Genomic DNA, 72,089 nt, shown 5'->3' on the forward strand with positions numbered 1-72,089 from the left:
TTCTCGCAAGCTTTATTCCAAGTAGTGATCGAATTTGGCGGCAGAGACAACAACCAACTCCGTGCTCTATCGTTTAGTGCATATTGGAAGCACTTCAACTTTAGTTGATCCTCGGTGATGTTGAGAAGTGGGAACATCTGCACTTGGGTGCAAAAATCTCTAACAAAGTTCAACGCATCTTCATGCGGCAGCCCATAGTATAATGGCAGAAGGTTGGCGTCATGGGGCTTCAGAATGTAATTGCGGACTGCAGTGGGTAGAACAATGGCAGAGCTGGTGGCTTCAATTATAGGTCGTGAAAAGTCGCCCATGTACTGTAGGTTATCTAGCGCCATCTTCTTCTCCTCCTGTACTGGATTCAGCTCTGGACGGTTGATGTCAGAGTAGAGCTCGTCAGCTCTGTCAGTTTCCCTTTCGTCCGAACTAGAATCAGAGCTCCCCTCTCCTTTCTTTCTAAAATCCCTTGTGCTCGTGCTATCCAATGGAGACACCAGCTGTCCTTTCAAACTACGGAGTCCCTGCATGCACAACACTAAACATACGGATTAAACGCACCGGAGGGAGAGAAAGTAACAAAAACGAGAAAAACTAAAATTTAAATAAAGCAAGTAAAAGCAGAAAGAAAAGCGACACAACTAAAACGCCTAAAACCTTCCCCGGCAACGGCGCCAAATATTTGACTCAACCTAAACACTACGGTAGATTGACTCGCAATAGGACGAGATCTATTGTAACGTGTAAGCTAACTCAAGTCGTCTCTCAAGGAAGATCTTAAAGGGCTTTTAATTATATCGCAAGAAAACAGTAAACTTGGATTGAAAACGGTAAACTGAAACGTGAAAAGTAAACTTGAACGTAAACTTAAACTTGTAAATTTAACTAAGCAAGAAACTATTAAACCCTAGACAAGAATTAAACACTTAAAGTAAATGCAACTTAAGAATTTATTAAACTTGTAAATTAAAGCTTATAAACTAGGCATGAAACGAAAGTGCAGAATTTAAATTGCATAATTTAAATTACATAATTGAAATTAAAGCATAAACGTAAAGGCAAAGCATAAACATGATGAAACAAAAGAAATTGAATTAAATACGAAATACCGTAAACTTCTTGAACGTGCAATCGCTGTCACTCAATCACAATCCAAGAAGAAACTAAAAACAAAACTAAATTGAAATCTAACTAGAACAATAAATTCGAAAACTTGAAGAAACTAAGAAAGCTTGAAAAACGCCTAAGTCTTGGTTGCCTTGCGGAAACTAAAGATTAGGGCAAAAGGAATTATCTAACTAAATGCCGGAGGTAGAAGGATGTGTTCTTGATTCACGTTCAAGCCCCTTTTATAGGCTTCATTCCAACCCTAATTATCATCAAACTTGCCTTGCAAAACTGGACTCTTAAGGAAATAGCATCGTGCATTCAAAGGTAAGTCCAGCTGGATCGTGCTCTCCGAGAAATTGTAGCTCTGGCGAAAAATCGTTAACTCTGGAATCGCAAGCGAACTCTAGATAGTATGACAGAGCTGGAAGTCAGCTCTGGAATTAACGAGCTCTGGCAAGTATAGCAGAGCTGGAAGTCAGCTCTGAATATGTTGACTCTGGAGATTAGTCAGCTCTGTCGATTCTTCCCAGCTCTGGTATGTGTTTACTCTGGCGCGTAAGTCAGGTCTGATGATTTCGCTCTGCTCTGTCGAGTTTAGCTCTGCTCTGACAAGTTTGTTCTGCTATGGAGATTTCAGCTCTGATAGTGAAGTTCAGCTCTGGAGATAGTCAGCTCTGCTCTGATTCGGCCTTTCAGCTCTGCTCTAGCGCGGGCTTTTCAGCTCTGAACACCAGATTACGCCAGAATACGCAATTCTCATCCAAAATCTCTAAAATCACACTCTTCCATCTATAAAATCAAAATGTCCTGCAATGCATAAAACAAACCATAAATGCACCAATTTCCAGAATATTTAACTTAAAATACGCACATACAAACCCCCAAAATATGAACAATCAGGCATAAATCAACACGTTAAACATCTTTCTACGAAAGATGCCATCTCTCGCTTCATATGCTCCCATCAAAACGTTGTTTCAAGTCCTAGTACATTTTCGTGCTTCCTAGATGTGCGGTTTGGGGTGTGTCATGAGCTTCACTCACAATTTCATTCTCCAACCTTTCTTTATCAGGCACTCACAGTCTTCTTCATTCGAGATGGCATTATCTGCCTCTTCTTGATAACCTTCCACTATCTCAGTTCAAATCTTCAGTCGCAACTTCTCAAATCTTTCATCCTCTCATTGCGCTGAGATAATCTTGATCATAAATTGGGGTGATACTCATTGTAGCAATCATGATCTCTATCGTTTGGGGTGGTATTTATACCTCCAAGTTCATTTTCTCAATTTCTTTAATCATGTTCTTTTCTCTCGATTAAGAAGAAATCTCAACTCTGCTTGATTCTTTCTGCTCAATGCATCAGTTACGATATTGGTTTTTGTGGGATGGTAGTTGATTCCAAAATCTAATCCTTTACCAACTCAAGCCATCTTCTTTATCGCGTATTCAGATTCATTTGCTCAAAGTGATATTTGGGGCTCTCGTGATCTGTATATATATCTCATATCATGCTCCGTAGAGATGGTGTCTCCACATCTTCAAAGCATGAACTGCCGCTGCTAATCCTCAATCGTATGTCGGATACTTCGTCTCGTGCGATCAAAAATGCAAATTTCGTGCGGCGTAGTCGGTGATCTCCGCTCCTGTACCGCTTGAATTTTCGCTGGTTCTACCTCGATTCGTCTCGCGAAAACAATATGTCCTAGAAATTAACTGCCTCAAGTTAAAACTTGCATTTGCTAAACTTAGCATAAAGCTTCTCAGCCCGTAACTCTTCCAACACGATCCTTAAATATTCTTTGCGTTCTCGTTTGCTCGAGTAAATCAAAACATCATCTATAAAAACTAACACGAACCTATCTAGGTAGTCGTGGAAAACTCAATTCATGAGGTCCATGAACATGGCAGGGGCATTCAGTAATCCAAATAGGCACATCCTCCGAATATATTCGAATTTATAGCGATGCCATATCACATACGAAACATCGTCTTCAGAATATCTTACGATTATATCCTCCATTGATGGTATCCCATTCTCAATTTGATCTTTGAAAACGTGTTTGCTCCTTGTAGTTGGTCGAATAGGTCATCGATTCGGGGTAACGAATACTTATTCTTCAACGTTACCTTATTCAGATCTCGATAATCGATGTGTAGCCTCATACTGCTATTCTTCTTCTTAACGAAGAGAACTGGCGCTCCTCACGGGGAAACACTATGGGTTTCGGGTTTCGAGCCCGATCGTATCTCACGTTGACGACCCGGTGGTAATTTTAGTAAAACGTCAAGAAAAAAAAATGTCTTCATATTTTTGCACGACTGGGACGTCATATATATTCGCCTTAGACTCCTCACTCTGGTTCAGATATACAACGTACGCGGTTGTATCCTTTCTTTGTAAGAGCTTCCTGGCTCGCAGTGCCGAGATGATGGGCATCTTTTTCCATTTTCCCTCAATGCCAATGAAGGAGGTAGGTTCTTAGCGAGGAGGCTGGGATGATATTCGTCTCTCCTTGCATTGTATCGTCGTATGGTTTTCCTCTAACCAATTCATCCCCAAAATGATGTCCAAGTGCCACATAGGCATCAATCTCAAGTTTCTAGCCTTAAGCTTAATCGATCCTAACTCGAATCCTAAGTTAGGGCACACGTGTGAAACCGTAGTAGTTCTGCCTATGGGTGTGGTTACTCTTAGATGTTGTGGAGCAAGCTCTATGTTCAGTTCCAATATATTGACACAAGTATGGAAAATAAAAGAATGCGATGCTCCAGTATCGAACAATATTACTATGGGTACACCTTTTAACTTGCCAATACCTGTTAAATTTATTCGTACATATGCATAGTTTACGAAAGACTTCATCAATCATTTTCTCTTGATCGAAAAGCAAAATTATTACTTACGAAAAGATGCTTAGTTACGAATATTTCTGCAACTGATTTTTTTTTTCTGAAATTCAGTTAATTTAGATTAATTGATTAAGCGAATCGATTAATCGATTAATCAAACTACTATTCGGTTCCGGTTACGATTATTGAATTTGGAAAATTTCGATTAATAAAAAATTTCAATTCGATTAAATCATAATTAGACCGATTATCACCTCTACATACATGCAGACGCAAATTTGGATTATTCATATATTTTGGTTTTTTTTAATGTATTGGATATACATACACGCACACGCAGATTTGGAGGAGAATACTTTTCTCTGATTTGGTATTTTTGTGTTTGTCACATTGTTTGAGGCCCATCTAATCTAATACTCCCTCCATCCCAACTTTTAGTATCCATTTGAGATTAACACATATTTTAATAAAGTGATTGTGTGTGTTATGAGTGGAATAAGAGTCTCATCTTTTATGTGAGTGTTAAAACAATTAAAGTGGAGCAAGGGTCCCACCTATTTATACTAAAAATCAAAATGAATACAAAAATGTGGGACAACCAAAAAGTGAAAGTTGGAACGAAGGGAGTAATAATTATTATTTGTGATAAGGTATACCATCTAGGATTGTTTTTTAATCTCATAAATATTTTGATTTTAGATTTCATATTATTATTATCGAAAGAATGACTAATCCATAAAACATATGGTAAGATGTGTGGTAACAGTCAATGTGGGTACAAAAGATGAAACACACAAAGAATCATAACCCAGTTCGGTTAAACAACCTACGTCTGGGGGGGGCATCGCCCAGGGAAAATTATTCACTATATGAAGTTAAGATATACAAGGACTTACACAATAAGACACCCTCTTATTTAGTCTCTACATCTTCCCAAAACCTGATCAACGGTGAATAACTGAAAGCTAGACAACAACTAACTTCCTAGACACACCTAATCCCTTGAGAAACAAGAACCAACAATAAAGAAGAGTATATACTCCTTCCATCCCACCCAAGATGCTACATATGCCTTTTCGAGCCGTCCCAACATAGATGATACATTTCTATATTTGGCAAAAATAAGGAATTTTAAACACTTAATTAACACTAATTAAGTATTCTCTTATTACATTCTCTCTCCTGCTTTATCACTTTATTACATTCTCTTTCTTACTTTATCACTTTATTAACTTCTCTCTCCTACTTTATCACTTTATTATTACACACTTAAAACACTAATCTACAACTCTTTAAATTCCGTGCCGAAAACCAAATGTATCGCCTTGGCCGGGACGGAGGGAGTAACTCTTTTACAATGTACGCTTAAGTGTATAACTCACAAGTACTATTCTGCTAGGAAATAAAAGTAATATATCAGTGAAAGTACTACAGACTGTAAAAGTCTGAGGGGACACCTAGCAGGAATAAAATTCTCGACTACATCGCGAGAGATATTAAGCATGAAATTCCCCAACCATGTTGAACGAAATATAGCCTCCTTTTATAGACTTCATGCCTTCAATCTTCTGTTGTAGCCCAAGTTAATCACTTCCTAGTCGTAGAAGAAAACATGAGTTCTAGCTCGATCAGGACTCTGCTTGGATGATCTTGATCTATCTCTAATTGTGATCCAACAACAATTCTTGCATACTGCTGATATAATACGAAATATATCCATAAGAGAACAATTAGAAATATTGTGCTGGAAAATCGCAATGCTGCTGGAAATTCGCGTTGGACTGTATCATACAGCCAAAGTACCAGATCTACCAAAGACACTGACTGATACATTATTTGTAATCCTATATGAACATCCGAAAATACAAGACTAATTGTCTATATAATGACAATCAACATGATTTGAGTATGATATTATTACATCTTGCAAAATTTGGAGGTCTAAATTTTGGAGTTTGCACGATAAATTCAATTGTGTTTACACAGCATGGGATGTAGGGAATGTTTGATATATATTCCAAATATTTCACAAATAAATTGTATTTATTTTTAAATTTTTTAGGTTTTATTTTATATTCATTAATTTGATTTTAGCATATATATCTATATAGCACCAACAATTAAAAAAAAAAAGTTAACGAACCCAATATTTTGAGGCAAACCTGTTCTGAAGGAGCAAATTAAATCTCGGTTTCCATCCGTTCATTTTCAACCTAATAGTTTCATACATGAAAAAACACAAATCTATTTTAAGCAAATTCTTGCTTGTCATTTTCGTGATTGAACAGCAGAAAACAGGGGAAGGGGAAAAAAGATTATACGATTTGTAAAGAGGAGTAAAAGCAATCGAAATTTCATGAGCAAAATGTTGTGCAAATCGGTTTTCCTATTGGCACTCCTCTTCGGTCTCGTCGCCGCCGCGCGGCCCCAATTCCACCACGGCCAGAAAATATCGAAGCTCTCCGGCGATGCTCTGATCCAGGCCGCATGCGACGGCGTTAGCCTCGGCGGCGACGAATCGGAATGCGTATCAACCCTGAAATCTGCCACGCCGGATCAAAAGGCTGATGCTAATGCCCTCGCCCTATTCACCCTCAGGTACACATTCCATCATATAAAATATGTTTCCACCAATCATTATAAATAATATGTTATAAACAATATCAATTCCTCATGAAAATATTGATTAAATAGATTTTTCACCATCTATGAAAATTTAAACTTTATACTACGAATTCATTCAGCAAATAAGGAACCACGATAAATCTTTATGTTTTAAAGACTTTGTTTCTATTTTGTAATGTATATATTTGAAATCATCTAAACCACTCTATATGGTGTATATATATGTATGTGTGTGCCATTGTCAATTTCAAACTCAATTTATATCTTTAGGGGCTCTTTCTTTCGAGAATTAGTCTAGAATTTAGATAGATAAAAACAATATTAGCTAATCCATATTATTTATTATGATTAAATGAAAATTTGAAATATCCCAAGATCCTAAATAATTTTTATCTAATACCATCATTTGAACTAATTTTATTTGACATATCTCATTGTAAGAATAGTATTAAAAAAATTCTAATAATAAAAATAAAAGTATTCTATAAACGCTCCCATGGGCGGATTCATGTAGGGGCAATAGGTTTGAGCCCAGTGCAAACCCCTTATTTTTTGTTCTTATACCTATATATTATATTAAACTCAACTCGAAATTAGCTAAGCTAAGAAATAATTAAAAATTAAAACAAATTTTTTGTATCTATAAAGTTTGCGAAGTGAGCAAGAAAATCAACACGAATACCTCAATACAATTCTCTTAAATTTTAATTTTGTATGCACTACTTTAATTTAATTTTATAATTATTAACCAGAGTTTATTCCATTCAATTAAAGTATATAATTATATTTTTATTAGTTAATAATTTATTGTTAAAGATGACAAATTCAAAGTTAAGTATATAAATTTTTTATTTACGTTTATCAAATAAAAGTCAAGTATACTTCCTAATATTATAATAAATTTTATTTTTATAAAAATATAATTAAAATAATAGATATAACAGTGAGATATGATAATAAAAAAAAATATGAATCAAACATTGGATCCCATCCGCAACAAACCGAAACCAAAAAAACCTTTCCAAAGTGTGTATATAAGTAGTGGGTAATTCTATTCATAGCCTCCATTTTACTCTCTATAGCCTTTTATTTAAAAATAATATTAATAATTATAGTAACTATACTATTTTGCCCTTGTAATTTAAATTTAAAATTCCGATCAATACTTAAATAATAGCTTCGTCCAGTACAACAAAATAAACCCAAAAAATATATTCCGTCACCATTGGAATAGCCGCTAGAGGAAAAAAAAAGAATTGCAGACGTTGAAGAAGCAAATCATTCATTAACAAAAGATCAAAGCTATATTCAGTCATCTACTGTTTTTCTTTATTTTCTAACTTTATAATTCTATTTCTAATAACGACGAGTTTTGCACAAATCCAAAATTAATCTTGTAAAATGTAAATAAAATTATGCATCATGTTCAACCATCTACTTGTTTTCTTCACTTTCTGACTTTCTAATCATATCCCTACTAGATCGAGTCCAACAAACCAGAAAGGATAAGTTAGGATTAAAAATTAGCTATCTGATTTTTCTTTTTCAATTCTCATCTTTGATTCCTTCTTTGCTTTTAAAACTCAATAAGCTTTTTTTCTTCTTCTAACTTTCCTAATCATCTCATTTTTTTCCCCATAATACGACAATCAAATTATATCTCCTCATAGATAATAGATTGTAGTTGCGTGGTGTTTCAATTTATCTTCTGCGGGGCTACACAACAAAACTAAATTAATGATAAATGGGGTTATGAATTATAGGGTAAAGTAGTAAATTTGTAATTAATTTTTATTATTATTTTAAAGAGATAGCTATGAGCCTATGAGGAGTAAAATGGAGGCTATGAATAGAATCACCCATAAGTAGTTAATATATATTGTTAAATGTCTCAAATTTGAATTTAGCATTATGAAATCTTTGAAAGTTGATTTATTTAAGATGATTGGAGTGCAGGTTCGTAGAAAATCACGCAGAGAACATCACGACAGCTATAAAAAAAATAAGCGCAGTTCCAGACGTGGGTCCATTTCTTCAATCTGCTCTTACCGATTGCATGGAACAATACAATTCTCTCGACGATTTGATTGAGGATGCAAACGACGCTGTTTCCTCACATTCTTATCCAGATGCTCAAAAGTTCATCATGGCTGGCTTCTCCAGTGTCGAACTCTGCGATTCTCAGCTCAAAGCCAGCAATTTCGAAGAAAAAGCAGAGAACAAAACTGGAGAAGATGTTGTGATGGCAAGAGATCTCACCAAATACGTACTTCTCCACAAGAAATTGTTGGCTGCCACTCTCAACATTCTTACACTTGACTAATATATTAACTATGGTACAGTGAATCAATATATATTTTAACTTATGTAATTGTACTGTTTGATTTGCTTTGTGATCATATATATGTGTAGGAAAATGTTCAATGAAGAAATGTAAATGTTATTAGAAAGGAGAAACAATATGATCCACTCAATTAAAATAATCTAACGGTATATGATCAATCCTAAACCTAGTGTCCAAATTTTGATCAACATGTCAATAATTTTGATGAACAGACGTATTTGTTAGAGTTTTGTTTACTCTATTCTTTTATTGTCATTTATATAGTCACTTGGTTATTCGTGGATACCGTCAGAGATATTGATGTGTTACCAACTACACCAGAATATTTTTAGAAGATACCTTCGCGGATAAGTACAAAGATTAGTGAAGATCTCGATTCCTTGTCAGAGATATTTTCAAAATAGACTTCTTATACCTATTGGATCGAATTAAAGCTTATTATGGACGAGTTCTAATTGAAGAAGAAGTCCTTGATTTCTACTCTATATAAGTCGAGTTCTTCCTGAAGTCAGGTTCCGCTTCTTGTGCATTTTATCGAGCAGTTTGTGAGTGCAACATGCTTTGTTGAGAGAACATCATAGATTTGTTTTTATGTTCTAGTATTTCTTACTTTGCTTTTACTCTTGTCGATAGCAAAGTAATTTCGTTTGTCTCTATTGTGAGTTGAAGTTTGTGGTTGTAAGGGAGTAAGTGTGTTCGTCGGGGTACACACTTAGAAGGTTAGTGTTATCTAGCTTTCGACGTTTTACTAGTGTTGAGGTTTTGGGAATTCGTAGAGGCATAGAAGATTGAGTCTTGTGTAAGTCCTGTTATAATTTAATCTCTCATAGTAATTCGTTTTCCCTGGGAAGGCCCCCCAGACGTAGGTGTTCTATCACCGAACTGGGTTACCACTTTGTGTGTTCGTTCCTGTTACTGGTTTTGTTACTTGTCGTGTTACAGTATCTCGCTAAGTACTAACTCTGGTATTTGCGAGATTTTTATGTGTATTTGAACAGATAGGTCTTTCAATTGGCATCAAAGCACGTTACCTGCTTTATAGGTTTTGTTTCTGGGTTCGTACTACCTGTCTTGCTGCGTTTGTTTGTGTTCGATGGCCAAGGAAGGTAGATCTGTGTCTCGACCGCCCCTACTTGATGACACTAATTATGCCTACTGGAAGATGCGCATGACGTCCTTCATTCGCTCGGTGGATGAGATGGTCTGGACTGCAATTGAAATTGGTTGGATTGTTCCTAAAGGCGAAGATGGTGCTGAAAAACCTAAAAGCAAGTGGACTACTGAAGAACTTAATGCTTCTAATGTAAACCAGAAAGCTCTCTACTCCATCCAAACAACTGTTACTATGGAGGTGTTCACTCTTATATCCATGTGTGTCACTGCGAAGGAAGCATGAGATGTCCTTCTTAACACCTACGAAGGTAACTCTAAAGTGAAGAAGCAACGATTGCAGCAACTTACCACTCGTTTTGAGGAGCTTAAAATGGAGGAGAATGAAACCATTAGCATATTTCATGCTAAACTGTTGGCCATTGCGAATGAGAGTTTTTCTCTTGGTGAGAGAATTTCTAAAGAAAAATTAGTTCGTAAATTAATGCGTTCTCTTCCCGAACATTTTGATTACAAGATTACTGCTATTGATGAGGCAAGAGACGTTTCAGATATGAAACTCAAGGAATTGATGGGATCTTTAAGGACGTTAGAAATGAACTTCAGAAGTGACAAATCTGACAAAAAGAAGAGTATTGCTTTTGCAGCGCAATCCAGTAACAAGAAATCCAACTCTTCTAATGATGATCAAGATGATCTCGTGGAATCATTTTCTCTTTTCACCAAGAACTTTGGCAAAGCTTTCAACAGGTTCAAGAAAAAGAGTGAAAATTCAAAAAAATTCATCAATTCCAAGAACGTCTCTGGAAACTCTACTCAGACTGATAAAAGACCTTCCTACTGATCGGACATTCAATGTCACGAGTGCCATGGTTTTGGTCATATACAAGCTAAATGTGTGAACACGTTAAAGAAACTCCAGAAGCATAACAAGTCCTTTAATGCTTTTCTGAGTGACGAATAGACTGGTGACAGTGGAAGTGACTCTAATGAAGAACCAATTGCTCTCTTTGCCAAGATCAAAGCCTTACATCATCTGGATCATTCTATTGATCCTCTAGCTCTGGATACCCAAAGTGATACTTATGATACAACCATTGTGTTCAGACTTCAGCAACTGATTCAGTCACTAGCTCAGAAGACACTGACAGTGATACGGATGAATAAGATGAGGATTATCTTGCAAAAAATTATGACATTATGCATCAAAAGTGTGTGTGGATGTTCTGGAGTTAAACAGATCCTTGTCGTCTCAAAGAATGTGATGAGTTAAAACTGATGGTCGATAAACTTCAAAAAGACATCAACATTCAACATCAGGCCATTAAACTTAAAGCTGAGGAGTTGGAACATCATCAAAAACTTGTGAAGATGATGACAGGCACTGAGAAACTTGATGAGATTTTGGAGGCTGGTCAGAACTCTAAAAGCAAAGCCGGGATTGGATTTCAAAAGAATCAGTGGATCCCTAAGGAACAAACTCAGAAACCTCACAAAATTCAAAAACCTGGCAAAGAAGATGAACATGTGGTTCCGGCAGCTTATTGAAACTTACCACCACACAGAAATCCAATGCCCTTATTTGTTCATGTGTGTCATTACTGTCAAAGACGTGGCCATATCAGACAAGATGCAGATTCCTTATTGTTGATCGAAAGGCAAATTTCGAAAGTTCAAGGAGATCAAACTTTAAAAATCACAGAAGTTATGTTGTCCATACTTCACTTTGGTCAGGTTCTCAAGAAAAGTGGTATCTTGATAGCGGATGTTCTAAACACTTGACATGAAACCGAAAACTTCTGACAGACATTCATTCGGTAATTGATGAGGGTGTGACTTTCAGTGATGGTGTTCAACCAAAGGTTATTGGTACTGGAACTCTACATGTACCTGGTCTTGCATGGTTGGAAAATGTTATGCTGGTAGAAGGATTGAAGGCTAATCTCATTAGTATCAGCCAACTTTGTGAAAACAATATGAATGTCTCGTTTGACAAGACTCGGTGTATTGTTACGAATGGAGATACAGAGTTCATTACTGGTAAACATTCAAGCAACAATTGCTATGTGGTGATTCCAGATGTCACCTGTTTTCAAGCACACAACACTCAGATTATAACATGGCATCAGCGTCTTGGCCATACCAGTTATAGCAACATGAAGAAACTCTTACAGACTCAAGTTGTTCGTGGTCTGCCAAGTTTGAAAATTAACTCCAAGGATGTTTGTAGCCCATGTCAAATTGGTAAACAGACTCACTCCAGTCACAAAAAGGTTACCAAGATAACTACCTCTCGGGTTCTAGAACTGATTCATATGGATTTGATAGGTCCGATGCAAGTTGAGAGTCTGGGCAGAAAACGTTATGTTTTTGTTTGCGTTGACGACTTCTCTCGCTTTACATGGGTGGAGTTCTTGCAAGATAAGTCTGAAACCTTTGATAAATTTCGTACTTTATGTCATACACTTGAGATTGATAAAGAGTTGCCCATCAAACGAATTCGTAGTGATCATGGCAGAGAATTTGAGAATTTCGAATTTGATACCTTTTGTGCTAACAAAGGAATTATCCATGAGTACTATGCTCCTAAAACATCACAACAGAACGGAGTCGTTGAGATGAAAAATTGTACTTTACAAGATATGGTGAGAACGATGATGAAAGCCAAAGCGGTGACAACTAATCTTTGGGCTGAAGCCACGAATACGACATGCTATATCATAAATAGAGTTTATCTCAAGCCCAAACCGATACTACTCCCTATGAAATCTGGAAATGAATGAATCCCAGCATCAAGCACGTCCATACCTTCAGATGCACATGTTATATACTTAATGATCAAAAGCAGAAACAAAAGTTGGATGATGAAGCTCTGAAGCTATCTTTCTTGGATATACCAAGTCAGGTCATAGTTTTCGTGTTTTGAACAAAGTCACTCATACTATTCAAGAATCAACAAACAGTGTTGCCAAAGCCATCGTCAAGACCTCGGACAAAATAAATTTGTATTTTCCTATGCCAACAGCTAGGTTCCGCTAGCAGTAAGTATAAGGTCGATCTCACGAGGAGTTGGTGTATTCTTCTCTCTTGTCACAAATGTCACTATCGATCACTTGGGTTGGGCTCTGGTCAGAGCGTTGAGCACGCTTTGGTCAGAGCCCTGAGAACAAAGAACCTGAAATAAAACAAAAGAAAAAGTAAAAATAAAAGCAACTTGGTTCTTGCATAGTCTCGTCTAGTTTGGGCACAGTCATCGCTCACAGGTTCAAGGATATTCGCTATGCCCATGTATCATTGGTTATAGGCCGTTTGATCAGTGAGATGTGCCCCCATTGTCACGGTGTCACGTGCACAAGCTCACCAGCCCTCATCCACGCCATTCATATTAGGTGGAGGTGTACTCCCCTCCTCCCTCTACCCTGGTAGATTCCCCGCATGAAGCTGTAGTTGTGCGGGTATGCCCAGAACGCATTATGGCTTAGCGGACCCAAATGGTCATAGGCATGTCAAAGGCATACTACCACCGCTTGCATCAACCACACGAAGATTGAGTCATAGAAGATTATTTGGCGTTTTACTAGTGTTGAGATTTTGGAAAATTATAGAGGCATAGAAGATTGAGTCTTATGTAAGTCCTGATGTAATTTAATCTCTCATAGTGATTCATTTTTCCTAGACAAGGCCCCCCAGACGTAGGTGCTCTATCACCGAACTGGGTTACCACTTTGTGTGTTTGTTCATGTTACTGGTTTTTTGTTACTTGTCGTGTTACAGTATCTCGCTAAGTACAAACTCTGGTATTTTGCGAGATTTTTATGTGTAATTAGATATGTAGGTTTTTCCTGGGATATTCGTGACAACATGCGAACCATTAAAATTATTGCATCTGCTACACAAATTAATGCATCCGCTATTAAATTTACTGCATTAAAAAAAATTACTCCATTCAGGATTCGAACCCAGGTTCTGCATTCATCAACGAAGATGATGCATCGACCGTAGATCTTAATGATCAAATGACTTAAGATGGTTCTCCATTCTTATTTTATTTATTGGTTCTTATTTGAACATCTCCCTATATATATTTTATATATATATGGAGGGCTAAAATAAAAACACTTCTTAAAATATAAAATATAAACAATTTTCAGCCCCCTTAGATCATGAAGATCTACGGTTGATTTGTAACCCTGTTGGATGAATTCGTGGTCCTGAGTTTGAATCCTAAAGGTATCAAAAATTTATTTTTCACAATTCGTAACATTGTTAGATGAATTCATACGTGCTCTACATAAAATTCGTACATTGAAAAATATTTTTATTTTTATTTTAAGAATTGTTTTCACGGTAGCCCTTCCCTGTATATATATATATATATATATATATATATATATATATATATATATATATATAGGAAATGGTTCCAATGAGATCCCTCATATATGGTGAGATGTTAGATTGATTTGTGGGTGTTGATTTAATGTATCTTATGGCTGATATTTACCTGGGGGAGATTTTTTTTACCTGAGTTCGAATCTTAGAAGGAGCAAAAACTTTATTCATTTATTGAATATTGTTATTCAACACTTTATATTGCCTTAGTCAATATTATATATTGATTTATTCATTAGTTTCACTTCTCATGAAAATTAACAATCTCACTATAGCCTAACCATATATATATATATATATATATATATATATATATATATAATAGAGGGAATTAGAATTAAATAAAGATCTTATTTAACATAAAAACTACAAATGATCACTTGCAATTAATTACTTAATTAATAAACTCTGAGTAGGTCTTGGGTGAGACCAGCCTCTAACAATAGACGAGTTTGACATGACCCTCCATGTGGCAGGAGATGAGTGGTCGAGGGCGGGGACACGAAGATGAGGGGGCGTGAGCTTGGAGCTGAGGGAGCGCCGACGGGTGGCTTGAAGAGCAGCAGCAAGGGCACGGTATAGGTGGCACGCCGACTGGAAAGATAGGCGGCATATGCGCGGGGCAAGAGTCTGCCGACTGGAATGAGAGGTGCACGGGTACGGGGCTTGGGATACGCCAATGGGAAGGTAAGGCGGCACAGTCATGGCGATGGGTGCGATGTTGGTGTGAATGCCGGAGGCAAAGAATTTGTACTTATTTGGTCATGGTAACTATTGTCGTAATAAAAAGTAATTATTAATAAAGAAATGTAATGTGTCAAAATATGAATACTTTTGAGTAACTATTTTTGTGATGAAAAGTAATACTCCCTCCGTCCCACTAGACTTGACACTTTTGAGTTGAGCACGGAGATTAAGAATAAAGGGAGGAGAGTGTAAAGTTGGTAGGGTCCACTTATTTTATGTGAGTAGAGAAAGTAGGGACCACATGCTATTTTAGGAAAGTGTCAATTCTAGTGGGACAAACAAAAAAGGCAAGTGTGCCAAGTCTAATGGGACGGAGGGAGTAATAGACATGAAGAAAGGTAAATGTTACTTATTTTATAACAATTGTTACTCTTATTCACGATAAATTGTACTTTTACTGAGTACCCGACCCGCACTCTGCCCTTATCCGACTCACGCCCTGCCCCTACCCGACATGTGCCCCGCCTTTACTCAAATCCATTTTATATATGAGATCGGGTATACAAGAGTTTTTGCGATAAACTATATATGTAGCGACCCGCTCTTTTATCCAATAATGCGTGGTTATTAATCTCTGTTTAGTGAATGAAATACTTTTCATTGCTACATGAATTCAGTTATGACTCTGAATTATTTTTTATTGAAGGCAAGGTTTATCTGAGCTTATGCATTTTTTTTTTAATTTCGCGTGTTTTCAGACCGCGACGTGAAGCTTCTAGTCGATGAATATTAATTATTCAAAGATATAACTGACTTAGAGAAGTCATGTTATTTATGTGATCGAGATGAATTTCTAATCCTAATTTTTAGTCATAATTACGGAAGTCGTGTATTATTTTTTTGTTCCGACTTATTAAGTAAATTAAATCTATGGATTTAATTTAATTATTAGAAAGACCACTTTCGACTACGAAGGAACGATGTTAGCAAGACACGAAACCAGTATTTCAAATACAGGACGACCAACACTGAAAGATTTTATTTAGTCACACAACAATCATTCCAATAGTACAACTTCCTACCTCTAACTTGTCTGCCAACACCCAAAGATTTAGGAAAAGAAAGGAAGAGGGATAAAAAGAAAAAGGAGGAGAAACGTGCAGCAACTCTCTCCCCTATTTCCCCCTCTCTGCGGCTGGAGCAGGCCAACTCCCTCTTCCTTTGCAAGTCACCGTCCCATCCCCACTTTCTGCAGCAGCAGTAAGCCATACCCAAGTACACCTAACAAGTCAATCAGCCACCCTAGACTGTACCTCTTCGCATGTACACAAGCTTCCAGCCAAACCTTTTTTGTTATTCAAACCAGCCAACAATTGTTGCATTCTCTTCATTCTTCATTTGAGGACTTCACGAATGGAAGGGAGCCTTTAATTCGTTTCTGCCAAGTATTCTCAAGGTAAGCTTGGCTTCAATGTTCTGCATCCTTCCATGATTCCACCTGCATTAATGCAAGAACAATTTTATTATTTCAGCTCCACCTGCTGCTTCGTTTAATTCAACTGCAACCTCCAACCAAAGCAAACTCTCAAGGTAACCATCAAATCCTAGTTCACTATCTCCTTGTACATGCTTCACACATCATCAAACCATGATCTTTAAACGCTACTAGTGGAAGATGAGCATGATTAATTAGTTACATAGCACTCTGTAGCATCATTAGACTTCACAAGCGAGTAGAGAAAGGAACACCTGAACTCATAGAACAAATACAACCATAGCATACTCATACACATAAAGTACTAAGTTCTATTTTTCTTACGCAAAAAGGGTCCATAGGCATTTATACCATATCGCTGTATAAGAATTAAGGCAGAAGTATAACTTAGCTTTTAAGAAGGCGTCGAAATCGGCCCTGTTCAGTCGAGCCAAGACGGCAACGACGACGGTAGCTCTTGCTGCCTCGGTGATATTCTGAAACGCCAATAGTGGCATCGCGTATGGAGCAGCAGGCGTTCGCCGGTCTCTCCATGGCAGCGGCGCGACAACGGAGCTCCCCTCGGCATTGAAACTCGGAGAAACACTGGAAATGGCGGACTCCCCTGCTCGCCATTAACTGAACAACAGCCATGGAGGAGTGCTCGCCGACTGACAGAAGGACGGCGGATAGTGAGAGGCGGCCACATTCACTGGCGGTGACCGTTCGCCGGTCACCCATTTGAAACCACGGCGGCGATGATTTCAACTTTTTGGAGGAGCTAGGGCTCATCATGATTCGCCTTTTTCAATTATTGATTGAAGGAGTGCAGCGCCGAGAGTTAAAGGAGGAGATGTCGTTCTCCGGAACGACAGAAGCGACGGCAGCAGATCTTCGACGGCTAGGGCTCGGCTTGGCGATTCACGAGTGGAGAACTCGAGAAGGAAATAAAAGAGGATGTGGCATCGACAATAAACGAGCGCCGGCCTCGGCAAAAAAACGGACGAGGCGCTCGCCGAAGGAGGAGCAGCACCGGCGAGATTTGGGAAGAGAGGCGACTGATTTGGGCGGAGGAAATTGAGGAATGGAAGGGTGGCTGTTCCAGCCGTTAAAATAAGGGAGAGTGAGTGTGTTGGGCCACCTTTTGGGGCTTGTATTTCTTTATTCTTGGGCTGTCATTTCTATTAATTCAAGCCCAACTAAAGACTAGTTCAAGATTTATTTAGTAATAATGGATTTAACTATCTCCTCATAATAGATTAATTAGAGCAGTTTATTAATTAGCAAAACGAGTTTTAATCTTATAGTTGGATTATTATTAGAAATTTCTCGGTTTATTATCTCAGATTAATAATTAATGGAATAAGGGTCATGCATAGTTATTTTATGCATTCGCATTCATTTGAGAATTTCCCTCGAATCAAAATCTTACTTTATTTTCTCGGATTAAAGGTCAAGCACAAGAGTTAAAGCTTAGCCGTGAGTCTTTACTATCAGGTGGGCTTTCTACGTATAAACTAAAACCATATTTTAGAATTTCTAAGACTTTATGCTTATAAATTTAAATGATATTGTCAATGCCTAAATGCTTTATGTTTCATTAGTAATTGCCTATCTGATGTTAATCGAATTCAGATTCTGGATGGGATCGCAAATCCCTTCGGAATTAGTGTACACCTTTGTGATCGTGAGTCACCTAGCGGGTTGGCCGATCATAGTGTCCGTAGAGGGAGGCCTCCCTCTCGGCACGAGTTACTGATATGGTGATTAATGATATAAAATGCCTGCGCGGGTTATTTATGAAAGAAATGATATTTGTAGTAAATACGAGTCTTTAAAAGAAAACCCTCGTATCTTACTACTGATGAAAGGCTTGACAATAAAATATTATGCATGTATGTAAATTTCGGCAAGTGTCCACTAAGTACTTCCGTACTTAGCCCTGCATGTATTTATAAATGTGCAGGTTGAGCCGTGATTGGAGATGCAGTGTGCAAGCGGAGCTTTTGTCAATCTAGAATGAGAACCTCAGAGTAGAGTATATGTCTTCATACATATACTCGAATTACTATTTTTTTTTTACTGCGAACACTGATTATGCTTAAAGATATTATGTTATTTTGTCAAACCATTATGTATTATTAACAATGTACTCAAACTCGTTGAGTACCCCTTTTGGATAATATTGCACGGCCCATCGTGGTCTTCTTTGACAAGTAGTTAAGCTAAATTATTTTCCTTTATATAAAGTCGAGTCATCAAGAAGTTAAACACGCCCCTTTTCTAATCCCGCTCCTAAATCCCCTCCCCTAGTCATGATTTCCCAGATTTGTTATCCTTAGCAGAATGCGGTCGTGACAATATATTTACATTCAACATTGATTCAGCTTAAAGTTTTAAATGTGAACTAATGTGATGTGTGATTGATTTTTGATTTGCATGTGAACTCTTTGAGGTTTTAAATCTGCTGCTAGAAGTACTACATATGTTAATTAAAGTTTGAACTAAAATTTTGTTGGACTAAAAATACGAGCTAAACTGATTTTGAACGTGAACTGCTGGGAAAAAATAAAAAATTATTAACACAATGCGTTAATTCTAGGGTAAATATCACTTTAAACCCCAAACTATTTTCGCATTATCAATTATATCCTGAACTATTGAAAATAATTTTTTAAATCCTTGAACTATCAATTTTGTATCAATTGTACGCTTTATCCATTTTTCATCCTTTGAATTTTTAATGAGTAATGCATATAATCACATTGTTTTATATAATATAGGTCAAAAAAAGAATGATTCTAAATACATTGTGGTATCCGGTGAGCCACGTCAAAATTTTGAAGCTAAAAAAAATGAACGAATGGTACAATTGATACAAAATTAATAGTTCAAGGTTTAAGAAATTATTTTCGATAGTTCAGGATATAATTAATAGTGCGAAAATAGATTGGGGTTTAAAGTGATATTTAACCCTTAATTCTATATATAACATTTTTTTGGTGGAAAATTAGAAGTCAATTTTTTTTCGTTAATTGAATTTTTTATGAAGGTAATAATGACGTATTCTGTAGTTAATTATTTTTTATTATGGAAAGTGAAGTTTTAATGATGATTCTTTCCGTCGTTAACAATGTTTTTTTTCGTAATGTAACCAAATACTCTATATATAAATAATACACAAATACTCTTGTGCAACCGATTGCACCGTGCAACTAGTTTTCAGAATGACACTACTTTATTCGGAAAATGACACTTGAACATTTCCGAATGACACTACTTCAACATACAAATTACACTTGAGAACTACTTCAACATACAAATGACACTTGAAGATCTTCAAGTATATTTGTATGTTGAAGTAGTGTTATTCAAAAACCAGTTGCACAGTGCAACCGATCGCACGAGAGAGTGCCTCTAAATAATAATTAGAGCGATTTTATTGCAATGCATATTAGAGTATGCCGCTTTATGAATTTGGACATGATGGAATTTGAGAGGTGGTGCTCACTACTCGATGTAATTTATAGCATCTAGATGACCAGATGGGATCCTCTGTTTCAAAATATAATGTGTATCATGTGTATCACTTTTCATTTCTTTATTTTATAGTAATATTTTTTATAAAAATAAGAATTAATATTATATTATAAATTCTAATTAATATTTATCATTGAAAAATTAAAATTTAAAAAGTTATATACCCTAACTTTGAATTAATGAACCCAAATAATCTATTACTAAATCAAATAAATATAAAAAAAAATAATTATAACCCTAAAATGGATGAGTGACCCTTGTTAATTATCTTTATATTATATAAAAGCATAATAAATTAAAATTGAATAAAAAAATAATTAAAATTTATAACATAATTATAGTGGTACACGGTGGTACACAGTATATTTTGGGACAGAGGATCCCATTTGATAAATAACGGCCTAAGTAGTTATAGGATTTGGTGGCATACTCAATAATGGTCTACTTAATTCAACCGGACCATACATAGCCTCATCGGTTAAATTATTTGATGAAAGTGTCCTTTTTTTTTTTCTTTTCTTTTTGTATCAAATTATGGACTCTGGTTATGACTTGGACATATAAAAAGTATGTTGGTTCTACTTCTACAATAATGATCCCAACAAATTCAGTGATTGTATGCAATCACTTTCAGAATTTTAGGGTAAAATGATGATAAATTTCTCATTTTACTCTTGTCTTCACTGCATTTGTTTTTCATTTTTCTTACAATAATCAGGGATAAAACGATTGAAATTAGCCAAAAAAATTTATATACGAATTTTGATGGCAAAACTGCATTTACAGTTACAGGGGATGAAGAAAGTGTATACGCAGTTTTTTGTTTTTTAAAACATAAGTATGCAATTGTTATATATTTTGTTAACCCAATGGGCAATTTAATTATTCATTGATGTCTACTATCCATTTGACTAACCAAAAAAGTCAGAGATTCATAATAATCAAATTAGCATTCATATACAGATCGAGTTGACAATAATGTATATAACTTGTTATTTAATCTTGGTAAGAAAGAAATGGAAGAATTGTGTTCAGAAAAGATGAATAATGGATGGCTACAATCCACTTATATAAGTAAGGCCTGTATTGGGTATCCATTCATCTCCCGTCAAGAAGGCGGCAACAGTGAAATTAGCAGCGTCGGTGGCATTGATAATATGAAAAGCGGGCCACGTGACTCTCCGGCCCGTATCGGATCCCGGCCCGCTATTACCAAACTCTGCGTAGTAGGACGTGTTGAGCGCGAAATCCCCCGACCAGATGCTCCACCCCACCGGATTTATCAAGCTACCCATGAACGACTGCATGTACACGGCCCGCGAGTACTCCTTCCATGGCCGCCCCAGATATGTTTTGATGCTCAGGTTGGTGCCGGCGAGATCGCCCGCGGCTTCAATCGTGCAGTTCTGGATGGAAATCCCGGTGTTCTGATTGGGGTCGGTCCTGCCCTGGGCCGTGATGGCGTTGAACTGGTTGGCCATCGGCAGCCGCGGATACAGGTTGCAGCTCTGCATCACCACGGCCGCGTTGCCGAAGATGAAGTCCACCGTGCCGTAGACGTCGCACTCCAGGTAGAACTGCCGGAGCGAGTGCACGTACAGCGTGTCCTGGTACGCCTCGAAGCTGCAGCTGTAGAATGTTGACAGGTCCGCGCCGTTGCGCACCGCCACCGCTTGGTGCTTCACGGCTCCGGCCGTGTTGCGGAACGTTATCCCCACCGCCAAGAAACCGGTCGCCACCACAGCTGCCAGAAATGGCCAGTTAGTTAGGGCACATAATATGAGACTTGAGCAAAATATCCATTTTAGTTTATGTGAATTGAGCAAAATAATATTGTTTATATATATACCGAATGTGGGAGAATTGAAGGTCGTCCATCCGTCGACGACGCTGTGATTTCCGGTGATGATGGTTTGGTTGATCCCAGCTCCGACCATCATCAAGTATTTCTTATTTTTGGGGATGGAAACATACTCCTCGTAGACGCCGGCCGTTATGTAGATGAGGAAGTATCCGTTACTCCCGTCAGTATTGTTGGGAGCAGCACTAACGGCGTCATTGATCGTCGTGAAATTCCCGCTCTCATCCTGACTCACAATGACAATGTCGCTCACCTCCACCTGACTCTCAGCGCCATCATCCTGCAGCAGCCGTCTGTTACCGTTGCCGTTAACCTTCCGGTAAACCTCTCGATTTACATCAGACATCTTCAAATTCAGCTTCCCGTTGCGCATCAGATGCTTCCTGACCGTCGGATTGAACGCCGACGGACCCTTCTTCTTCTTCACCGAGGGCACCCATCCCTTGGTGAAGAGGGCCAAGGACACGCTGTAGAGGCGCGTGTCGTTGGAGAGGGGCGTCAGGATGCCGTTCCTGACGCTCCAGGCGGCGGCCGCGGATTGTAGGCTGTCGATGCACGTCTGGGTGTTGGTGAGTGTGGCGCTGAGTAGGGTTTGGATGTCGTCGGCACGAGACGGTGTGAGGGTTTGGGAGGTCTTGTTGACGATTTGGAGGGAGGTGATGAGGTTGTCGATGCTGCATTGTGCTAGGAACTTGCAGTCTTGGAGTGCTCGAGTTGCGGTGATGGTGAGGGCGTTGGATTTCTGGAGGTTTTTGTCGATGAGGGCTAGGAATTTCCGAGCCACCGAGAGCGATTTACGGACAGAGAACCGGCCGTAGTCGTAGACAGTGGAGGAGGAGTTGGTGGTGGGGAGGACGGAGGAGCAGTAGGAAGGGTATGGGGTGGATTTGCAGAGCTTTGAAGGTGGTGGTGGTGGTGGTTGTGGGGTTTGGGCATAAGACTCAGAAAGAAGAAATATAATGAAGAGTGAAAATACTAGATTTTTGGTCATTATGGCTCGATGGGAGGTGGAATGTGATGAATAAAGTGGAGTAATAATTTTGTGGGAGTTAGGTTGAAATAATGTGTGTGGATTTATAGGTGATTCTTGACGAATGAATGTAACATTTATTTTGGTTATTTTTTTAGAAAATAAATTAAATATTGACATATTGTTTAGGGAGGGCTAAGTCAACTCCCGATTGTAGTGTTGTTTTGTGGGAGTCAACTCCATTTGGCTTCATGCATATTGAAAATTTGAAACCGCGTAGATCTCAATAGAAGTTTACTGCATTATGTACTGTGGGAAAATTGAGCAAGTTGCTTGCCTTGCTTTAATTTTGCATGTGTTATGCCACCGATACTGATATATACGACTCTATAAATTTCTTGTAATGATTTATCTTGTATTTTAACTATCGATTTGTCATCACCATGTGTGTACGTACATTGAAAATGTCATATACTTGTCGATTAGAAATGTTGTTCGCATACAGAAGGCTATTGATTTATTTAGTACCCTTCGAATAGTAATTACATGTTGATTATAAATATTATGGTTGTGTTGAGAATGCTAAATGTGTTGAGGATTGAGTATACGTCAAATAAATTAATAAAATTGATGAACATGCGTATCTATATTTAATATGATGAAAATTTCGTCCCCTTCATGATTTGAACCCATACTAAAATACTTGTTCTTAAAAATTATTAACTTATTCGAGAGAGTTCACACACATATTTTCAACGGAAACTCATATATATATATATATATAGGCAATGGTTCAATGAAAAAGGGCTAAATGTGAGATAGAAGAGAGAAGGAATCTTGGCCCTCCATATGATTAAATCTGTTCATCCATAAGGCAGAATCAAATTCGGCGCATTATTTTATATTGAAGGTCATGATTGTAAATTGCTTTTATATGATATACGTTTGTATCCTTATTTAGTCCTAATCAAATCAATCTAATAGTAGTAGATATTTATGCAAATTTAGTTACATCTTAACGTCAAGTCAGCAACATTTACCTCTTTCTTTTCCATAACCTAGTTAGAGAGAAGATATTGTTGTTCGCTTCATGAGTTTTCATATTTTCAGTTTTAATGAACTTTGCTATATATACGTTGAACAATGTATATTTATAATATGTTCATTAAATGAAAGTACTATGTTCAATACAAATATGTTGTCAAAGTAAAACTAAAGTTCAATGCATCATTACGTATATATTTCTCCATAACATTTTCCTGCATTGGAATTTCACAATTTGGATGAACTTATTATATATTTCTAATGAACTTATTGAACTTAACAATCTCCATAACACTTTCGTGCATTGGAATTTCACAATTTGAATGAACTTATTAGTTATTTCAAATAATAACAAAAATAAACCTACAATTATTTTCGAACATAGTTAATAAAGCTAAGAACAAAACCACTAATCTATAGAATATATAACAAAATATCTTACACAATGTTCAATATGGATGATTCGTCGGCGAAACGAATTTGCTACACAAAAATCTGTAATAAATTCGTTAGAAACCTCAAGTTAGAGTCTCAAAAATCTTTCATCCTATTTTCAGAAAACTCAATGAATCTAAAAAAAAAGCCATATTAAAAAATAACTTTTGATAATAGTGAATGATTATTACCATAAGAACCTGAATAAAATGCGATTAATAATACTATAAGGAATATCAATGAATCAACAAAAGAAAATAATTTGGTTCGAAAAAAGATAATAAGGAATAACAATGAATCAGATTGAATCAAAGGAATATAAACGAATCAAAAGAAAAAAAGAATTTGGTTCCACAACATCATACTTTATTTAACAATATTATTGAACTTCCTAGGAATCGAACAATATTATGGATTCATAATATTTCCCAGCAATAGAAAACTCTATCATAATTATGGATTCACAATGGTTTCAATGGATTTCGTCAAGATAAATGTTTATAGTTTAATCGATATTTAATTACACAAAATATGATCAGGAAATTACCTTCTTCATCTCTGCGATCCATATAGTGTATACAGAAAATACGAGATGGTAGACAATTTCGTATAATCGAACAACTGTGACGCAGCAAAAAGGGCGAACGGTGAATAATATGAGAATGAAGGTTTTCGACGAACAGAAGCATAATTCATTGAAATAGCTAAAGAGATATTCTTCTACAATTTTTGCTAAAAAGTAGGGATACGATAATTAATTTAACTTACCTTAAACGTTTGATCAAGAATGACCAATATGTCCTTTTCGATTTTTTAATTAATTGACTGCAATATATATATCAATCAAAAAGCAATACATAATTAAATATTCAGCGTTGGATCAGTTGGAATGAATGTACAAGATTTATTCTTTCTTCTTAGTCTAAGGGTTTCTTTTTCATTGAATTGGACCATATATATATATATATATATATATATATATATATATATATATATATATAGGGGTGGGCTACCGTGAGAGCACATTTTAAAATAAGAAATAAGAGCAATTTTTAATGTATAAATTTTATGTAGAACACGTATGAATTCGCTGTATAAATGTATGAATTGTGAAAAATAAATTCTTGCTACCTTTGGGATTCGAACTCAGGACCATAAATCCATTCAATAGGATTACGAATCAACCGTAGATCTTGATGATTTAAGGGCTGAAAATGATTCTTATTTTATATCTTAAGAAATGCTCTTATTTTAGCCCTTCCCTATATATATATACATCAAGATCTACGGTTGATTCGTAATCCTATTGAATGGATTTATGGTCCTGAGTTCAAATCCCAAAGGTAGTAAGAATTTATTTTTCACAATTCATACATTTATACAGCGAATTCATACGTGTTCTACATAAAATTTATACATTAAAAATTTCTCTTATTTCTTATTTTAAAATGTGCTCTCACGGTAGCCCACCCCTATATATATATATATATATATATATATATATATATATATATATATAGAAATGTCTTTATAACGTACGCATAGGGATGAAAATTTGGGTTGTTGGGTAGCAGGTTACCCGAACCCGACCCTATAACAGGCCGATTATTGGATACCCAATACCCGATATTTTATGGGTGCGGGGTGTGACCGGGTAGACTGTAATACCCCGTTTCCTCGAGCTAAGTTTAGAATAATTTCGAACTTAGATTTAAGATGATTCACGCCGGATAAAGAAAATGAATTTATTTTAATTCCACCAAAAGTGATTTACAAAAGCAATTGTAAATTTAGTTATTAAATTTATATGCATTGCATATTTATTTAATTTAGCATTCAAGCATTTTTTTTCACGAGCTTTAATTAGCAAACCCTGAAGAATTTTTACAGTTTCGACAATATTATCCTGAGGGATTTTAAATGTCAAATCCTCACTCAACTCACTTACACTCATCAATCCCATCAGCCACCCTACACTGCTGCAGTCACCCTACCATCCCCAATTTCAGTTTCAAGCCATGCTTAAGGGCAGGCTGTCAAATTCCCTTGATTAAGCACGGTCAAGCCAAATTCAGTTGGCATTCTCAATATCCAAGATTTTCAAACTTTCTCTTCCGCAGCAAGAATTTAAGTGCAGCAATTCCAGATACCAGAACCACTAAAGGAAACTCAGACACGATTTTATTCCATCTACACCACACAACAACAAATCCAGTGGAAGGTTATATTTCTAACTCATCCAGTTCATGCCAAATTCATCAATTCTTAGCCGAGAAAAGCACAAACACACATCCATCATCTCATCAAGATATATGCATCTATATTTGTGTATATTTTTACATTCAGAACATGACTGTCGTTTTAAAAGAAGAGAAGAAAGAAGGAGTCTTGAGCTTTGATTTTGCTTGTTGTGTTTGTGTGTTTGCTGTTGGGTTGAGTCGAGTCGAGGGAGGCAGCGGCGGCTCATCGCCGCTGTCGTCCGGCCACGGACTGAGGGAGAGCAGAGTAAAGAGGGAGGGAGCGGCGATCTTGTCGTTTCCAAGGAGGAAGGCGACTCGGACGAAGGGAGTTGTGGGTGTCGATTTTGAGAGAGAGTCGAGGGAGAATCGGCGGATCTGCTGCTGTCGGCCGGAGATCTGAGGGAGAGGCGGCGAGGCAAGGGCTTTGTCGCCGCTCTGAGCCGGGTTTGGGTAAGAATGAAGGCGCGTCCTTCATCGACTGGAGGCGCGTTCGCCGGAGACCGATAGAGAGGGAGGGGGAGTCTGTCGCTGCTCGCTCCGGTGAGCTCCGCGGCGGTCGGAGTTTTGATGGTGAGGGCGATTTTGGTGAAAATGGGAGAGAGAGTCGAGCAGTTGAGAGGGAGAGAGGTGAGCAGTCGTGAGGGAAGGGGAGAGACTGAAGAAGGCGTGACTGGTGAAAGGGAGGAAGGAGGAAAAGGCTAGGTTTGGGCTTGGGGAGTTTGGGCTTGAGTGTGGGCCGATTTATTTCAATTATTTGGGCCCTTATTTTATTTAAGGACCTTGGATTGCCTTCAATTAATTAAATTGGGTTGTCTTATTCTTATTTAATTGAACTATCATTTAGTTTAATTAAGGGTTAATTCTCTCTAAATCCTTAAACTATAGTCATTTTCCGTTTTTTCCCTCAATCTTTGAACTTCCCACAAAAAACCCCCAACTTTCAATTTTTCCTAATTTTCCCATGACGGGTTTTCCGGCCAAATTCGATCACACGTGGAATCGGAATTAAGTGACGTGGACACGCCGGATTGTTAATAAAACGACGTAGTATCTATTATACATAAACGACGTCGTTTCGTGCTTGTTATTCTTCAATTTGTCGACGTTCTGCCACGTCCACCACCTTCTTCTTAAAGTCCGATCGCCGCCGCTCATCTCCTCCAAAAAACCGGCAGGCTACCGCCTTCATCCCTGTCTGTTATAGATCCGACCTGAGAACCCTTCTCTCTGACCCACGTTTTCAGAGTTGTAGCTAGAGTTTTGCCCCCTCTTCGCGCCGCCTAGGGTTTGTACCGTAAATAGCAGCGTCGCCCTGACCTGCCTCCTCTGGTGAGTCTCTGTCTCCTAGTCACGCCGCCTAATGCCCCGAGCCTCTTCAAATTTGGTATCTGAGTGGAGGAGAGAGGGAGAAGGGGGACGAAGTGGGTTTTAAATCGGCGCCGGGAATCGAGTGGAGCAGAGAGGAAGTGGCGGCGGTGGGGGATGGGGGAAGGGGGAAAGTCGACGGAGGTCCCAGAAAACGTTGGCCCTCAAGCCGGCGCCGCCTCTGAAATTCTGGCAAAGTCGACGCCGCTCTTCGGCTTGTGCCGTCTCCTGGAAACAGCCATCCCCAGAATCTGGGCGGTTATGGGGGAAGATAGAAAGAGAGTGACGTGGGAGGGGGAGAGTGACGTGTGAGGGTGTGATTTGCCACATATAGAGTGATTTGGCATGAATAAAGCCACATAGGAAAATTCCGACTTCGGATTTGGCCGGAAAACCCGTCGTGGGAAAATTAGGAAAAATTGAAAGTTGGGGGTTTTTTGTGGGAAGTTCAAAGATTGAGGGAAAAAATGGAAAATGACTATAGTTTAAGGATTTAGAGAGAATTAACCCTTTAATTAATTTGTTTAAAGGATAATTTGCATAATAATATTATATTATTATTATGTGCATATTTTAAGTAAATTACTTATTATATGCTAAGCATGACATGATATTGCATTTTATTTTGCAATAAGAGCATTATGATTTAATTGGTTTTAATTATAATTCCAACTATTAAAGAAAGTCGAGTAAGGATATTGTTGGTGTCCTTAACTCAAGAATTTTAGTTTTCAATTATTTATTCATTAAATTTTGAAAACCCGACTAAGTGAATCATAGAATATTAAGCACTACATCATGACTTAAGATTAGATTCAAGGAGACCTATTAAGAATAGAATTTCTTGTAGGCTTTATGAACCAAGGGGATTAGCGCTGCTTTCCCAAGACGAGTTTATGTGATTATGATCTTCAGGCTTTGCCTATCCAGGTGGGCTTACTTTCCAAATGTATAAAGTATGATTGAGTTATTAAGCTCAAAATGTTACAATGAAATGCAATTTGTTTATTTAATAAAATGCAAACTGTTTATCCAATAAAATATTTATGTGCACTCTGCTTTGTTTAAGGCTCGCAATTCATGGATCGATCGAGGTTCTCTTATGGCCTAACACGTTATTTGAGAATTGTGTACACTTGTTAGTTGTTTCGGTGAGTTGATCTCCATCGGGCACTAATTCATGTAAGAGGTGTTATAAGGGTGCTTGGCTGGATGTGTTCCGGAGCATGTATCATGTAAGGCCTGCCTGGGTAGCGTCCCGAGGTCAATTCAACTTGTCTGAGTTACGTCCTCAGGGCAAGTGTCATGGGAGAAATGGATCCGTCGGTGGCTAAAAGGTCCGGGATCACAGCGAGTAACAGAAAGGGAGTGTGACATGTGCGCACAAATGAAAGAAATTATTTTAACATGCTTAGAAGTTCTTTCAATTTAAAACCTTCTAAGTTATGTCAATTATGATTGGATAAACTGTATTTACGAAAATATGAAATGTTTCAGAAAATGCATGCCCACTAAGTACATTAGTACTTAGCCCAAAAATACTTTCAAATGTTTTCAGGTTGGCTGGCTGGTGCTGACGGGACGGAGCTGATGCTATGGTTAATTTCCTATGTTAGACTTCCGCTGTAGCAATTACTCATAACCGTCTTTTGTTTTCCCAACTTAAGATCTTCATGTTAAATGTCAAATGATATACCTGACCGTGCTTAGACTCTTCACTACTAAATTTATGCTAATGAATGTCGGTTGTCAGAAGCATGAAACAAAACTTGTGATCCAAAGGGGCATAGCCCGAGTTTCTATCATATTTCGGTTTTAACAAGGTTTTTCCCTTGTTTATTTCTATGAATTATTCACACCTCGATTATATTTATTCCTTCAAGAATTGGGGTGTGATAGGGTAGACAAAACTACAATTTTTTGGGTAACGGGTAACCCGATTACCCACATATTTTTTTATGGTTATATATTTAAGGTTTTATATATTAAATTAAAGGTTATAAATACTATCTCAATTTGAATAAAATACTCCCTTCGTCCCAACGAAAGCGGTGCGCTTCTTTTCGGCACGAGATTTAAGGAGAATAAGATTGTAGTGTAGTGTGCGTGTAAAAGTGTGTGAGGCCACATTGTTTGTAGTGTAAAATTATTACCAAAAAAGGAAATGCACCACTTTTGCTGGGATGATTCAAAAAAGAATACGCATTGCTTTTGTTGGGACGGATGGAGTAGTAAATAGCCGTTGATTTTTGTAACATTGTATATTTCTTTATCTGTGACAAATACCTAGTACCCATAGTTCATTTTTTATTTTTCGTTTTGTAAATTTCATTCTTCATGAATCGTATGAAATAAAAATTATTTAGGATAAAAGAAACTCATCAACAAATAAAAAACATCAACTTTGAAATGCCAAAATGTCCACAAATCCATTTATCATTTTAATTAAATATGCTACTTGGACTACAAAAATTCGGACTTATAATGAAACATTAATTTTAATAGCTAGATTGGATAATTGGATACCCAAATACTCGGATCGGGTATCTGCACGAGTATCACTACAAAAAAATCGGCAATTACCGACGGCAAAATGCCGTCGGTAATATAAGACGGCTGCCGGTAAATTGTGTTACCGGCGGCAAGCTCCCACCGCTAACCGGCTCGTTGGTAACGACAATACCGGCGGCGACCGGCCGCCGTCGGCAATTAACGGCGGTTTTGCCGCCGGAATTTCCGCCGTTAAACGGCGGAGCAATGCCGGAGAATTAGCGGCGGTGGTTGCCGCCGCTAACTACCGACGACATTAATGCCGTCGGTGACTCCACCGGAGTCCGGCGGAGCAACGCCGGAACATTAGCGCTGGAAAATCACTGATAGTCCATATCAAAGCTGCTCGCATCTGGAAATTTTGCTTCAATGATATGTCGTAAGTGTTCACACCAACCTCCCACAGAGATTTTAACTCTTGTATCAGTGGCTATAAGAAAACGTCCAACTTCATATTTGGGTTTGATGGGCCAAGCACGAGGACTGTGAGGAACATGAATTGTTCTTTCATGCACAACCACGGAGGCAAGTTATACGGCATGACAATAACTGGCCAAGAAGAATATTGACGCCCTGATTGTGCAAATGGGGCAAAACCATCTGTAGAGAGGCCCAATCTCACATTTCTGATCTCCTCGGCGAATCCAAGAAAGACTGAATTCAAGTGTTTCCATGCCGGAGAGTCGGCCGAGTGGCGCATTATCCCATCGTTTGTAGAGGTCGCATGCCACCGCATATGTTCAGCAGTTGCAGGAGATGCAAACAATCTCTGCAATCGGGGCGTCAAGGAAAAATAGTGCATCTATTTGGCGGGCGCTTGTTTCTTTCGACGGCTCCCAGATGCACGCAAGCTGTCCTTATATCGTGATTGGTCACAGAACATACAACTATGTAGCTCACTAGTTCCCCCCAATACAACATGCAGTTATTAACACAATAATCGATCTTCTCTACTAGCAAACCCAAACCACGTAGATTTCTTTTCGTACTATAGAAGTCTTCTAGACAGTTGTTACCCTCTGGTAAAGCAGCTTTCATCATCGAAGACATCTGATTGTAAGTCCTCTCTGACATGTGGCTTTCAGTCTTTATGCTCATGAATTGAGTCATCCAGCTTAATTGTGTGTACGTGTCACATCATGCGTACAATGGAGTATCCGCTGCATCCAAAATGTTATAAATCTATTGAGCGTCAATATTGGGCGGCTGCTCCAGATTTGGAGGATCTTGATAATTACTAGGTCCAGTATGGTCATGCACCATCCTTTCGTAGTTATTGTATAATCCATCATCCTCATTCATTATAGCATGTTCTCTCGGCATATACAGCGGTGCTTCCCCGTGAGAAACCCAAACTCTGTAATTCAGGACAAATCCACGCCTACTAACATGTTTTCTGACCGTAGGTACATCTAAATACGCTTGATTCTTGCACTTCTTACACGGGCACCTAATGTTACCTTGTCCATCTGTGTACGCCGTTTGATTTCTCGCCCACTCAAGGAAAAACTCAAGCCCCGTTTCAAATGCAGCACGATCATTGTATCTCGCGTACATCCACATACGATTATCACTCATTCTTGCAAATTCTAATTGAAAAAAACAAATAAAATATAATAAATTCCTTGAAAACAATCATTTGTTGGGAGAAGATCCTTAAGAAATAATCAATTTCTATCCCAAAGGGAGAAGATCCTTAAGAAATTGATTAAATCTATCCCACAATATATATAATAACATAACATTTCATAAACACATAGCACATAACATTTAATTTAACAAAATTATCCAACATATATAAATTATTCTAACAAACAAACTTAAACTAATTGATTAAAATTAATATAATTTAAAATTAATCATGCTTCATAATTTAAAATTAAACTAACAACATATATTAATTGATTAATATAATTTAAAATTAATCATGCTTCAATTAATATAATTTAAAATTAATCCTGCTTCATATAATTTATTTATAAACAAAGCCAATTAATTATAAATTAATTAACTAGATCTAACAAATAAATCTATTTAATTAACATAAATACATAAATAAATTCATAAATAATTAAATAAATAAATACGAGAAGCGTACGGTGGTGGTTTCCGGCTGGGTGTCGTGAAGAAGGCGGCGAAACGAGGTCGTCGAACTACAATGAAGAATATAAGTGAAAATTAAATAATTATATATATATATAATTAAAATTAATTAAAGAGAGAGAGAGATCTTTAAGAGAGCAAATTAAAGAGAGAGAGTTACCTGGGCGGCGGTCGGCGGCGGCGGGTGGAGACCGGAAGCAGCAGCAGGAGGGGGGGGGGGGGGTTCTGTATGCGGGGCAAAATTGAAAAAAGAAGGGTTACGAGTGCGCTTTAATTTATTAATTACCGACGGCAATTACCGCCGCTAATTAGCGGCGGCAATATCGCCGTCGGTAATGGTATAAAATTAATTAATTATTGCGTATTTTAAAATTACCGGCGGCGATTTTGCCGTCGGTAATTGGCCGGTGATTGCGAAAGGGCGGGTCGTCTGAAATGCCGCCGCCGTGCCGCCGGTAATTACCGACGGCAAAATCGCCGCCGGTAATTTTCACCGCTATTTTCGCATTTTTTTGTAGTGTATTAGGGTACCCGATTTTATAAGATGGTGCGGGTACGAGTGCTACTTTTAACTTATTTACTAGTCCGGTACCCAACTAAAATTGGATAGGATACTCATCCCAACCCAAATTTCCACCCCTGCGTACGAGGGATATCTCATCAACATTCTTGGTTTGTTTTAGTTTGGATTTTCATGGGCAATTATTATTGATGGACAATAAATTATACATTATTGATTGTTACGGTTGAATGATCATTTCTTATTCTTGACGGCGATATAATTGATAAATAGTGAGAAGAATAAAAGGTAGGAAAATTTAGACGTTAAGCCGACAAAATAATATCTAACTTTGATTTTCATATTTGTCCGTTAATATAATATTTCAACAACATTGTTTAAATTGAATTCTATTTATGAAAATATATATTACATGTTTTAGCATAGTGACAGAATAATTAATGTTTGAGACTAAATGCCGCAGGTTTTAGCATAGGTATTAGATATATCAATATTACGAGTATTCTGTACTGGTGACCATTCGAAAAGAACTTCAAGGTTAAGCGTGCTTGACTTAGAGCACAATTAAAATGGGTGACCAACTGGGAAGTTCGTCTAAATTATGCAATACTGTATAAATACGAAAATAAATTGTGGATATACAATAAAATAAATAGAATAAAATAAATAAATAAATAAAATAAAATAAATAAATTAAAAAATATTTTGCCGTCATTAATTAGCGACGGCATTTTGCCGTCGCTAATACATCGGCCAAGTCCGGCGAGTAAGCCACCACCGTCCGGTGGAAATTACCGGCGGTGGTGACGCCGCCGCTAATTAGCGACGACATTTTGCCGTTGGTAATTTTCCGAAAACTCTCCGCCGTTCAACGGCGGAAATGTCGATTGCCGGCGGCGGCCGATCGCCGTCGGTAATGGCGTTACCGACAAGCCGATTAGCGACAGCGATTTGCCGCCAGTAACGCCGTCGATAGCATTTTTCACCGGCGGCCGTGCCTTATTACCGACGGCAGAACGTTTTTTTGTAGTGATCTTAGGGCGATCATTAAATTTGCCAATGTATATATATATATATATATATATATATATATATATATATACATAGAGAGAGAGAGAGAGAGAGAGAGAGATTCAAATGAGAACCACGAAATAAAATAAGAACAGAGAACCATTTTAAGCCATTGGATCATCAAGATCTACGGTGGATGCATCAGTTATATATAAATTTATATATATATAGGGATATATATATATATATATATATATATATATATATATATATATATATATAAATAAAGAGAGATGGAAAGAAAATGATTCAAATGAGTAAAGGTCTAGTGATACACTATGAATTTAATATAAAAAAAATATGAATTAAAAATTATCATCATCTCTAAAATTTGAATCTTAAATTGTGAACTTACTCAAGAAATTATAGTAAATTTTCATGATTTAAAAATTTAAAATGATGTATCAAATGATGCATATTTGATACTCCAATATATACCTAAAAAGCTCACCTACCTACCTACATAGAATTCAGTTTGTGCTCCCGGCTATTTATGTACTTGTGTACTTGTGCTCCACAAAGTATGAATAAAAGGGTCAAATTTAGCATATTTTCAATATTATGTAACAAAAATTTGGGTACAACTGGATGTATTATATAATCGGATTGATCTGCATTCAAAATAGCTAATTTAAGTGATACTAGTTCGAGTTAGGATGCAGATCAGAGTCCAAGTGATGATGCAATCCGATTATACGATACACCCTATTGTACCCAAGACCACCTCTACTATTAATTATAATATATTATATAATATTTTATTCTTAGATTATAAAATATCAAGAAATAATTAATACACTTAATTAATATACTAAATATTTAAAATTCGGAGGCCGGCTAAAAGATATATAAACAAGTAAACTGTAATGAGCAAATATTAGTTATCTCAAACCAAGCGAAACTAAAGTACTAAACTAATTATAGACCATAATAAAAGAATTTGTTCGCAGTTATTATGACAAAACTGACCAAATTTTGTGAAACAACCATACCTAATTATGTTGACTTCGTGCAACAAAAATTCCCATCCTATTACTTGCCTAAGTTAATAGCGACCTAACTGACTATCGAAATTATTATTCTACAAGGAAAGGAACAAAAGTATAATTCCCAGCGCGGGTATTATTTTAAGTAGATGATAACTTCTTATTTTTTGAAAACAAGTAGATAATAAAAATTACTAGTCACGTCTTTAGTAGGGATGGCAATCTACCCGCGGGTAGTGGATATCCGCGAAAACCCGAACCCATTAGGGTGAGTTTGGATACCATTTGATATCCACGGATAGTTTCGTGGGTACAATTCACTATCCATTTAGTTCGTGAGTATGGGTTTGGATACTTACTATCCATACCCGCGAAACCCGTTTACCCGCGAAAAATACCCGCCAATTACCCGTCAATTACCCGTCAAATATCCACAAAAAATTCTATAAAATATTGGCTTTAAATACATATTTTGAGATTATGGGCTAGTATTTTATATTTTAAAATAGGCCCAAACAATAAGGCCCAAAGTCTAATATTGAGCACCGCAGTCGTCTCAAACCAAAGCTATTAGAAGCATTAATGTGTACTCAAAATTGGCTACGAAATCAACTTGAAGGTATGTAAATTTATAATTATAATTAATATTTTATTTCATATATCTAATGTAAATAATTGCTTATTTCATAGGTCAAGTAAAGAATGAAAGCTTTTGGACTTGTCTTGAAGATGAAGAAGAAGAGTTCAATGAAGAGAGTTTTATTTCTACTGTCGAGCAATTATAGACATTGTTCTTTGTTGGATTTTATATTTTAGTTGATGAATTTAAACATTGTTCTTTGTGAATTTGAATTTAAACATTGTTCTTTGTGGATTTGAACTATGCTATTTATGTTGTTTTTTTTTTCTATTAAATTTGTTGTAAATTTATATTTAAATTCTATTTCGTGGGTATCCAGCGGATAGTGGGTATCCGGCGGATAGTGGGTATCCAGCGGATAGCGGGTATCCGTCGAATAGTGGGTGACGGATACTCGTCGGATAGCGGGTTTCGCGGATACCCGACGGGTAGCGGGTATCCGCGGATAGCGGGTTTGGATACCATTTGATATCCATGGATAGTTTCGTGAGTAACAACCACTATCCATTTAGTTCGTGGGTATGGGTATGGATAGTCACTATCCGTACCCGTCGTACCCGATTGCCATCCCTAGTCTTTAGCAACTTCCATTGCTTAAATTGCACAAACTGACGAGGTTCGGCAAGTCAAAGTGGATCTTATCATGTGACTTATCACTTACGAAACTATGAATTTCATTTAAATATTTATAGAAACTATGAATTTCATTTAAATATTTATAGAGCAAATGGGCCTATAGGGATATCAATAGATGGGTAAATATTTATAGAGCAAATGGGCTATAGGGATATCAATAGATGGGTTTTATTCGGAACGATCTGAAACCGTCGATTATTTGTTGAACTATAAAATAATGATTTCAGTTTCGGTTCTAGACCCGACCCGCTCAGATCCATAACCATAATAATTTTAACGGAAACGATTCTGGTAAAACTTGCCCATTAACATCCCTAAATCGGCTCATCCATCCCATATCACTTAGAGCATCCTCAGCGGGGAAGCGCTATAAGGTGTTCCCTAGCATATCGTCTCCCCTCTCCAGTGCATTGACTCTGAAATACCAGCCACCTATCCAAATACACATATAAAACTCGCAGCTACCCAAGTTGGTTGATTTGAGCTTTTGTGCTAATTTTGTTGTCTCAGGATTTTATGCTCAAATTGATTGATATGTGGAAAAAGATAAAGTCGGAATTTTTGTTGAATGGTCTGAAGAAGAATCGAAGTTCGTCTCGATATGAGTTCGTAGGCGAAAACGGATCTAAAATCCGACTTGAAACGAGGGAGAACGGACCAAAACAAAAACGCTGCACATTGCAGTGGCCGGCGCCCGCCGAGAGGCGGCACTCGCCGTGCCCATTCTAGGAAGGGCAAAGGCGCCGCCGCCGCCCGCGTGAATCCGGAAGTTATGTTTTTGGGTTTTAAAACCCATTTTCTAGGGTTTCAGCCCCCATTCTTGACCTAGCAGCCTCCATTGGCACTTTTACTGTATTTCCCTTAGTTTTGGTAGATAGAAACGCGTTTAGAAACATTTGGATTCCGTTAGATAGCTTCGGATTGTCATCCACATTGAACTATTGTAAGAATTCTTAATTTAGTTATTTGCTTCATATGATTCTTGATTATTTACTTTTGGTTACTTATAGATTAATGTGATTTATGCTTTTGTTTATCTCCATCGCTTAGTTAATGTAGTTAGATCGTTGTTTAATCCATTCTAGAATTCTCCGTTGGTAGTGTATTAGATTTCATCAACAAGTTCTTTAAGATTAATGGTGATTATTGTTCTTATGAACAATTAGGCATAAATCAACCCCCCCCACACTTAGCCTTTTGCTTGTCCTTAAGCAAAATCAGTATGAATCCAACAAATTAAAGAGATGGTTAAATGATGTTCATTTCCAACCGAACATTCAACAAGTCAATTCAAAATTTTTCAATAAACACATGTCTCTCAAATGATGCAAGTAACTTAGAGTTTAAGAAGCAACACAACTATAATGCAAATGATTTGGTCAGACCAAATTCTCCGCTAGAGGTGAATTCCCTAATGTGATGACCTTTATAATTAAAATCTCATGTTACAACGGTTTTCTTTTCACAACTTATGCTCTCAAAAGGAATTATTCTTTATTTTCAACAGTTAAACCACAATTCATGAGATAAAACCTTGTGGAGGTAATCCAAAGTCTTCTCACGTGGTTTCCCATGCTCATAGAAAAACTAGAGGAGCAGAGGCTCAGAGCTATCAATATTCAGAATTAACACAACTTCACACGTAAGATAAGATCGTAGGAAATCGCACTGACAACACTCCCTCTAGCATCTACCGGACAAATCACGTCTCAATAGCTTTCAAATGTGTTGCAACAAAACTCTTCATTAATTACACCAATAAGAGACACGCATAAAAAGAAAAACCAGAACAACCACCACTTAGCACTAACCCAAAATTCAAATGTGAGTTCAGTCTTTTTGTTGTCTAGAACTGCTGTGTGGTTTTGGCATCATCAAAAAGGGGGAAATTGTTGGGAATCTTGTAGAATATCCTAATCCTTGTATTGATGATAGCAAAATTCATAGGTCGTATTTGTAATAGACTAGAATTGTTTTGAACTCAAGTGTTAGAGTTCGGTTCTAGTTTAGCTTGCGGTGTCGAAGACTGAAGACTGAAGACTGAAGAACGAAGGACTAAAGACTGAAGACTGAAGACTGCAGATACCAACTGAAGTATCAGTTGAAGAATCAGATAGGAACTGATTACTTAATGCGCGCAATGGACTGATACTAAAGTCAAGTATCAGTTGAACATTCCTCCTAAGACTAATCTTCCAACATTCAGAGGAAGCCACGTAGTCACAAAGTACAGCCGCATTAGATGCAGAGATCTTAGGATCTTATCTCTGCAGAGGTCATTCCTATCTGGTGGTTACTTTTCAGAGACGTCACATCTCCTGTCCATCAAGAGAGCCGTTTCCACCCAGACAAGGAACCTCGAAGATTGAAGTCTCAGCCCAAATTCGAATTGCTCTCCAACGGAAGAAATCTTGATGCCGTTCTACGCCAACGGATCTATTCAAGAGTTCTCCTACAAATAGCGCTCGAGGATCACTTCAACCTTCACCGATTCAACGACATAAGCTGAAGCTCTGCCGAAATTGCTACTCAGCCTAAAGCTTAACCTCCCCAAAGCTTGAATCGAAGAAGAGATTTCCAAAGCCAAAATCAGTTACTGCTGATTACACATATTCTCTTAGACCTTAGGCGAACCTCTGTTTACCCAGAAGCCAAAGGTCAAACTTGCTTCAAAGAACTTGTTCTTTGTAGTATAGTTGGCACTCGTTCAAACCTCCCCCCAAAAGAGTGTTTGAGTGATTCGGAGTTCAGGAAGGTACTCTGACTCTGAGTGAGAAGTCTTAGCACGGGTTGTGTTGAGCAGAGAAATCCGACACGAGTGAAGTGTGGGTACTGAAGAAGGGTTTTCTTCAGTGGTACGGTTGTGTGCACCCGGCAAGCACACGGTTTGGTTTGCAGTGCACCTGTTAAGCACTTGCGGAGTGGATTGTTGGTCTGATCAACCGACCGTGGATGTAGGAAAGGGTTTTTCCGAACCACGTAAAAGTCTCTGTGTTGTTTACAGCTTTCAATTTTACATTCTTACTTGTGTTATTTCAATTGATAAACTGAACACTGATTAACTGCAAAGAGAAACCTAAAGACCAACAACGTGCTCCACCAAGGCTATTGCGAAACTAAGTTTAATTTTCGCTGCGTATGATATCAGTCTGACTGATCTATCTTGTGATAGTCAGGAAGAGTGTTATCATCTCTGTTTTAGCAAACCCGACTGAAGCCTTTATTTGCATCAGTTAAGTTCTAGTAACTTGACTGATAACTCTTTACTGAAAAGCTTTCAGTATCAGTCGTCAACCCTGTTTGGTCAAAACTATTTTCAGTAAAACAGGAGTCTGTGTTTGCATGTAAAGTTTCGTTTTGATCTCTGACTGAGATCCCTCTGATTGAGGAGTTGTAAAAATAGCCCATAGGTGTATTCCCCCCCCCCCCCATACACCTATTTGAGACCCTCAGGACCTAACAGTTCGTCCTCGAATAATGAGAAGAACACAATCAAAAATATGAATGGGTAAGAAATCTAGCTCATCGATGCCTCCGAACGATAAAGAATGATAGAATTCTCAAATCCTCAACAATTAAGTACAAAATTCACCAATAAACACAACCTATAGCAAAATCAACCTTGACATTCCAAACAATTGAATCTCACAAGGTATGTGTATCACTCAACTCTCAATTTGATGGAATAGGACATGTATGCTCTCATTGAATTCAATGCAATGTAGATCTCTTACCATAGGCTTGCCAATCGTCTACAATCTCAATTGCTAAAAGTGTGCCAAAACTAAGATCAAAAAGGTCTTTTTCTTTGGGTTATAATGTAGGGACATTGGTTAAGGTAGGGAAATATAGGCTAACTGACTCAAAATAATTTAAGAACACCAACTTTATAGCTTCACAAATCAAGTATGGAATAAATTTGTTGGGAACCTTGTGGAATATCCTAATCCTTATTTTGATGATACCAAAATTCATAGGTCGTAATTGTAATAGACTAGAACAGTTTTGAACTCAAGTGTTAGAGTTCGTTTCTAGTTTAGCTTGCGGTTCAAAAGACTGAAGACTGAAGACTAAAGAACGAAGGACTGAAGACTGAAGATACCAACTGAAGTATCAGTTGAAGAATCAGTTTGGAACTGATTACTTAATGCGTGCCACGTGGACTCAGCGGACTGATACTAAAGTCAAGTATCAGTTGAACATTCTTCCTCGGACTGATCTTCCAACGTTCAAAGGAAGCCACGTACTCACAAAAGTACAGCCGCATTAAATGCAGAGATCTCAGGATCTTCTTATCTCTGCAGAGGTCATTCCTATTTGGTGGCTACTTTATCAGAGACGTCACATCTCCTGTCCCTCAAGAGAGCCGTTTCCACCAGACAAGGAACCTCGAAGATTGAAGCCTTAGCCTAAATTCGAATTGCTCTCCAACGGAAGAAATCTTGAGGATGTTCTACGCCAACGGATCTATTCAAGAGTTCTCCTACAAATAGCGCTCGAGGATCACTTCAACCTTCACCGATTCAACGACATAAGCTGAAGCTCTGCCAAAATTGCTACTCAGCCTAAAGCTTAACCTCCCCAAAGCTTGAATCGAAGAAGAGAATTCCAAAGCCAAAATCAGTCACTGCTGATTACACACATTCTCTTAGACCTTAGGCAAACCTCTGTTTACCCAGAAGCCAAGGTCAAACTTGCTCCAAAGACCTTGTTCTTTGCAGTAAAGTTGGCACCCGTTCAAACCTCCTTTCAGACAGAAAGATTTGAGTGTTTGAGTGATTCGGAGTTCAGGAAGGTACTCTGACTCTGAGAGTCTTAGCGCGGGTTGTGCTAAGCAAGATAAATCCGAAACGAGTGAAGTGTGGGTACTGAAGAAGGGTTTTCTTCAGTGGTACGGTTGCGTGCACCCGGCAAGCACACGGTTTGGTTTGCAGTGCACCTGTTAAGCACTTGCGGAGTGGATTGTTGGTCTGATCAACCGACCGTGGATGTAGGAAAGGGTTTTTCCGAACCACGTAAAAGTCTCTGTGTTGTTTACAGCTTTCAATTTTACATTCTTACTTGTGTTATTTCAATTGATAAACTGAACACTGATTAACTGCAAAGAGAAACCTAAAGACCAACAACGTGCTCCACCAAGGCTATTGCGAAACTAAGTTTAATTTTCGCTGCGTATGATATCAGTCTGACTGATCTATCTTGTGATAGTCAGGAAGAGTGTTATCATCTCTGTTTTAGCAAACCCGACTGAAGCCTTTATTTGCATCAGTTAAGTTCTAGTAACTTGACTGATAACTCTTTACTGAAAAGCTTTCAGTATCAGTCGTCAACCCTGTTTGGTCAAAACTATTTTCAGTAAAACAGGAGTCTGTGTTTGCATGTAAAGTTTCGTTTTGATCTCTGACTGAGATCCCTCTGATTGAGGAGTTGTAAAAATAGCCCATAGGTGTATTCCCCCCCCCCATACACCTATTTGAGACCCTCAGGACCTAACAGTTCGTCCTCGAATAATGAGAAGAACACAATCAAAAATATGAATGGGTAAGAAATCTAGCTCATCGATGCCTCCGAACGATAAAGAATGATAGAATTCTCAAATCCTCAACAATTAAGTACAAAATTCACCAATAAACACAACCTATAGCAAAATCAACCTTGACATTCCAAACAATTGAATCTCACAAGGTATGTGTATCACTCAACTCTCAATTTGATGGAATAGGACATGTATGCTCTCATTGAATTCAATGCAATGTAGATCTCTTACCATAGGCTTGCCAATCGTCTACAATCTCAATTGCTAAAAGTGTGCCAAAACTAAGATCAAAAAGGTCTTTTTCTTTGGGTTATAATGTAGGGACATTGGTTAAGGTAGGGAAATATAGGCTAACTGACTCAAAATAATTTAAGAACACCAACTTTATAGCTTCACAAATCAAGTATGGAATAAATTTGTTGGGAACCTTGTGGAATATCCTAATCCTTATTTTGATGATACCAAAATTCATAGGTCGTAATTGTAATAGACTAGAACAGTTTTGAACTCAAGTGTTAGAGTTCGTTTCTAGTTTAGCTTGCGGTTCAAAAGACTGAAGACTGAAGACTAAAGAACGAAGGACTGAAGACTGAAGATACCAACTGAAGTATCAGTTGAAGAATCAGTTTGGAACTGATTACTTAATGCGTGCCACGTGGACTCAGCGGACTGATACTAAAGTCAAGTATCAGTTGAACATTCTTCCTCGGACTGATCTTCCAACGTTCAAAGGAAGCCACGTACTCACAAAAGTACAGCCGCATTAAATGCAGAGATCTCAGGATCTTCTTATCTCTGCAGAGGTCATTCCTATTTGGTGGCTACTTTATCAGAGACGTCACATCTCCTGTCCCTCAAGAGAGCCGTTTCCACCAGACAAGGAACCTCGAAGATTGAAGCCTTAGCCTAAATTCGAATTGCTCTCCAACGGAAGAAATCTTGAGGATGTTCTACGCCAACGGATCTATTCAAGAGTTCTCCTACAAATAGCGCTCGAGGATCACTTCAACCTTCACCGATTCAACGACATAAGCTGAAGCTCTGCCAAAATTGCTACTCAGCCTAAAGCTTAACCTCCCCAAAGCTTGAATCGAAGAAGAGAATTCCAAAGCCAAAATCAGTCACTGCTGATTACACACATTCTCTTAGACCTTAGGCAAACCTCTGTTTACCCAGAAGCCAAGGTCAAACTTGCTCCAAAGACCTTGTTCTTTGCAGTAAAGTTGGCACCCGTTCAAACCTCCTTTCAGACAGAAAGATTTGAGTGTTTGAGTGATTCGGAGTTCAGGAAGGTACTCTGACTCTGAGAGTCTTAGCGCGGGTTGTGCTAAGCAAGAGAAATCCGACACGAGTGAAGTGTGGGTACTGAAGAAGGGTTTTCTTCAGTGGTACGGTTGTGTGCACCCGGCAAGCACACAGTTTGGTTTGCAGTGCACCTGTTAAGCACTTGCGGAGTAGATTGTTGGTCTATTCAACCGATTGTGGATGTAGGAATGGGTTTTTTCGAACCACGTAAAAGTCTCTGTGTTGTTTACAGCTTTCAGTTTTACTTTCCTACTTGTGTTGTTTCATTTGATAAACTAAATACTGAATAATTGCAAAGAGAAACCTAAGACCAACAACGTGCTCAACCGAGGCTATTGAGAAACTAAGTTTAATTTCCGCTGCATATGATATCAGTCTGACTGAGCTATCTTTTGATAGTCAGGAAGAGTGTTATCATCTCTGTTTTAGCAAACTCGATTGAAGCCCATAAGTGCATCAGTTAAGTTCCAGCAACTTAACTGATAACTCCTTACTGAAGAGCTTTCAGTATCAGTCGTCAACCCTGTTTGGTCAAAACTATTTTCAGTTAACAGGCGTCACTGTTTGCGTGTAAAGTTTTGTTTAGATCTCTATTTGGAGTTCCCTCACTTTGAGGAAAAGAAAAATAGACCATAGGTGTATCCCCCCCCCCCCCAATACACCTATTCGAGACCCCCGGGACCTTACAAAATTCCATCTTCCACCCAATTATATCACCATAATCAACACAACTCAAGGGATTTAATAATCACAATGCAGAACTAAACACTCTTTTATGCTTTCAACTTATTTCCAACAAACAAAGTCAATTTTCTAACCAATTTCTCAATATACACTCGACTTCACATTTTTTTTTCTCAACAATTTTTTTTCTTTTCTTTTCACAACTTTTCTAGAGCTTATAAGAGTAAATAGTATCACAATATCATCCCTTCTTTTTAACAACCCACTATGAACATTCACCACACAAAGATCCCCATATACTACATCAACCCCTATCATCCAGCTAAAGAATAAAAGCTAAACAGGCTCAAAGTGGATAACAAAGGATAATTTTTCGTTAAGGACAATGTTTGGGATAATAATGTGGCTAACAAAAGATGGCCTAAAATCATCTCCTAATTCTGGGCACAACAGCAACCTCAACACAGAAACCATGGCAAGTTCTAGAAGATCACCACATGCATGACAAAATTCACAACAAAGAATAAACTGTGTATGATAAACAGTTATGGCTCAAAATCTCACAAGTTTATTCCACGTCCAAAAGTCAAGGTTAAAATCACTCTAGAATTATGCAAATTAGTTCCAATTATGCTCAAATCATCAAAGAAAATCAAACTCCAAATTTTTTTCACAGAAATCATCATTGGCATCTTACCAGAAATCTAATGGACCAATAATCAACTCAGAAACAAAACAAACACACACCACCACCCAAGTAGGATAAAACGATAAAGCTAACAAAAATATAAAAGTGATACACATATCTACTATCACCTCCCCCCCCCAAATTTATTACAGAACATAAGTTTGAAAATAAGTTTGGAGGGATGATGATATGTGTGTCACTACCCACAGAAACACATGCTCCATGGTGGTGGTACTAACAAGGCGAGAGTTCCCGCATCTTCCAAGCTCAACGCTGCACTAAAACCCCAAAACGAATAAAACAAAGAAAACAATGAAACAAAAAGAAACTAAAAGAAATAAAACAAAACAAAGAAAACGGTTGGGTTACCTCCCAACAAGTGTTTAATTTAACGTCTAGAGCTCGACGATACCTCATGGCCTTAATGAACATCAAACGCAGCGGGCGTGATAGATTACCTAACACGAACAGAGACAGAGGACTCTTGCGCATTAGCTGCGTGAAAGATAACGCTTCCATTCGGCAAATCTATCAGAGCTCGTCCCGTAGCTAAGAATGATCGACCAAGAATCAACAGTGGATTTGCATCTTCAGGAATATCGAGGACCAAGAAATCCATAGGGAAGACGAGCTTGTCAACCTTCACAAAGATGTCTTCAAGCTTTCCTCTCGGCTTCACTCTTGATCTATCCGCCATCTGAATCTCCATCAAGGTCGGCTTGAGATCTCCAATTCCAACCGCTTGAAAACAGAGATTGGCATCACATTGACACTAGCCCCTAAATCACAAAGAGCCTCGGGAAAGAGCTCTCCTCCAATCTCGCACTCAATGGTGAAGCTACCCGGATCTTTCTTCTTCGAAAGTAGCTTCATTGGCAGCTCAGTGCACACAGCTTTCGCCTACGGGATTTTCTCTTCCTCATCACCCCTCTTCTTGGTGTGGACAACTGCCTTCTCCTTCTTGCCATGTAAAACCTCGAGCTTGGCTCTCTCAGCGTCCACTTTTTTATGCGGCTTCATCACACATTGCTCTTCGAGCACATCCCTCTTCATTAGTCTACGGGGGAACGGAGCCTTAGGGATGCATTCCCTAAGCGGAACAGGAACCTTGTATGGTTCCTCAATTGGACATTCGTGCTCCTTGCTCATCTCCTCACAGCTTTCCAGAAAGATTTCGATTGTTTCCTCATCTTCTGGGGACAAAGCGCCATCAAAAATTGCATTGCATTGACCTTTAGGATTGACAATCGTGTTGCTAGGAAATTTTTCCGGCGTGTGCTGCGCAGCTGCTTGGTTGGCCATCAGACCAACTTGATTCTCCAACATTTGCACCTGCTTGGACAGTGCTGAAAAATTACTTTCCATGCTAGAAATTTTGTTCCCCATATTTGTTTCCATCCCAGTCACCTTCATTAGCACCTGTTTCATCATGTCTTCCATGGAATCTTTCTTTGGCTCATTTATCACTCCCCCACTAGAAACAGAGAATCCTGGTGGAGGTTGCACAGCATTGTTTTGGTTTCCATAAGATAGATTCGGATGTGGGCGTCCTCCTGGCTAGAACTGCTACTGGCCTGGCTGATACTGCTGACCTCTGCTATAAACTCCTGGTTGTCCTTGCTAGAAATTACCCATTATTTCTACCATTGATAAAATTAACGTTTTCCAAGCCCGACGACTCTTTCATAGCTTGCTTAGGATGTCCAACAGTCAGTCCATTGAACTTTTCATGCAACTCTGCCAGCTGCGCAACAATCGCTGCCTGTTGCGTAGCCATTGTTGCTTGTTGTGTAACCATTGCTGCTATAGGATCAAAACTGGAAGCAGCTGTAACCTTTTTCAATTGCACTCTCTCTGATGGCCATTGGTAGCTCGTAGAAGCCATGCTATCAATGATGTTCCACGCCTCGAAACTACCTTTCTAAAGCAGAGAGCCATCTGCAGCTGTATCCTTATGCATCCGTGTACGTTCCCCGCAGGCATTGTAGAACATGATCACAAGTGTGCCTTCATCAATTCCATGGCTTGGGCACTTTCTGAGCTTTTCCTGATATCGCTCCCAAGTATCCGCTAGCTTTTCTCCCTCAAACTGCTGAAACTGCACTATGTCCATCTTCAATTTCAACGTAAGGCCAGGCGGATGAAATTTGCCTAGGAACGCATGAGCCAAATCCTCCCACATGGTATTCTCTCCCAGCTGTAGTGTATGATACCACGACTTCGCCTTATTCCGTAGTGAGAAAGAGAAAAGACGAAGATGGATAGTATCATCGGGAACACCATTCATCTTTACCGTGCTGCATAGCTCCAGAAAATGCGCCAGGTGCGTATTAGGATCTTCGATCGCATGTCCACCATATTGACTCTATTGGACCATTGTGATCAAACCCGTTTTCACCTCAAAATTGTTAACATTGACTCGTGGGGGTTCCTGGTATGCATACTGCGGTGTGAACGCCTCATTAATAGCAGGTTGCTTCTGAGCCTCTACAGCCTTCTTTTCATCAAGCAGCTTTTTCAGTTGATCTTGCAGAGCTCGAATTTGAATTTGCTCAGGGGTAGCCATCGTATCTCACTCAGCTTGATTCTTTTCCTTCTTGAGATTGCGCAAAGTAGCGTTGATTTTAGAATCAAACTCAAAAAGAGGATTACCGTGATATCTTGTGTTCATGCACAACCTACAGAATCACCACTTAAAAATTAGAATAGGAAAAACGAAAATAAACAAAAACCTGAATTACTATAAATTCCTATCAAAAATATTAAAGTAACTTCTAATCAGTCCCCGGCAAAGGCGCTAAAAAGTTGATCATTAAATTACTATAAATTCCTATCGGAAATATTATAGTAACTTCGAGTAAGAATCATGTTTCACAAGATAAAGCAAATTAAGCACAAAACAATCATCCAACACTCAATTTCCTATAAAAATGACATCATATGAACACTAAAAACCATGGAAACATGAATGTTATCAGTGGATGTGTAGGCGGTTGATGAGGTAGTGGGTGGTCGTGGAGAGTCCAAGCATCCCATTGAGCTTGCAGTGCACAAACATGAGCATCAGTGTTGCCAATCTGAGTGTGAAGAGAGGTCATATATCCATCCCATGAAGATGTATACTCTCGCATATCATCAACAATTTCGTTAACTGTGTTATGCTAAACATCTCTTGAAACTGTCTCGAGAGTGGCGTGACTTGCTGCTCAATTATATCCATATGCCCTGTCATGTCACTCATCTGTGTTTGCATCTGATCAACCGTGCCAATAAAAAACATAACATCACCAGTGAGCATGTCAAGGCGAATTTTAACATCCGTCCTGAATTAACCCAAGAAAGTATCAAAATGAGCTCTAAAATCAGTCAGCTGCTGACTAAGGCGCTGAAAATCTCCATGAGACATCGGTGGCAGCTGTGATAAAGAGTCAGGAACAGCTGATGAGGACGAAAACTGCTGAGATGGTCTAGCAGTAGTGGTGTCAACATCCATTGGCATTAAACTGTGACAACAGTTTTTTACAGTGTGCCGCTGTGAGTGCTCAATAAGCCGCCCATCAGGAAGTGCAAAAGTCTGATACTCAGGAAAACGCAGCTCAATACAGTCAATCAAGCCAGTGTACCGCTCGGGAAATCCATTCTCCTGGAGTAGCTGGAAATGAAATGCCAGGCTAGTAGCATACTGCGAGAGCGCTGGACGGGATTTGGGAGCATTCTGAATTTTTATAAAACTGCGCCATATAAACCAAATAGGACACACTTGGTCCCCTTTCCATGGTGACCACAATAAGAACACCTCCTCTGCATTAACCTTATTAGCTTCGTCCTTGCCTGAAATGCTATAAGCAATAAACTTGTGACAGATAGCCAAGCCAGGGAGAATAATAAGTCATGCAGATACTCCTCCAGAAGACCAATTGTCAAATCCTGACAATTCAGTCCAAGCCCGACGCACATCAAAATTCGTTAGGCGTTCCTTAATCCCATCAGAGTTTAACCCAAACACTTTAGAAAAAATCTCCAGTGTTACTCTAAACTCCTCATCAAATAAACGACACTTCATGGCTTTCATATTCTTAGTAAAATCTAAACTCACCATAAATTCATAAGCAAGAGGTTCAAAGCCATTACAACGTAGCATAGCAAATCGATCTAATCCCAGAAATTTCAAATAGGATGTTACCTTAGTTCCTAAACCCATAACATCCACTGCATCACATCCGATAGTGCGAGGGGGTGCAAATGATTTCTTACTTAATCGTTTATAGATTTCGCCTTCAGCGTCACTGTGAATCAGAAAAGGTGCTCCCCAAGCTTGAGCGCTCTGTCTACGCTCCTCCTCATTTTGTGCCATTCTTACTCGATCTACTAGATTAATATTTTCGTGCGAGCCATGGTGTTTGAATGGCGAAAAACTGACCACTGGAAAAAACTCGCCCGCTAGGATATCTGCCTCGCCTGCTGAAAGTAAGACTTGCCCGCGGAAAAAAAATCGCTCGCTCGCTGAGATGGAGCGGCGACCACAGAGAAAATCGCTCGGGCGCTGGATCTATCCTCGCCCGCTGCATCTCGCGCTCGGTCGCTGGAAGGAGGGCTCGACCGTAATATCGCGATCGCCCGCTAGATGGACGCTTGCCCGCTGGAACTCACACTCGCCCGCGGGAACGAGGGCTTGCCCGCTGGAGTGAGGGCTCGCCCGCTGGGATTGTGCAGCGGCCGCTGGGATGGAGCTCGCCCGCTGGTTTAGAGTGTGCGTGGTGGTGGCGGTTGATGTAGATGGAAAAGGGAATGCGGCGGCTGGTTTTAGGTTGGGAGGAGGAGAATTGTGAGAGAGAAGGGTTTGTAGAGAGAGAGAGTAAAGAAGTGGGTAGAAGGAAAAATAATGAGAGATGATATGAATGGTGGAAAATTAAAGGTGCACTGGTTAGAATAAATTCGTCTGCAAAGCACAACAACTCTGTAATTTCCACCATCTGCAAATGCCAGAATAATTCTCATTAGCTCACTAAAATAAACATGCACCAAAACACCAGAAAGAACAGAAAGAACGAAAAAAAAAGTAAAATAAAATAAATGTGGGTTGCCTCCCACAAAGCGCTCTAATTAAAGTCTAGAGCTCGACATCAGATTTTTTTCAGCAATCTGGATTGTGGAGAGCTTGACTCTCCACTACCATTGGAGGGCTATGGTGCTCAAAGTACGACTTCACTCTATGTCCATTTACTATGAAACTTTCATTAGTATTTTCGTTATATAGTTCCACCTCACCGTGATTGAACACTTCCTTAAGCAGAAAAGGGCCACTCCATCTAGATTTAAGCTTGCCTGGAAACAACTTCAGTCTCGAATTAAACAATAACACCTTCATTCTCGGGCGAAGCTCCTTGTGAGAAATACGGTGATCATGCAGCCGCTTCACCTTGTCTTTATATATCCTGGTGTTCTCATACGCCTCATTTCGCAATTCCTCCAATTCCTCCATCTGTAGCATACGCTGCTTCACTGCGGTGTCCACATTGCAATTTGCTGCTTTAATTGCCCAGTATGCTTTATGCTCAATCTCTATAGGCAGGTGGCACACCTTTTTATAAACGAGACGGTGCGGGCTCATCCTGAGCACTCCTTTAAAAGCAGTTCTGTCTGCCCAAAGCGCATCATAAAGTTTTCTCCATAATGCCTTTAATTTGTCTATTGCTCGTTTTAGCCTGCCCAGATGTCTGCGGATGATAAGGTGTGGCCACCTTATGTGTAATTCCATTCTTTTTCATGAGCTTTGCAAACATCTTGTTGTAGAAATGCTTTCCTCCATCACTAATGATAGCTCTGGGAAATCCAAATCTGCAGAGAATATTATCCTGCACAAACCTTAGGACCACATTAGCATCACATGTCCTTGTGGGGATAGCCTCGACCCACTTGGACACATAATCTACAGCAAGCAAAATATACTCAAATTCATAGGAGACAGGAAATGGACCCATGAAATCAATGCCCCACACATCAAAAAATTCCCCAACAAATATTATGGAGAGACATTTCATTCTTACGTCGAAGATTTCTTACTCTCTGACACCTATCACAACCCAGATAAAAAGTGTGTGAGTCTTTGAACAGAGAGAGCCATAATAAACCAGATTGCAAAACTTTATGCGCTGTCTGCTGTCCCCCAAGATATCCACCGCAATGAGCTTCATGACACAGACTCAAAACTCTCTGCTGCTCTTCTGCCGGTACGCATCTTCTGATTACTTCATCTTTTCCCAGCTTGACCAGATATGGATCTTCCCAGTAATAGTGCCTGCACATAGCAAGAAATCTTTTCATTTCCTGAGATGTCAGATTTGGTCTTAATTCTCCACATGCCAAATAATTCACAATATCTGCAAACCAAAGCACAAAAGTAAGTTCATAAGTGTGCTCAAAAGGAAAAGATTCAGGAATAATTCTGTGACCAGACTCTACCAAATTATTTTCCAATCTCGATAAATGATCTGCCACAGAATTCTCACTCCCTTTTCTATCCTTAATTTCTACATCAAATTCTTGCAATAATAAAATCCGACGGATCATACGCGGTTTAACCTGTGTTTTAGTCAACAGATATCTCAAAGCAACATGGTCACTGTGAACAATTAATTTAGATCCGATAAAGTAAGCACACAATTTATCTAAAGCAAATACCACAACAAGCAACTCTTTTTCAGTAGTGGTGTAATTTATTTGTGCACTGTTCAGAGTTAAACTAGCATAATAAATTACACGCAACATTTTGTCCACACGCTGACCAAACACAGCTCCTACAGCAGAATTTGAAGCATCGCACATAATCTCTGTTGGGAACCTTGTGGAATATCCTAACCCTTGTTTTGATGATACCAAAATTCATAGGACTTAAAATGTAATAGACTAGAATAGTTTTGAACTCAAGTGTTAGAGTTCGTTTCTAGTTTAGTTACGGCGTCGAAGACTGAAGACTGAAGACTGAAGACTGAAGACTGGAGTTACCAACTGAAGTGTCAGTTGAAGAATCAGTTGAAGACTGATTATTTAATGCGCGCCACAGACTGATACTAAAGTCAAGTATCAGTTGAACATTCCTCCTAGGACTGATCTTCCAACGTTCTGAGGAAGCCACGTACGCTCAAAGTACAGCCGCATTAAATGCAGAGATATCTCAATATCTTATCTCTGCAGAGGTCATTCCTATCTGGTGGTTACTTTTCAGATATGTCACATCTCCTGTCATTCAAAGAGAGTCGTTTCCACACAGACAAGGAACCTCGAAGATTGAAGCCTCAGCCCAAATTCGAATTGCTCTCCAACGGAAGAAATCTTGAGGACGATTTACGCCAACGGATCTATTCAAGAGTTCTCCTACAAATAGCGCTCGAGGATCACTTCAATCTTCACCGATTCAACGACATAAGGTGAAGCTCTGCCGAAATAGCTACTCAGCCTAAAGCTTAACCGCTCAAAGCTTGAATCGAAGAAGAGAATTCCAAAGCTAAAATCAGTCACTGCTGATTACACACATTCTCTTAGACCCTAGGCATATATTCTGTGTACCTAGAAGCCAAAGGTCAAACTTGCTTCAAAGAACTTGTTCTTTGTAAGTATAGTTGGCACTCGTTTAAACCTCTCCTCCATAAGAGTGTTTGAGTGACTCGAAGATTCAGAAATGTACTCTGATCTCTGAAAGGGAAGTCTGAGCACGAGGTGTGCTTAGCAGGGAAATCCTACGCGAGCTGTGTAGGTGCTGGAATCCTACGCGAGGTGTGTAGGTGGGGAAACCCTACGCGAGGTGTGTAGGTGCTGAAGAGAGTTTATCTTCAGTTTACGGTTTGCAGTGCACCAGGCAAGCACTTGCGGAGTGGATTGTTGGTCTGATCAACCAGCCATGGATGTAGGAAAGAGTTTTTCCGAACCACGTAAAAGTCTATGTGTTATTTACAGCTTTCAGTTTTACTTTCATAACTGTGCTATTTCATTTGATAAAACTGAACACTGACTAACAGCTAGAGAAACCCTAATCCAACTATCTGCTCCACCGAGGCTATTCGAAACTAAGTTTAATTTCCGCTGCGTGTGATATCAATCTGACTGAACTATCCTCTGATAGTAAGGAAGAGATATATCATCTCTATCATTGTAAACACGACTGAAGCCCTTACGTGGATCAGTTAAGTTCTTGTGACTAAACTTTTAACTCTGTATTGAAGAGCTTTCAGTATCAGTCGTCAACCATGTTGGTCAAAACTAATTTCGGTTAAACAGGTGTCTGGTTTGCTTGTAAAGTTTCTTTTCTATCTCTGACTGAGATCCCTCTGATTGAGGTTGGTAGATAGATTAAAAATAGCCTATAGGTGTATTCCCCCCCCCATACACCTATTCGAGACCCCCCGGACCTAACAATTGGTATGAGAGCAGGTTGTTCGCAAGAACTATTTGTGTCTGACTAGTTCCTACTTGAACTAGATCCTCTTGGGGGTGACGTTGTTTTTGATCAATAATCTCTTCTCAAGATTACTCTTGTATCTGCTTGGTTGTGTCCTTTTCTTGTTTCCTGTGTGCTTCTCCTGCTTTCTCTAACCATGTACAGGAACAAGAAGGATTCCTCCAGCGATTATGAACATACATATTTTCGAGGAATCAGCGGATTTGAGTTAGGATCATTGGACTCCGATGAAGAAGAAAGATTCATCTTTCCAGAAGAGAACATTAGTCCAACTCACTCACAACCAGAAGATTCAAGCAGATATGATCAAATGCGACTAGAGTATCAATACCTAAGATCGAGATTTGAAGATCTCCTTAGGGAGCACAGACAGATCCTCAAAGAGAGTGATCGTGTGCAAAATGCTCGAAGGATCGTCAGGCTCCACTTTGTTTCAGATGAAGACGAAGCAGACAAAAGAGATGTACAGGAGCACCGACTGATCAACAGACTGAAACTTCTTCAGTCTCAGAAATAAGAACTTCTTCAACGTCTCAAGGAAACAGAGACAGAATTCAAAGCGACGTCAGAAGTTTTTGAAAGAGTGATTCGTGAGGAATCACTACTGCACAGAAGAAAGATGGAACGAGAAAGAAACGTGCAACAACAGCCAACGGACTCAAAATCCAAGGAAAATCAGTCATAAAACTCAGGGGGAACTTACACTCCAATCAATGACAAAACTAGTGTCAATCACTGTGTAAGCCTCCCTCAACATTTCATTTGTATCTATGACTACTTCTCTGTAATACTCTTGGCTGTATTGTGCTTAAATTTGATTTGTCTAAATGTCTTTCTCCACATTTTTTTTAATAGACACGTGCACACTTGCGTTTAGAACGGTTGTCACACGATCACACGAACCCGCACTTTTTACTAACAAGCGGAGTGATCCACGTGGCACGATTCCATTTGCACGGATTTCAAACGTTTATTGAAACCGCCTCTTGCACGTCCTCTCACACCTTCTTCAAAAACGTTTCATCTTCGACCAAAGATTTACTCAATCTCAGAGAAATCTTTGTGCACAAAATCTTTGAGTGTGCCTTTTTCTGCAAAACTAACAGCAAGAATCCCCAGTTCCTTCTCTGTGAGAATCAATCTTCAAGACTTTTGCAGAAAACCTCTCAGAAAATCCATATGGGAAAATCAGCATCACAACAAGTTGTGTGTTACGAATCTGTAGCAACACTGGAATCACTCCAACAGTTTGCTGATTTCAAAAAGATCGATGAGATCTTAGGACGACATGGATGGATGAAGTTCGTCCAATGCTCACCAAGTTTCCTTCTCGACAAACCGATCATCCGAGAGTTCTACGACAACATAAAGATCGATGAATCAACTAGTGAACTCAAAACAGAGATTTCTGTATTCACAAGTGAAGATTTCTCAGAATCAACCAAGATGTCCATCAACATTTCTGAAGCAGTGAGAGATTTGTTCAAACTCCCAACTGATGGACCAACCCCATTCTTCAACGACGAAGAAGCCACTGAGCACATGAGGGAAGCACTGACAAGCAATGCACCTGCCGATCGCGTCATCACAAATGTACTGAGCATTTCAAGAATTCATACTCATCTCAGACCCATTACGAAGATGATCAAGAGATGCTGGTTTGGCACTCTTGGATCCCATGGTCACCTTTCAAGACCACACAAACTTGTGTTGATCGCCCTGATGCAGAAAGGCCCATTCAACTGGGAAAAGGCCTACATTCAGATCCTCGCTGAAGAAAAGAAAGACTCTCACTCCACCAGACATCTGCGCCAAGGAACAAGAGTCTCAGCACTCATCCTCCATAGTGCTAAGGGGACTACTTGCTTCTGGAAGAACACTACTCAAGTGTCTTCCACCATCAATCTGTTTGAAAAACAGAAAAGTTCACACAAAGGAAATTTCAGCATCTCGACTGAAATTCCTCTCCTTTCATCCGAGCCACGATACAAGACTCGAAGATCAACCAAAAGAAAGTTCGAAAGCGTGTCATCTCCAGTCAAGATCTCATTGGACACCCCTCAGAAATCCCACAAAGAGAAACATGAAGAAGATGCTCCAAAATCTTCTGAAAAAGTTCCAATGCCGAGCACAAAAACTCCTCAACAACAGACTCCATCTGTCACTACAGCAAATGAAGAAAAACAACCGTCAGAGGAGAATCGAGCAACCTTTGACAGAAAAACAGAATCTGAAGAACTTCCTCTCAGAGGTTTCTTCCATTACTGTCTTGAAGGGTTCAACAAGAAGGCAAAGTTTGATGAAGTCTCTAACGACAATGCTGCATCCTCATCATCAATCTTTGACAATCAAAAGGCCCGTCTCAAAAGCTTCATGACACAACTGTCCGAACACTGTGTCACAATCCTTTTTCCCACAGTTTTAGCCTCTCTCAATCCTGAAGAGTTTCAAGCACTCTTCAGCTATTTCTTCTTTATCTTCATCAAAACCCTACCCAAATCACAATACAAAGAGATTGATGAAGTTCTCACTGATGGTGAGATAGAAGCTTTGGAGAACAGCATCTTTGAGAAGTTCAGAGTCACAAATGTTTGGGATGGCATCCACGACTGGGCACCCAACTTCAGACTGTACCTCACTTCCAGAGGTCTTCTCAAAGAAGACAATGATGAGAACTTTGAATTTCATCATGAAATTCCACCTCATCAGTCGGCTTCAGCCAAAGCAACAGAAGATGAAAAGCAAGCTGAAGAACAAGAGCCTACTGAAACTACCACTGATGATAGAGTCCAGATGCTGGAAGAAAGGATGCTCATTCAAGAAGAAGTTTCATATGAGCAAAGAGTCAAGATCGCGATTCTGGAATCAACTATCACTCATCTTCAACAACAACTGGACATCCAGGACAAAGTCAGCAATGTCCCCACGTCTGAAGACAAGGACACACAAGAAAAGGATAGGAAAGGAAAAGGGAAACTGACTGAAGAACCAAAAGGAAGTCCTCCAAGGAAGCCAAGCAAACAACTCCGCATCAACTAAGGACTAAGAAAGAACAAGGAATGTCATCTAAACAGAAACTCATTACTTTGTATATGATATTCTTAGTTTGTCTTAGCTAGCCCTTCCTTGTTATGATCTTCTACATTCTTGGTTCATATTGATTTATACTTTGTTCATAAAGATTCATGCTTATCTAAGTTTTGTTCCTTGCCTATTTACACTCGATGAATATGGGTTATCTTATTTAGGGGGAACACTGTTTAAGCTTTTTCAGTACTTGACTGATTGTCCTTACTATTTGTTGGGAACTTGTTCGTTTCATTTTCTTGGACTAGATGAAAATAGGGCCTAGGTGTGATTTTGGTTAACTGGTGATATTGCGTTCTTATTTAATCTTTTAATTTCCAAAATCTCCTTTTATGCATATCTTTTCAAATCATTGCAGGCACTATTCGCCGCCTATTTACGGCAAGTGATTATGACAAATATTCTATATCAGTGCATATCTCTTTTTTCTAGGCATTTTATTGTCAGGCAATTACTACGGACGTCAAAATTTATTATAATTGATTTAGCGCGCTTATTTCAAACCGCGCCCACGTCTTTTCGATTACCCTAGGAAATTTTTCTTATCCCACGATCACACTTTCTCCATTACTACTGCTATTCCACCTTCTCCATCACTTTTGCTCTTTCTCTCTAACTTTCTAAATCCACAGCAATCTACTGTGAGATCGCTTTCTGCAAAATTTCTCTTCACAGATATTCTATTCAAGATGGCCAATACTAATATGAAGAAGACTGACAACGAGAAGGAAGCTTCAATGAAGAAAGAAGTCAGATATGAACAGACAGTGCATGAGGAATCATTTGAAAAGAAGCCGGAATTTACGAAGGTCTCTGAAATACTTCGCCAGAATGGTTGGAAGAAGTTTGTCACAAGTGAACCAAATTACTTACTCGATGAAGCTGTCAGAGAATTCTACAAAAATCTCAAATTCATCAAGTCCGGAGTACTAATCTCAAAGGTCAGCATCATCGATGGAGCAAAATGCTTTGAAGAGACTCTCAACGTCTCTGAAATTGTCAGAGAATTGTTCTTTCTCCCAAACAACGGATTTCTACTCTCTTCACTAACTGATGATGAAGCAAATGAAACCCTCAAGACTGCACTGAAGGATAAATCTGAATCAACAAAGAGTCAGATCACTCTATCTCATCTTCATCCAGAATTTGCCACGTTGGGCAAAATTATCCAGAAGTGCTGGATAGGTGCTACAGGAACTTCAGACAAAGCCTCTCAACCGCAGAAGAATGTCATGGCTGCTCTTATGAAGAAGGAGTGCTTCAACTAGGAAGAAGCATACCTGAAGCTTCTTTACAATGAAGCCCACAACACACGACCGGCAACGATGGTCCGACAGGGGAACAGGGTATCCCAGATCATCATCGATGGGACAAAGACGCACAAGTATGTGCAATGGCCTAAGATGATCAAATTCACAGACAGCCTTCGTCTCTTCAAAATTGCCAGAAGAGATACCAAACCTTCCTCAAAGGCAAAGGTAATCGACATCTCTTCTCCTCCATCATCTGATTCTGAAGCCCCTGATTCACCTCCTTCAAATCCCCGCACAAATGTACCACGACGTGTTCGTACAATCCTCCCCAAGAAACCATTTATACCAACTGAGATGCCTTGGAAATTCTCTCCAAGATCCAAAGGCAAAGCAGTTATGGAAACTGCACCAGAACCAGCCTCCACCTTCATCTTCGAAGGTACTCAAGAAGCTGTGGAACTTCAGTCTGAAGTTCAACAAATTGCCACCAATCGCCTACAACGCATAATTGGTGATGTTGATACGTCTCTAGAAGTCTACCGGGATCTTCATAGACTTCTCACGTTTACTCTCCTGAAGACAGCACCATATCCAAAAATCAAAAGTCTCTGCTGCCCTGAAGCTGAAGACTCGTTTGAGATGGAAGAGGCTACTCTTATCAGCCTCTTTCAAATTGAACATGTTTGGGACGTAATTCATGACTTTGACAATTTTGCCATGAATCACTTGAACTCGTCCAAACAATTCAGACTCCCTCTGCCACCAAATGACGATGCCGGGACATCAAAGGTGTTGGATGAGCCTCTCGTCATAGAGGAAGTGATTGCAGCTCACAACTCTCCTATTAATGAAAATTCACAACCAGAGGAAGTTGCTGTTGATTCTGCCTTTAATGATCAACCAATGACTGACTCAATCAGTCAACCGGAGCTACCATCCACTCATTCGACATTGACTGCTGAAGCAGACCTGACGAGCATCACTGCAGTTGATGCTCCTTCTCCAGTAGAAGAAGAGAAATCAGCAGACAATGCTGATCCAGAAAGAGTTGACGACATCTTGAAGTCTCCGCCGACCCCATCAACTCCCTTAAACGCTGATGAGGCAATTCCACCTGAAGGTCAAAACGTCAGTCAAGAACAAGAGATTCCGCAATCTATTGAAGAAAGAACAGATTGCCCTGCCGCATCCAATCAAGCTGAGGCCTCCACATCCAAGACTAATGAAGAGCGTCAGCAAGAGCAGAACTTTCCTGACGAATCAGATATTCCAATAGAACATGTCGAGCTTCCTCGCCCAGAAGGACCTGTTCTATTTGATTCAGATGAAGAAACTGATGTGCGCCTTACCCTCTGGAAACAAAATCGGCCTGGCAGACATCTATTAAGGATCGCTGATGATGAAGAAAGACCAATGGATGTACTGCTGAACCAGCTTGCTGATCAACGGCTTGAAATCGACTCGCTTAAGCACGAGCTCGAACGACAGCAAATCTATGGTGAAAAGTTTGTGAAAAAGCTCAAAGAAGTCGGAGAACAGGCAACCGCTGACATGATCCATCATGCCGGGTTAATCAATGAGATCCAGCTGAAGATAAAGGCACAGAAGGATTCTCTGATCAAATACAAGCTGAAATGATTGATACAAAGATTGGCTTCCCCAAAGTTCAGAAGGGGCACGAGGAACTCTACACTCTCTTTCTCGAAGCAGAGATTGAAAGGAAAACACACTATATTCGTCTAACTACACAGCTCGAGAAAATGGAACTTGAGTTTCTCAAGACGTTCATGCCAAGAACCGAGGTCCAGGAACTCGTTGCAACGACGGTACAACCTATAATGGAACGACTTGCAAAGGTGGAAAGGGAACTCCAACAAACCAAAGAATCTCCTGACACCGCCCTCGTTCAGAAAATGCTCACTGACTTTCAAGAGCTACAGAGCCGACTTTCTCCAGCTGATGCCAAAAAGGGGAAGAGGATATATTGAGGCGTATGCAAAAAGAAGCGGACATGCTCCCCGCTGTTTTCAACAGGGTGGAAAACAGGGCCGAGGAAATCATGGCAAGAGTCGCTCCCACTTTCGCCTCAATTGAAGATAGCAGAGAAAGCTCTTCAAGTGAATCAGAACTGAAGAAGAAGAAAACTGTCGAATTCATCTCTACTCTGAAGGAAAGTCAAAAGCTTGAGCATTATCTCAAGAGTGGACTGATTGTATCTCATCTGGAAAAGTTTGAGCGACCAGATAAATGGATACCATCAAAGCTGAATGACTGGTGGGAACAACTCAAGGAACGCTACATCAAATGGATGGTGTTTGCGAATATTCAAGGCGAAAAGGAGTGCAGGAATGAAGCCTGGAAGTACTTCCTGATGCATTTACAAGAACAAGAACCTGTTCATCAAATGTTGGAAGCTCATAAGGCTTATGGACAAAGCATACCTGACCCTCAGAAGAAAGTAGCAGCTCCACCAAGGTTCAGGAATGGTGTTGACAGAGAGAAGATCAAGAAAGAATTCAGAGCCGTCTGCAGAATCTGGAACTTTCATCCAGACTCTAAAGAAGCCAGAAAGACAATGACTCTTTGTCCAGGCTCTGATTTATGGTTTTTCTGTCTTCTTTAAGTTCTGTTTTTAGAACTGTTTTCGTTCTTGCCCTAAGTACAAGATGTTTAGGTTCTATTGTTAAGGGGGAACTGTTTTCACCCCTCGTCTAGAACTTGTACTGAGAGCACAGTCTTTTTAATGTCTAGAACTGCTGTGTGGTTTTGGCATCATCAAAAAGGGGGAAATTGTTGGGAACCTTGTGGAATATCCTAACCCTTGTTTTGATGATACCAAAATTTATAGGACTTAAAATGTAATAGACTAGAATAGTTTTGAACTCAAGTGTTAGAGTTCGTTTCTAGTTTAGTTACGGCGTCGAAGACTGAAGACTGAAGACTGAAGACTGAAGACTGAAGAATGAAGACTGAAGACTGAAGACTGGAGTTACCAACTGAAGTGTCAGTTGAAGAATCAGTTGAAGACTGATTATTTAATGCGCACCACAGACTGATACTAAAGTCAAGTATCAGTTGAACATTCCTCCTAGGACTGATCTTCCAACGTTCTAAGGAAGCTACGTACGCTCAAAGTATAGCCGCATTAAATGCAGAGATATCTCAATATCTTATCTCTGCAGAGGTCATTCCTATCTGGTGGTTACTTTTCAGAGATGTCACATCTCCTGTCATTCAAAGAGAGCCGTTTCCACACAGACAAGGAACCTCGAAGATTGAAGCCTGAGCCCAAATTCGAATTGCTCTCCAACGGAACAAATCTTGAGGACGATTTACGCCAACGGATCTATTTAAGAGTTCTCCTACAAATAGCGCTCGAGGATCACTTCAATCTTCATCGATTCAACGACATAAGCTGAAGCTCTGCCGAAATAGCTACTCAGCCTAAAGCTTAACCGCTCAAAGCTTGAATCGAAGAAGAGAATTCCAAAGCCAAAATCAGTCACTGCTGATTACACACATTCTCTTAGACCCTAGGCATATATTCTGTGTACCCAGAAGCCAAAGGTCAAACTTGCTTCAAAGAACTTGTTCTTTGTAAGTATAGTTGGCACTCGTTTAAACCTCTCCTCCATAAGAGTGTTTGAGTGACTCGGAGATTCAGAAAGGTACTCTGATCTCTGAAAGGGAAGTCTGAGCACGAGGTGTGCTTAGCAGGGAAATCCTACGCGAGCTGTGTAGGTGCTGAAATCCTACGCGAGGTGTGTAGGTGGGGAAACCCTACGCGAGGTGTGTAGGTGCTGAAGAGAGTTTATTTTCAGTTTACGGTTTGCAGTGCACCAGGCAAGCACTTGCGGAGTGGATTGTTGGTCTGATCAACCAGCCGTGGATGTAGGAAAGAGTTTTTCCGAACCACGTAAAAGTCTCTGTGTTATTTACAGCTTTCAGTTTTACTTTCATAACTGTGCTATTTCATTTGATAAAACTGAACACTGACTAACAGCTAGAGAAACCCTAATCCAACTATCTGCTCCACCGAGGCTATTCGAAACTAAGTTTAATTTCCGCTGCGTGTGATATCAATCTGACTGAACTATCCTCTGATAGTAAGGAAGAGAGATATCATCTCTATCATTGCAAACACGACTGAAGCCCTTACGTGGATCAGTTAAGTTCTTGTGACTAAACTGATAACTCTTTACTGAAGAGCTTTCAGTATCAGTCGTCAACCCTGTTGGTCAAAACTAATTTCGGTTAAACAGGTGTCTGGTTTGCTTGTAAAGTTTCTTTTCTATCTCTGACTGAGATCCCTCTGATTGAGGTTGGTAGATAGATTAAAAATAGCCTATAGGTGTATTCCCCCCCCATACACCTATTCGAGACCCCCCGGACCTAACAATCTCAAAAGGCAAAGACCAATCAGGAGCAATTACCACATGAGCAATACTCAATTTCAATTTCAACAACTCAAAAGCATGCATACAAGAATCATCAAAGTGGAAAGGCACATCTTGGGCAAGCAATTTACACAGAAGCTGACTGATTTTAGAAAAATCTTTAATGAAACGCCGGTAAAAACTAGCGTGACCCAAAAAACTTCTAATTCCCTTCACATCAACAGGAGGAGGTAATTTTTCAAGTAACTCAACCTTAGCTCTATCAACCTCTATATCATGCTTGGACACCACGTGACCAAGAACTATGCCACTAGTCACCATAAAATGACTCTTTTTCCAACTCAATGTCAAGCCACTTTCAATGCATCTTTGTAGGAACAAATCAATCTTAGCCAGAAAGTCACTGAAAGACTAAACAAACACAGAAAAATCGTCCATAAAAATTTCCACAAAGTTACCTAGCATTTTCGAAAAAATCAACATCATGCACTTCTGAAACGTCCCGGGTGCATTGCACAATCCAAAAGGCATCCTCTTCCATGCAAACATTCCAAAAGGGGTGGTGAAAGTTGTTTTGTCTTGATCTTCCGGTGCAATCGCGATCTTATAGTAACTTGACAAGCCATCAAGAAAACAGTAAAAATCATGTCCAGCTAAACGATCTAACATTTGATCAATATAAGGAAGAGAAAAGTGATCATTTTTTGTGGCGGCATTCAACTTTCTATAGTCGATGCACATGCGCCAATCCGTGACAGGACGAGTTGGCACCAACTCCCTTTTATTATTGAGGACGACCGTGATCCCTCCTTTCTTTGGTACTACATGCATCGGGCTCACCCATTCGCTATTGGCGATGGGATAAATAATCCCTTCGGCCAACAGCTTGAGGATCTCCTTGCGCACCACTTCCATAAGGACGAGATTTATCTCATTTGGCCATCTCGCTTAGGCCTAGCTCATGTCTCAAGGTGGATCCTGTGCATGCATGTAGTTGGACTAATGCCACGAATGTCAGCTAGGCTCCATCCAAAAGCTGCCTGATTCCTCTTCAACATTTCCAGCAACGCCTTCTCTTGCCCCTGGGAAAGCGTAGCTAATATGATCACAGGATTCTCATTGCCTTCTTCTAGAAACACATACTTGAGATTTGCAGGAATTTCCTTCAGCTCCAGTTCGAGTTTCTTGGATCTCACTGGCTCATCAAGAGGAAGTGTGGCTTTGAGAGCCTTTTCCATATCTTCGACTTCTCTAGCAAACTCTTCCATGTCTGCTGATCCTACAAAAACTTTCTCTACTTCCTGTTCCTGCACAAAAGCCATCTCGATCAATAACATCTACTCCCTCCGTCCACCAATCAACTACTCATTTGATGGTCGGCACGGAAACTAAGAAAGCTGAAAAAGGTGGTGTAAAAGTGGTGTAAAAGACTAAAAGGGTAGTGTTAATTTATTTTGATTACTTTTGCTAATCTTTCATTAGCTATTTGACATTATTTTAATGCCTTGACTTATTAAAGTATTCTTTTTTTATAAGCTATTTCTTTCTTTCTTTTTTTACTCTTTAATTAAATAAACTGAAAACTGGAAAACAAATAAATTGAAAATTTGAAAATAAATAAATAAATAAACTGAAAATTCGAAAATAAATAAATTAATTAATTAAAAACTGGAAAATATTTTTTTACAAAATAAATAAACTTAAAGTTCGAAAATAAATAAATAAATTGAAATTCAGAAATAAATAAACTGGAATCAAATAAATAAATAAACTGAAAATTTGAAAATAAATAAATTAATTAAAATCTGGAAAATTATTTTTTATAGAAAATAAATAAACTAGAATTAAATAAATAAATTAAAATCTGGAAAATTATTTTTTTTACAAAATAAATAAACTTAAAGTTCGAAAATAAATAAATAAACTGAAAATTCAGAAAATAAATAAACTGGAAATAAATAAATAAACTTAAAATTCAAAAATAAATAAAATGGAAATAAATAAATAAATAAATAAACTGGAATTAAAATTTTCAGAAGATAAATAAATAAATAAACTGAAAACTGAAAAATAAATAAACTAGAAATAAATAAATAAACTAAAAATTTCAAAATAAATAAACTGAAAATTCAGAAAATAAATAAACTGGAAATAAATAAACTGGAATTAAAATTTTCAGAAAATAAATAAATAAATAAACTAAAAACTGAAAAATAAATAAACTGGAAATAAATAAATAAACTGTAAATTTGAAAATAAATAAACTGAAAATTCAGAAAATAAATAAACTGGAAATAAATAAATGAATAAATAAACTGGAATTAAAATTTTCAGTAAATAAATAAATAAACTAAAAATTGAAAAATAAATAAACTGGAAATAAATAAATAAACTGAAAATTCATAAAAAAATAAATTGAAAATTCATAAAACAAATAAACTGGAATTAATTTTTTTAGAAAATAAATAAATAAATAAACTGGAAATAAATAAATAAACTTAAAATTCAAAAATAAATAAATGAATAAATAAACTGGAATTAAAATTTTCAGAAGATAAATAAATAAATAAACTGAAAACTGAAAAATAAATAAACTAGAAATAAATAAATAAACTGAAAATTTCAAAATAAATAAACTGAAAATTCAGAAAATAAATAAACTGGAAATAAATAAATGAATAAATAAACTGGAATTAAAATTTTCAGAAAATAAATAAATAAATAAACTGGAAACTGAAAACTGAAAAAAAAAATAAACTGGAAATAAATAAATAAACTGATGTTAGGTCTCGGGGGGTCTCGAATAGGTGTATGGGAGGGCTATTTTCACAAAATCCTCAATCAGAGGGAACTCAAGAAAGAGATCTAAACGAAACTTTACACGCAAACAAAGACACATGTTGACTGAAAACAGTTTTGACCAAACAGGGTTGACGACTGATACTGAAAGCTCTTCAGTAAGGAGATATTAGTTAAGTTACTGGAACTTAACTGATGCACTTATGGGCTTCAGTCGAGTTTGCTAAAACAGAGATGATAACACTCTTCCTGACTATCAAAGGATAGATCAGTCAGACTGATATCATACGCAGCAGAAATTAAACTTAGTTTCGCAATAGCCTCGGTTGAGCACGTTGTTGGTCTTAGGTTTCTCTTTGCAGTTAATCAGTATTCAGTTTATCAATTGAAACAACACAAGTAAGAATGTAAAACTGAAAGCTGTAAACAACACAAAGACTTTTACGTGCTTCGGAAAATCTTTTCCTACATCCACGGTGGGTTGATCAGACCAACAATCCACTCCGCAAGTGCTTAACAGGTGCACTGCAAACCAAACCGTGTGCTTGCCTGGTGTACACAACCATACCACTGAAGAAAACCCTTCTTCAGTACCCACGCTTCACTCGCGTCGGATTTCTCTTGCTTAGCACAACCCGCGCTAAGACTCTCAGAGTCAGAGTACCTTCCTGAACTCCGAATCACTCAAACACTCTTTTGGGGGGAGGTTTGAACGAGTGCCAACTATACTGCAAAGAACAAGTTCTTTGTAGCAAGTTTGACCTTGGCTTCTGGGTGAACAGAGGTTTGCCTAAGGTCTAAGAGAATGTATGTAATCAGCAGTGACTGATTTTGGCTTTGGAATTCTCTTCTTCGATTCAAGCTTTGGGGAGATTAAGCTTTAGGCTGAGTAGCAATTTCGGCAGAGTTTCATCTTATGTTGTTGAATCGGTGAAGATTGAAGTTGATCCTCGAGCGCTATTTGTAGGAGAACTCTTGAATAGATCCGTTGGCATAGAACGTACTCTAGATTTCTTCCGTTGGAGAGCAATTCGAATTTGGGCTGAGGCTTCAATCTTCGAGGTTCCTTGTCTGGTGAAAACGGCTCTCTTGAAAGACAGGAGATGTGACGTCTCTGATAAAGTAACCACCAAATAGGAATGACCTCTGCAGAGATAAGATCCCGAGATCTCTGCATTTAATGCGGTTGTACTCTTGTGAGTACGTGGCTTCCTTTGAACGTTGGAAGATCAATCCGAGGAAGAATGATCAACTGATACTTGACTTTAGTATCAGTCTATAGCATGCATTAAGTAATCAGTTCCAAACTGATTCTTCAACTGATACTTCAGTTGGTGTCTTCAGTCTTCAGTCTTCAGTAATTCGTCCTTCAGTCTTTAGTCTTTAGTCTTCAGTCTTCCGAACCGCATACTATACAAGAAACGAACTCTAACACTTGAGTTCAAAACTGTTCTAGTCTATTACAATTAAGACCTATGAATTTTGGTATCATCAAAACAAGGATTAGGATATTCCACAAGGTTGCCAACAATTTCCCCCTTTTTGATGATGCCAAAACCATACAGCAGTTCTAGACAACAAAAAGACTGAACTCACAGCAGAAGTTCTAACACTGGGGTGAAAACAGTTCACCCTTAACAATAGAACCTAAAAACTTGTACTTAGAGTTAAGAACGAAACAGTTCTAAAAACAGAACAGGAGAGAAGACAGAAAAACATAATCAGAGCCTGGACAAAGAGTCATTGTCTTCAGGTTGAGATCAAAAAGAAGTTCTTTTCATTTATAACGGACTGATAAGTTATCAGTCAAGGTACAGAGCGAGACTTACATTGGAGTAAAAAGAAAAACAAAAACATCATGGGTAACCCATGGACTCCAGCAGTCTGCTTGGCTGCGCCTTTGAACTTCTTGATCTTCATCTTCTGTCTTCGTGTCTTCATGTTCCTAAACTTGTTCCACTCTCACTTGTTTTCCGTTGAGTTGAGGTCTTTACTGGAACGTCGTCCTGACAACTTCTGGTGATCCTTGCTGTCTCATCTTCAGTCAATAAAGAAGGGACAGGAGCAACCTTAGGGAAGGTTTCTCTCTGACTCTGACTTCTGACTTTCCCCCTTTTTGGCAACATCAAAAAGAGAGCTGACGATGGAAGCTATGATCAGACGGTACCCAACTCCGATTCTTAAGCACTCGTGGGAGGACTTGAAAGGGAGAAGAGATCCCGAGATGCAGAAGGAAGAGGACGCCAGTGGAGAGGTGGAGAGATGAGAGAGGAAGACGGAGAAGTGATGGAGACGGAGAGATGGAGAAGAGCAGGGTGTAGGAAAGGAAAGTATGCATAGCATGTTAGAGATAAACATGAGATGCAGTTATGCATACAATCCGGAGGGCGAATAGACAGACGAGAAGAGAAGAATTAGAGGAGTGCGAGAGGTGGGGAGGAGAAACGAAGGAAATGCATGGCGAGGCTTTGATGAAAGTAGTATATCAAGACGCGCCTCGGCATACATGGAGGAAAGAAAAGGTGAGGATGAAAAATCGAATCAGTGATAGTCGTGAGGACTAGCACTGTCGATATTGCGCCAGTTGACAACGAGCTCCTGCTCATTATTGTTGCACCATATGGAAGCTTCATGAAAAGGTGAGAAGCTCGCCTGAAGAACAGGTGAAGTCCGTTTGCTTGAGACAGGTACTTCAAGCTATATGGTCCGGGCATGAGGATGGAAGACACTCGCTTCGCTGGATACAAGTGAGGGTAGAGAAAACTTTGACGTCGGAGAGACGTTGAGATCCAGTGGAAGGGTCTGGTGAAGACCAAGTATGTGAGCGTCATTCTCCCACTCCATGACTTTGCAGTCATAGATTTCTCCTTTAGTCGGAACAAAAATTTCTCTGCAACTTTGGAAAGATTGGAAAATTTTTCTCACAGTAAAGGCTGTGGAGAGTTGTTAGTTGATGCAGAAAAATAGTGAAGACAACATGGTATAAATAGACAAAATTTTGTACCAAGTAAGAAGATGAAAGGTTTTACGAAGACTGTGCCTAAAAATGTTTTTGAAGATATTTTCACGTCCGCCGTCACTGCAGGGGACTGAAGCTTCAAAAAGGTGAGAGGCATCATTGCATTCTGTCATGTCAATGAGGTTCTCAAGAAATTTTATCACAGAGGCAAAAGGTTGGAAAGATTTTTAGAGAAGATATCGACAAGTTCAATCAAAACAGATTTTCCCTTTTCAAAACACTTGTCCTTCTCGGATATTTCATTTTCCAACAATAAGTTAAAAGTTTTGAAAGAAACTGATCAGTTTAGAGAAAGATTTTGAATTTAAAACACAGTGCTCTCAACTGAAATAACTGATTTTAAATAGTAAGTTCTAAACAAATACTTACTGATCGACTGATCATTGTAGCCAGTCGATACCACTTGATCCTGGTTGAATCATCAGGATGACTTCTTCTTTAGATGAGCGTTCTGACTTCATTGCTTTCCACATCAGCGATCGTAGAACAGCATTTGGTTGACCACCAGTCAGCATGACTGTTTGAGAAAATCTTCAAACACAGCTTCACTCTTCAAGGTTGATGAGGCCGATCCTTCCACACAGATCGTTGAACCTCTCTTCTGGAAGAGCTTTGGTCAGCAAGTCCGCTCTCTGAACAGCAGTTGGAATCCATTCCACAGAGATATTCTTCTTTTCGACGTGATCACGGATGAAGTGATGTCGAATAGCAATATGCTTGACTCTGGTGTGATGAACTGGATTCTGGAAAATTGCAATAGCACTGGAGCTGTTGCAATAGATTGGGACTTCCTTTTCGTCTATCCCATAGTCCTTCAACTGTTGAACTAACCATAGGAGTTGTGAGCAGCAGCTTCCGGCAGCAATCTATTCAGCTTCAGTTATGGAGGTGGCGACTGAAGTCTGTTTCTTTGAAAACCATGAGATGAGCTTGTTACCTAGGAATTGACAGGTTCCGGAGGTTGATTTGCGATTAATTTTGCATCTAGAAAAATCTGAGTTTGAATATCCGATGAGCTTGAAGTCGTCGTCTGCTGCATCCAAATGAGCTTCCTTTGGATCTGACTGATATCTTGCACATACTCCGACTGCAAATGCGATGTCTGGTTTGCTCGCAGTCAAATACAGCAATGATGCAATGATTTCTCTGTACTTCGTCGAAGAGACAGATTTTCCTTCTGAACCTGGATCAACTTTCCAGTTTGTGTTCATTGGGATCTTGACTGATTTCATGTGCTGAATACCGAACTTGGCTATCAGTTCCTTGGCATACTTGGACTGACTGATCAGTATTCCTTCGCTGGTCTGCTTCCGAGAAAGAAATTCATTTCTCCCATCATGGACATTTGGAACTTGTTGGTCATGATGTCAGCAAACTTTTTGCACATGCGTTCGGATTTGGATCTGAAGATTGTGTCATCGACATAAATCTGAACAAGTAAGAGATCTTCTCCTTCTTTAAGAGTGAACAAAGTTCTGTCCACAGATCCTTTCTTGAAACCTTGTTCAACAAGATACTCCGAGAGAGTATCATACCACGCTCTTGGAGCTTGCTTCAATCTATAGAGCGCTTTCTTCAGCTTGTACACCTTTTCTAGTCCAGCAACATCAAATCCAGGAGGTTGTTCCACATAGACTTCATCGGTGAGTACTCCATTGAGAAATACACACTTGACATCCATTTGGTGTACTTTGAAATCTTTGTGAGCTGCGAAGGCTAAGAAGAGTCTGACTGCTTCCAATATGGCAATTGGAGCGAACGTTTCGTCGTAGTCGATTCCTTCTTCTTGACTGTATCCTTTTGCTACAAGCCTTGCTTTGTTTCTCACAACGTTTCCTTCTTCGTCTTTCTTGTTTTTGAAAATCCATTTCAAACCAATCACCTTTGCATCGTCTGGTCGATCCACAAGCTCCCAAACTGAATTCTGGTTGAATTCATTGAGTTCTTCTTGCATTGCAATGACCCATTGAGTGGACTTCAGAGCTTCTTCAACATCCTTGGGCTCTGTAGATGATAAGAAACAGCCGAAATTCTTATCTTCGTTGATGCAGTTCTGATTGATGTCAAAGACGAAGTTGCACATTGATCTTCGAGTCTTGACGCCATCAGATGGTTCTCCAATGATGTTCTCCTTTGAGTGGAGTTCAAATCATCTTCGATACTTCTTGATCTCTTCTGGAGATGGTGGGGCTTCTTCAGTCAGAATGGTTCTGAAGTGTTGAGCACCTTCTGGAGCAGGGGAGAGGTTGGCTGGAGCTGCTTCGGCACGTTCAACTTGATCTTCAGCAACTGGAGTTCCCCCTTGACTGATGCCATCTGTATTGGCTCCAGTCTGAACTTCAGACCTTTGACTGATCTTTTGATACTGCAGCCTTTCAGTATCTTCATCTTTTCCTGGTCCCCACACCAAGACAGTAGAGGGCTCGGTGTTGTGGATTTCAGCTTTGGAACTTTTAGTGTTCTGATCACGTCTTTCAGTTTCCTGTTCCCTGAAATTATCTGTAGACTCATCAAAGACCACATGAGGTGTTTCTTCAACACAAAGAGTTTGAGAGTTAAACACTTGATAGGCTTTGCTCGAACGGTCTGTTCCAGAGTATCCAAGAAAAACTCCTGGATCAGCCTTGCTATCGAATGTGTTTAACCTCTTCTTTTCATTGTTGTGGATGAAACACTTAGAACCGAAAGTATGAAAATAGGCAATTGAGGGCTTTCTGTTCTTCCATAACTCGTAAGGAGTTTTTCCATGTCTTTGAGTGAGGAAGGAGCGATTCTGTGTGTAGCATGCGTTGTTGACTGCTTCGGCCCAAAACTTCAAGGGGAGTTTTGATTCGGCTAGCACCGTCCTTGCTGCTTCCTTTAAAGACCAGTTTCTTCTTTCTGCAACTCCATTCTGTTGAGGAGTTCTTGCTGCAGAAGTTTGATGACTGATTCCTTGTTCATCACAATACTCACGAATGACAGTATTGAGGAACTCAATCCCACGATCTGATCTGATGCTGATGATGTTGACTTCTTTTTCCACGCTCAGTCTTTTCAGCAGCTTTGGCAGTTCCTCCAATGTCTCTTTCTTCTTGAAGAGAAAGATCACCCAAGTATATCGTGAATAATCATCCACAACTACTATGGTGTACTTCCTACCGTTGTAGCTTCTTGGAGAGATTGGGCCAAACAGATCCATGTGAAGTAGTTGAAGAATTCTTCCAGAGGATTGTCCTGACTTTGACTTGAATGACATTCGCGTCTGCTTTCCTCTTTGACATGCTTCACATTCTTGCTTCTTCTGGAACACAATAGAAGGCAGACCTTCTACCAGATGATGTTTAGCAAGCTTGTTGATCATCTTGAAGTTGAGATGGTTGAGTCTCTTGTGCCACAGCCAGTTGAGCTCCGAGCTGCTTTTGCTGATGAGGCATGTTTCTGGTGGGCTATCTTCCTATGAAACGACGTAGAGACTTCCTTGTCTGAAACCTTTCAGAACCACCTTCTTTTGATTGTTTCTGACAGTGAATTCATCCTTTTTGATTTTCACTGTGAAACCGCTGTCACAAAATTGACTTACAGACAACAGATTATGTTTAAGACCAGAAACAAAGCTAACATTACTGATACTGGCGTTACCCATGTTGAGCACACCATAGCCTTTTGTTTCTCCGATTGAGTTGTCTCCGAATGCAACTTTGGATCCAGCTTTCTCAACATACTGAGATAGATATTCTTTGTAGCCCGTCATGTGCTTCGAGCAGGCGCTATCCAGATACCATGTTCTGATTGAGGCTTTAACTTCTTCCTTCTTTTTGTGTTTCCTGACATTGATCTGCAAGGAAGAGTTACTTCAGGTACCCAATCAAGATTTGGGTCTTTCGATGTTAGCTCGAGTTCCCTTTGGAACCCATATCTGCTTCAGAATTGGTCTGGCTGATCTCTTGCGCTTTGTTGATTGTCTGACTGACGTTGTTGGCGCTTTAGTTGGCACACGAGCGTTCTTCTGTTGAGAATTTCTTTTGAAGGCCTCACTCTTGTAGGAGTTCTGTCTGATGAGTGGTTGAGGTCTTCTTTGCTCGGCGAAGTATCTTCCTTGAGATACTCGAGTCTTTCCAGACTGATGGAGACTCGACTGATGTTGTGGAACATGAGTCGTTTGACGTCCAGTTGCTTGTCATCGTGGATGTCGCTCTGCTCGACTGGACTCAACATTGTTTTGTCTCCATGGATATTGTTCTTTCTGAAACTGAACTGATGTCAGTCTCTGACTGATGTGGCCTTTTTTCCCCCTGGACTGGTGAGGAAGATTCTTCTTGATTCCTGATGTTCCT

The 72,089-nt window shown here is 39.0% G+C and overlaps 3 protein-coding genes and 1 long non-coding RNA gene across 5 annotated transcripts; 1 reads left to right on the forward strand and 3 right to left on the reverse strand.

The window, feature by feature from the left end:
• The first annotated feature begins 6,093 nt into the window (after positions 1 to 6,093).
• On the forward strand, positions 6,094 to 9,785 carry LOC131007283 (uncharacterized). Of its 2 annotated transcripts, XM_057934429.1 has the most exons (3): positions 6,169 to 6,555; positions 8,539 to 8,918; positions 9,191 to 9,785. In XM_057934429.1, the coding sequence occupies exons 1-2, from the start codon at positions 6,314 to 6,316 to the stop codon at positions 8,903 to 8,905; spliced, it is 609 nt and encodes a 202-aa protein (XP_057790412.1). In that variant the 5' UTR covers positions 6,169 to 6,313; the 3' UTR covers positions 8,906 to 8,918; positions 9,191 to 9,785. The 2 variants fall into 2 exon arrangements, with proteins under 2 accessions (XP_057790413.1, XP_057790412.1); XM_057934430.1 differs by lacking the exon at positions 9,191 to 9,785 and having other exon boundaries at positions 6,094 to 6,555; positions 8,539 to 9,065.
• A 6,346-nt stretch (positions 9,786 to 16,131) lies between these two features.
• Positions 16,132 to 18,837, reverse strand: LOC131007284 (uncharacterized). The gene is made up of 2 exons (XR_009096013.1): positions 16,998 to 18,837; positions 16,132 to 16,613 (listed from the first exon to the last, which is right to left on the reverse strand). It is a non-coding gene; the product is annotated as an uncharacterized LOC131007284 (long non-coding RNA).
• A 2,223-nt stretch (positions 18,838 to 21,060) lies between these two features.
• LOC131007285 (probable pectinesterase/pectinesterase inhibitor 41) lies at positions 21,061 to 23,222 on the reverse strand. The gene is made up of 2 exons (XM_057934431.1): positions 21,979 to 23,222; positions 21,061 to 21,873 (listed from the first exon to the last, which is right to left on the reverse strand). The coding sequence occupies exons 1-2, from the start codon at positions 23,138 to 23,140 to the stop codon at positions 21,185 to 21,187; spliced, it is 1,851 nt and encodes a 616-aa protein (XP_057790414.1). The 5' UTR covers positions 23,141 to 23,222; the 3' UTR covers positions 21,061 to 21,184.
• A 26,675-nt stretch (positions 23,223 to 49,897) lies between these two features.
• On the reverse strand, positions 49,898 to 50,374 carry LOC131024469 (uncharacterized). The gene has a single exon (XM_057954282.1). The coding sequence runs from the start codon at positions 50,372 to 50,374 to the stop codon at positions 49,898 to 49,900; it is 477 nt and encodes a 158-aa protein (XP_057810265.1).
• Between the last annotated feature and the right edge of the window lie 21,715 nt (positions 50,375 to 72,089).

This window comes from Salvia miltiorrhiza, chromosome 1 (genome assembly GCF_028751815.1).
Source record: "Salvia miltiorrhiza cultivar Shanhuang (shh) chromosome 1, IMPLAD_Smil_shh, whole genome shotgun sequence".
NCBI lineage: Eukaryota > Viridiplantae > Streptophyta > Magnoliopsida > Lamiales > Lamiaceae > Salvia > Salvia miltiorrhiza.

Excerpts from the sequence above, each read along its gene's own strand:
- LOC131007283 (XM_057934430.1), top strand. The coding sequence starts at position 6,314 with ATGAGCAAAATGTTGTGCAAATCGGTTTTCCTATTGGCACTCCTCTTC. Across the intron at positions 6,556-8,538 it reads CTCGCCCTATTCACCCTCAG|GTTCGTAGAAAATCACGCAG; the intron begins GTACACATTCCA and ends ATTGGAGTGCAG.
- LOC131007285 (XM_057934431.1), bottom strand. The coding sequence starts at position 23,140 with ATGTCAATATTTAATTTATTTTCTAAAAAAATAACCAAAATAAATGTT. Across the intron at positions 21,874-21,978 it reads CTTCAATTCTCCCACATTCG|CTGTGGTGGCGACCGGTTTC; the intron begins GTATATATATAA and ends CATTTCTGGCAG.
- LOC131024469 (XM_057954282.1), bottom strand. The coding sequence starts at position 50,374 with ATGAGCCCGCACCGTCTCGTTTATAAAAAGGTGTGCCACCTGCCTATA.